Source organism: Ranitomeya imitator, chromosome 3 (genome assembly GCF_032444005.1).
Source record: "Ranitomeya imitator isolate aRanImi1 chromosome 3, aRanImi1.pri, whole genome shotgun sequence".
In the NCBI taxonomy this organism is placed as follows: Eukaryota; Metazoa; Chordata; class Amphibia; order Anura; family Dendrobatidae; genus Ranitomeya; species Ranitomeya imitator.
The window spans coordinates 534,959,382-535,031,470 of record NC_091284.1 but is presented as its reverse complement, the minus strand read 5'-3'; positions in this window follow the sequence as shown (position 1 = coordinate 535,031,470).

Below are 72,089 nucleotides of genomic sequence, written 5' to 3'. Positions count from 1 at the left end.
AAGCATGTGCAGTGTTGAGTTCCACCTTGTTGCAACGTCTATGATTAGGCGATGCTGGGGAAGGTTCAAAGACCGCTGATAGGTCTGCATACGGCTGGAGTGTACAGGCGAATGGCGGATATGTGAGCAAAGTCCACGCACTTTGAGGAGCAGGTCGGAGAACCCAGGATAAGTTTTCAATAAGCACTGCACCACCAGGTTTAAGGTGTGAGCCAGGCAAGGAATGTGTTTCAGTTGGGAAAGGGAGATGGCAGCCATGAAATTCCTTCTGTTATCACTCACTACCTTGCCTGCCTCAAGATCTACTGTGCCCAGCCACGACTGCGTTTCTTGCTGCAAGAACTCGGACAGAACTTCCGCGGTGTGTCTGTTGTCGCCCAAACACTTCATAGCCAATACAGCCTGCTGACGCTTGCCAGTAGCTGGCCCATAATGGGACAACTGGTGTGCAACAGTGTCAGCTGCCGATGGAGTGGTTGGCCGACTGCGGTCTGTGGAAGAGCTCTCGCTTCTGCAGGAGGACGAGGAGGAGGAGGAGGGGGTGCGAACGCCTACAGCCAACTGTTTCCTAGACCGTGGGCTAGGCACAACTGTCCCGAAATTGATGTCCCCTGTGGACCCTGCATCCACCACATTCACCCAGTGTGCCGTGATGGACACGTAACGTCCCTGGCCATGCCTACTGGTCCATGCATCTGTAGTCAGGTGCACCTTTGTACTCACAGATTGCCTGAGTGCATGGACGATGCGCTGTTTAACATGCTGGTGCAGGGCTGGGATGGCTTTTCTGGAAAAAAAGTGTCGACTGGGTAGCTCGTAGCGTGGTTCAGCGTACTCTATCAGGGCTTTGAAAGCTTCGCTTTCAACTAACTGGTAGGGCATCATCTCTAACGAGATTAGTCTAGCTATGTGGGCGTTAAAACCCTGTGTACGCGAATGCGAGGATAAGTACTTCCTTTTTCTAACCAGAGTCTCATGTAGGGTGAGCTGGACTGGAGAGCTGGAGATTGTGGAACCAGCGGGTGTGCCGGTGGACATGGCAGACTGAGAGACGGTTGGAGACGGTATTGTTTCCGCCGGTGCCCTAGATGCAATATTTCCTCCTACAAAACTGGTGATTCCCTGACCCTGACTGCTTTTGGCTGGCAAAGAAACCTGCACAGATACTGCCGGTGGTGCGGAAAATGGTGGCCTTACAGTGACGGAAGGGATGTTGCGTTGCTGACTAGCTTCATTGGCCGAGGGTGCTACAACCTTAAGGGACATTTGGTAGTTAGTCCAGGCTTGAAAATGCATGGTGTTTAAATGTCTATGCATGCAACTTGTATTGAGACTTTTCAGATTCTGACCTCTGCTTAAGCTAGTTGAACATTTTTGACAGATGACTTTGCGCTGATAAATTGGATGTTGTTTAAAAAAATGCCAGACTGCACTCTTCCTAGCATCGGATCCCTTTTCAGGGATTGCAGACTGAGCTTTAACCGGATGGCCACGCTGTCCTCCAACAGGTTTTGGCTTTGCCACGCGTTTTGGGCCAGATACGGGCCCGGCAGATGGAACCTGTTGCGATGTTGATGCCTGCTGCGGCCCCTCCTCCACCTCCGCTTCAGAACTACTGCCGCCTGCACCCTGTTCCCCCAATGGCTGCCAATCGGGGTCAACAACTGGGTCATCTATTACCTCCTCTTCTAGCTCGTGTGCAACTTCGTCTGTGTCACCGTGTCGGTCGGTGGTATAGCGTTCGTGACGGGGCAACATAGTCTCATCAGGGTCTGATTGTGGATCAGTACCCTGAGAGGGCAATGTTGTGGTCTGAGTCAAAGGACCAGCATAGTAGTCCGGCTGTGGCTGTGCATCAGTGCACTCCATGTCAGAATCTACTTGTAATGGGCATGGCCTGTTAACTGTTTCACTTTCTAAGCCAGGGACGGTATGTGTAAAGAGCTCCATGGAGTAACCTGTTGTGTCGCCTGCTGCATCCTTATCTCTTGTTGTTGTTTTTGCTGAAGAGGACAAGGAAGCGACTTGTCCCTGACCATGAACATCCACAAACGACGCGCTGCTTTTACATTTACCAGTTTCAGAAGAGGAGGCAAAAGAGCTAGAGGCTGAGTCTGCAAGGTAAGCCAAAACTTGCTGTTGCTGCTCCGGCTTTAAAAGCGATTTTCCTACTCCCAGAAAAGAGAGGCCTTGTGTAGCCAGACGATGAACATGGCTCCACAGCTCCAGACTTAGGTGGAATATTTTTTTTCCCACGACCACCTGATGCTCCACTACCACTACCATCATTACCAGCTGACAATGAACGCCCACGGCCACGACCTCTTGCACCAGACTTCCTCATTGTTTTAAAAACTTAGCCAAAGTAACTTTATTTGTTGCTGTCAAACAACTTACACGGTGAGCTATAACTTCAGTGTGATTTCGATATCCCTTTACAGGTTGGTGAGACCACAAGGAAAATCAGGCACAATGTTACACACTCTGTTTTCTGTGGCACCAAATCACAGAGATGCCACACACGCAGGACTGTCACTCAAGCACAAATGTCAATATTAATCTCCCACTGTTTTTTTTTTGTTTTGTTTTTTCAGGGAGACTTTAGAAACAAAATAAAATAAAATGATTTTTTCACGAAGAATTTAGAAACCAAATAAAATAAAATGATTTTTTCAGGGAGAATTTAGAAACCAAATAAAAAAAAAATAGGCTTTCTATGGCCCACTGAGTGAGAGATGGCACACACAGGAGTCAGGAGTGGCACACAAGCCCAGAGGCCAATATTTTTCTCCCACTGATTGATGTAGTGATTTTTTCAGGTAGATTTTAGAACCCAAATCAAGCAAAAAAAAAAATAGGCTTTCTATGGCCCACTATTTGAGAGAGAGAGAGAGAGATGGCACACCCAGGAGTCAAGACTGGCACACAAGCAGAAAGGGCAATATTAATCTCCCACTGTTTTTTTTTTTTTTTTTTTTTCAGGGTGACTTTAGAAACAAAATAAAATAAAATGATTTTTTCAGGAAGAATTTAGAAACCAAATAAAATAAAATGATTTTTTCAGGGAGAATTTAGAAACCAAAAAAAAAAAAAAAATAGGCTTTCTATGGCCCACTGAGTGAGAGATGGCACACACAGGAGTCAGGAGTGGCACACAAGCCCAGAGGCCAATATTTATCTCCCACTGATTGATTTATTGATTTTTTCAGGTAGAATTTAGAACCCAAATCAAGCAAAAAAATAAATAGGCTTTCTATGGCCCACTATTTGAGAGAGAGAGAGAGAGAGAGAGATGGCACACCCAGGAGTCAAGACTGGCACACAAGCAGAAAGGGCAATATTAATCTCCCACTGTTTTTTTTTTTTTTTTCAGGGAGACTTTAGAAACAAAATAAAATAAAATGATTTTTTCACGAAGAATTTAGAAACCAAATAAAATAAAATGATTTTTTCAGGGAGAATTTAGAAACCAAATAAAAAAAAAATAGGCTTTCTATGGCCCACTGAGTGAGAGATGGCACACACAGGAGTCAGGAGTGGCACACAAGCCCAGAGGCCAATATTTTTCTCCCACTGATTGATGTAGTGATTTTTTCAGGTAGATTTTAGAACCCAAATCAAGCAAAAAAAAAATAGGCTTTCTATGGCCCACTATTTGAGAGAGAGAGAGAGAGAGATGGCACACCCAGGAGTCAAGACTGGCACACAAGCAGAAAGGGCAATATTAATCTCCCACTGTTTTTTTTTTTTTTTTTTCAGGGAGACTTTAGAAAACAAAATAAAATAAAATGATTTTTTCAGGAAGAATTTAGAAACCAAATAAAATAAAATGATTTTTTCAGGGAGAATTTAGAAACCAAAAAAAAAAAAATATATAGGCTTTCTATGGCCCACTGAGTGAGAGATGGCACACACAGGAGTCAGGAGTGGCACACAAGCCCAGAGGCCAATATTTATCTCCCACTGATTGATTTATTGATTTTTTCAGGTAGAATTTAGAACCCAAATCAAGCAAAAAAATAAATAGGCTTTCTATGGCCCACTATTTGAGAGAGAGAGAGAGAGATGGCACACCCAGGAGTCAAGACTGGCACACAAGCAGAAAGGGCAATATTAATCTCCCACTGTTTTTTTTTTTTTTTCAGGGAGACTTTAGAAACAAAATAAAATAAAATGATTTTTTCACGAAGAATTTAGAAACCAAATAAAATAAAATGATTTTTTCAGGGAGAATTTAGAAACCAAATAAAAAAAAAATAGGCTTTCTATGGCCCACTGAGTGAGAGATGGCACACACAGGAGTCAGGAGTGGCACACAAGCCCAGAGGCCAATATTTTTCTCCCACTGATTGATGTAGTGATTTTTTCAGGTAGATTTTAGAACCCAAATCAAGCAAAAAAAAAAAAATAGGCTTTCTATGGCCCACTATTTGAGAGAGAGAGAGAGAGATGGCACACCCAGGAGTCAAGACTGGCACACAAGCAGAAAGGGCAATATTAATCTCCCACTGTTTTTTTTTTTTTTTTTTTTTCAGGGAGACTTTAGAAACAAAATAAAATAAAATGATTTTTTCAGGAAGAATTTAGAAACCAAATAAAATAAAATGATTTTTTCAGGGAGAATTTAGAAACCAAAAAAAAAAAAAAAAATAGGCTTTCTATGGCCCACTGAGTGAGAGATGGCACACACAGGAGTCAGGAGTGGCACACAAGCCCAGAGGCCAATATTTATCTCCCACTGATTGATTTATTGATTTTTTCAGGTAGAATTTAGAACCCAAATCAAGCAAAAAAATAAATAGGCTTTCTATGGCCCACTATTTGAGAGAGAGAGAGAGAGATGGCACACCCAGGAGTCAAGACTGGCACACAAGCAGAAAGGGCAATATTAATCTCCCACTGTTTTTTTTTTTTTTCAGGGAGACTTTAGAAACAAAATAAAATAAAATGATTTTTTCACGAAGAATTTAGAAACCAAATAAAATAAAATGATTTTTTCAGGGAGAATTTAGAAACCAAATAAAAAAAAAAAAAAGGCTTTCTATGGCCCACTGAGTGAGAGATGGCACACACAGGAGTCAGGAGTGGCACACAAGCCCAGAGGCCAATATTTTTCTCCCACTGATTGATGTAGTGATTTTTTCAGGTAGATTTTAGAACCCAAATCAAGCAAAAAAAAAAATAGGCTTTCTATGGTCCACTATTTGAGAGAGAGAGAGATGGCACACCCAGGAGTCAAGACTGGCACACAAGCAGAAAGGGCAATATTAATCTCCCACTGTTTTTTTTTTTTTTTTTTCAGGGAGACTTTAGAAACAAAATAAAATAAAATGATTTTTTCAGGAAGAATTTAGAAACCAAATAAAATAAAATGATTTTTTCAGGGAGAATTTAGAAACCAAATAAAAAAAAAAAAAAAGGCTTTCTATGGCCCACTGAGTGAGAGATGGCACACACAGGAGTCAGGAGTGGCACACAAGCCCAGAGGCCAATATTTATCTCCCACTGATTGATTTATTGATTTTTTCAGGTAGAATTTAGAACCCAAATCAAGCAAAAAAATAAATAGGCTTTCTATGGCCCACTATTTGAGAGAGAGAGAGAGAGATGGCACACCCAGGAGTCAAGACTGGCACACAAGCAGAAAGGGCAATATTAATCTCCCACTGTTTTTTTTTTTTTTCAGGGAGACTTTAGAAACAAAATAAAATAAAATGATTTTTTCACGAAGAATTTAGAAACCAAATAAAATAAAATGATTTTTTCAGGGAGAATTTAGAAACCAAATAAAAAAAAAATAGGCTTTCTATGGCCCACTGAGTGAGAGATGGCACACACAGGAGTCAGGAGTGGCACACAAGCCCAGAGGCCAATATTTTTCTCCCACTGATTGATGTAGTGATTTTTTCAGGTAGATTTTAGAACCCAAATCAAGCAAAAAAAAAAATAGGCTTTCTATGGTCCACTATTTGAGAGAGAGAGAGAGAGATGGCACACCCAGGAGTCAAGACTGGCACACAAGCAGAAAGGGCAATATTAATCTCCCACTGTTTTTTTTTTTTTTTTCAGGGAGACTTTAGAAACAAAATAAAATAAAATGATTTTTTCAGGGAGAATTTAGAAACCAAATAAAAAAAAAATAGGCTTTCTATGGCCCACTGAGTGAGAGATGGCACACACAGGAGTCAGGAGTGGCACACAAGCCCAGAGGCCAATATTTTTCTCCCACTGATTGATGTAGTGATTTTTTCAGGTAGATTTTAGAACCCAAATCAAGCAAAAAAAAAATAGGCTTTCTATGGCCCACTATTTGAGAGAGAGAGAGAGAGAGATGGCACACCCAGGAGTCAAGACTGGCACACAAGCAGAAAGGGCAATATTAATCTCCCACTGTTTTTTTTTTTTTTTTTTTCAGGGAGACTTTAGAAACAAAATAAAATAAAATGATTTTTTCAGGAAGAATTTAGAAACCAAATAAAATAAAATGATTTTTTCAGGGAGAATTTAGAAACCAAAAAAAAAAAAATATATAGGCTTTCTATGGCCCACTGAGTGAGAGATGGCACACACAGGAGTCAGGAGTGGCACACAAGCCCAGAGGCCAATATTTATCTCCCACTGATTGATTTATTGATTTTTTCAGGTAGAATTTAGAACCCAAATCAAGCAAAAAAATAAATAGGCTTTCTATGGCCCACTATTTGAGAGAGAGAGAGAGAGATGGCACACCCAGGAGTCAAGACTGGCACACAAGCAGAAAGGGCAATATTAATCTCCCACTGTTTTTTTTTTTTTTTCAGGGAGACTTTAGAAACAAAATAAAATAAAATGATTTTTTCACGAAGAATTTAGAAACCAAATAAAATAAAATGATTTTTTCAGGGAGAATTTAGAAACCAAATAAAAAAAAAATAGGCTTTCTATGGCCCACTGAGTGAGAGATGGCACACACAGGAGTCAGGAGTGGCACACAAGCCCAGAGGCCAATATTTTTCTCCCACTGATTGATGTAGTGATTTTTTCAGGTAGATTTTAGAACCCAAATCAAGCAAAAAAAAAAAATAGGCTTTCTATGGCCCACTATTTGAGAGAGAGAGAGAGAGATGGCACACCCAGGAGTCAAGACTGGCACACAAGCAGAAAGGGCAATATTAATCTCCCACAGTTTTTTTTTTTTTTTTTTTTTCAGGGAGACTTTAGAAACAAAATAAAATAAAATGATTTTTTCAGGAAGAATTTAGAAACCAAATAAAATAAAATGATTTTTTCAGGGAGAATTTAGAAACCAAAAAAAAAAAAAAAATAGGCTTTCTATGGCCCACTGAGTGAGAGATGGCACACACAGGAGTCAGGAGTGGCACACAAGCCCAGAGGCCAATATTTATCTCCCACTGATTGATTTATTGATTTTTTCAGGTAGAATTTAGAACCCAAATCAAGCAAAAAAATAAATAGGCTTTCTATGGCCCACTATTTGAGAGAGAGAGAGAGAGATGGCACACCCAGGAGTCAAGACTGGCACACAAGCAGAAAGGGCAATATTAATCTCCCACTGTTTTTTTTTTTTTTCAGGGAGACTTTAGAAACAAAATAAAATAAAATGATTTTTTCACGAAGAATTTAGAAACCAAATAAAATAAAATGATTTTTTCAGGGAGAATTTAGAAACCAAATAAAAAAAAAATAGGCTTTCTATGGCCCACTGAGTGAGAGATGGCACACACAGGAGTCAGGAGTGGCACACAAGCCCAGAGGCCAATATTTTTCTCCCACTGATTGATGTAGTGATTTTTTCAGGTAGATTTTAGAACCCAAATCAAGCAAAAAAAAAAATAGGCTTTCTATGGTCCACTATTTGAGAGAGAGAGAGATGGCACACCCAGGAGTCAAGACTGGCACACAAGCAGAAAGGGCAATATTAATCTCCCACTGTTTTTTTTTTTTTTTTTTCTTCAGGGAGACTTTAGAAACAAAATAAAATAAAATGATTTTTTCAGGAAGAATTTAGAAACCAAATAAAATAAAATGATTTTTTCAGGGAGAATTTAGAAACCAAATAAAAAAAAAAAAAAAGGCTTTCTATGGCCCACTGAGTGAGAGATGGCACACACAGGAGTCAGGAGTGGCACACAAGCCCAGAGGCCAATATTTATCTCCCACTGATTGATTTATTGATTTTTTCAGGTAGAATTTAGAACCCAAATCAAGCAAAAAAATAAATAGGCTTTCTATGGCCCACTATTTGAGAGAGAGAGAGAGAGATGGCACACCCAGGAGTCAAGACTGGCACACAAGCAGAAAGGGCAATATTAATCTCCCACTGTTTTTTTTTTTTTTCAGGGAGACTTTAGAAACAAAATAAAATAAAATGATTTTTTCACGAAGAATTTAGAAACCAAATAAAATAAAATGATTTTTTCAGGGAGAATTTAGAAACCAAATAAAAAAAAAATAGGCTTTCTATGGCCCACTGAGTGAGAGATGGCACACACAGGAGTCAGGAGTGGCACACAAGCCCAGAGGCCAATATTTTTCTCCCACTGATTGATGTAGTGATTTTTTCAGGTAGATTTTAGAACCCAAATCAAGCAAAAAAAAAAATAGGCTTTCTATGGCCCACTATTTGAGAGAGAGAGAGAGAGATGGCACACCCAGGAGTCAAGACTGGCACACAAGCAGAAAGGGCAATATTAATCTCCCACTGTTTTTTTTTTTTTTTTTTTTTCAGGGAGACTTTAGAAACAAAATAAAATAAAATGATTTTTTCAGGAAGAATTTAGAAACCAAATAAAATAAAATGATTTTTTCAGGGAGAATTTAGAAACCAAAAAAAAAAAAAAAATAGGCTTTCTATGGCCCACTGAGTGAGAGATGGCACACACAGGAGTCAGGAGTGGCACACAAGCCCAGAGGCCAATATTTATCTCCCACTGATTGATTTATTGATTTTTTCAGGTAGAATTTAGAACCCAAATCAAGCAAAAAAATAAATAGGCTTTCTATGGCCCACTATTTGAGAGAGAGAGAGAGAGATGGCACACCCAGGAGTCAAGACTGGCACACAAGCAGAAAGGGCAATATTAATCTCCCACTGTTTTTTTTTTTTTTTCAGGGAGACTTTAGAAACAAAATAAAATAAAATGATTTTTTCACGAAGAATTTAGAAACCAAATAAAATAAAATGATTTTTTCAGGGAGAATTTAGAAACCAAATAAAAAAAAAATAGGCTTTCTATGGCCCACTGAGTGAGAGATGGCACACACAGGAGTCAGGAGTGGCACACAAGCCCAGAGGCCAATATTTTTCTCCCACTGATTGATGTAGTGATTTTTTCAGGTAGATTTTAGAACCCAAATCAAGCAAAAAAAAAAATAGGCTTTCTATGGTCCACTATTTGAGAGAGAGAGAGATGGCACACCCAGGAGTCAAGACTGGCACACAAGCAGAAAGGGCAATATTAATCTCCCACTGTTTTTTTTTTTTTTTTTTCAGGGAGACTTTAGAAACAAAATAAAATAAAATGATTTTTTCAGGAAGAATTTAGAAACCAAATAAAATAAAATGATTTTTTCAGGGAGAATTTAGAAACCAAATAAAAAAAAAAAAAAAAGGCTTTCTATGGCCCACTGAGTGAGAGATGGCACACACAGGAGTCAGGAGTGGCACACAAGCCCAGAGGCCAATATTTATCTCCCACTGATTGATTTATTGATTTTTTCAGGTAGAATTTAGAACCCAAATCAAGCAAAAAAATAAATAGGCTTTCTATGGCCCACTATTTGAGAGAGAGAGAGAGAGAGAGAGATGGCACACCCAGGAGTCAAGACTGGCACACAAGCAGAAAGGGCAATATTAATCTCCCACTGTTTTTTTTTTTTTTTTTTTCAGTTAGACTTTAGAAACAAAATAAAATAAAATGATTTTTTCAGGAAGAATTTAGAAACCAAATAAAATAAAATGATTTTTTCAGGGAGAATTTAGAAACCAAAAAAAAAAAAAAATAGGCTTTCTATGGCCCACTGAGTGAGAGATGGCACACACAGGAGTCAGGAGTGGCACACAAGCCCAGAGGCCAATATTTATCTCCCACTGATTGATTTATTGATTTTTTCAGGTAGAATTTAGAACCCAAATCAAGCAAAAAAATAAATAGGCTTTCTATGGCCCACTATTTGAGAGAGAGAGAGAGAGATGGCACACCCAGGAGTCAAGACTGGCACACAAGCAGAAAGGGCAATATTAATCTCCCACTGTTTTTTTTTTTTTTTTTTTCAGGGAGACTTTAGAAACAAAATAAAATAAAATGATTTTTTCAGGAAGAATTTAGAAACCAAATAAAATAAAATGATTTTTTCAGGGAGAATTTAGAAACCAAAAAAAAAAAAAAAAATAGGCTTTCTATGGCCCACTGAGTGAGAGATGGCACACACAGGAGTCAGGAGTGGCACACAAGCCCAGAGGCCAATATTTATCTCCCACTGATTGATTTATTGATTTTTTCAGGTAGAATTTAGAACCCAAATCAAGCAAAAAAATAAATAGGCTTTCTATGGCCCACTATTTGAGAGAGAGAGAGAGAGATGGCACACCCAGGAGTCAAGACTGGCACACAAGCAGAAAGGGCAATATTAATCTCCCACTGTTTTTTTTTTTTTTTCAGGGAGACTTTAGAAACAAAATAAAATAAAATGATTTTTTCACGAAGAATTTAGAAACCAAATAAAATAAAATGATTTTTTCAGGGAGAATTTAGAAACCAAATAAAAAAAAAATAGGCTTTCTATGGCCCACTGAGTGAGAGATGGCACACACAGGAGTCAGGAGTGGCACACAAGCCCAGAGGCCAATATTTTTCTCCCACTGATTGATGTAGTGATTTTTTCAGGTAGATTTTAGAACCCAAATCAAGCAAAAAAAAAAAAAAGGCTTTCTATGGCCCACTATTTGAGAGAGAGAGAGAGAGATGGCACACCCAGGAGTCAAGACTGGCACACAAGCAGAAAGGGCAATATTAATCTCCCACTGTTTTTTTTTTTTTTTTTTTTTCAGGGAGACTTTAGAAACAAAATAAAATAAAATGATTTTTTTCAGGAAGAATTTAGAAACCAAATAAAATAAAATGATTTTTTCAGGGAGAATTTAGAAACCAAAAAAAAAAAAAAATAGGCTTTCTATGGCCCACTGAGTGAGAGATGGCACACACAGGAGTCAGGAGTGGCACACAAGCCCAGAGGCCAATATTTATCTCCCACTGATTGATTTATTGATTTTTTCAGGTAGAATTTAGAACCCAAATCAAGCAAAAAAATAAATAGGCTTTCTATGGCCCACTATTTGAGAGAGAGAGAGAGAGAGAGATGGCACACCCAGGAGTCAAGACTGGCACACAAGCAGAAAGGGCAATATTAATCTCCCACTGTTTTTTTTTTTTTTTCAGGGAGACTTTAGAAACAAAATAAAATAAAATGATTTTTTCACGAAGAATTTAGAAACCAAATAAAATAAAATGATTTTTTCAGGGAGAATTTAGAAACCAAATTAAAAAAAAATAGGCTTTCTATGGCCCACTGAGTGAGAGATGGCACACACAGGAGTCAGGAGTGGCACACAAGCCCAGAGGCCAATATTTTTCTCCCACTGATTGATGTAGTGATTTTTTCAGGTAGATTTTAGAACCCAAATCAAGCAAAAAAAAAAATAGGCTTTCTATGGTCCACTATTTGAGAGAGAGAGAGAGATGGCACACCCAGGAGTCAAGACTGGCACACAAGCAGAAAGGGCAATATTAATCTCCCACTGTTTTTTTTTTTTTTTTTTTCAGGGAGACTTTAGAAACAAAATAAAATAAAATGATTTTTTCAGGAAGAATTTAGAAACCAAATAAAATAAAATGATTTTTTCAGGGAGAATTTAGAAACCAAATAAAAAAAAAAAAAAGGCTTTCTATGGCCCACTGAGTGAGAGATGGCACACACAGGAGTCAGGAGTGGCACACAAGCCCAGAGGCCAATATTTATCTCCCACTGATTGATTTATTGATTTTTTCAGGTAGAATTTAGAACCCAAATCAAGCAAAAAAATAAATAGGCTTTCTATGGCCCACTATTTGAGAGAGAGAGAGAGAGATGGCACACCCAGGAGTCAAGACTGGCACACAAGCAGAAAGGGCAATATTAATCTCCCACTGTTTTTTTTTTTTTTTTTCAGGGAGACTTTAGAAACAAAATAAAATAAAATGATTTTTTCAGGAAGAATTTAGAAACCAAATAAAATAAAATGATTTTTTCAGGGAGAATTTAGAAACCAAAAAAAAAAAAAATAGGCTTTCTATGGCCCACTGAGTGAGAGATGGCACACACAGGAGTCAGGAGTGGCACACAAGCCCAGAGGCCAATATTTATCTCCCACTGATTGATTTATTGATTTTTTCAGGTAGAATTTAGAACCCAAATCAAGCAAAAAAATAAATAGGCTTTCTATGGCCCACTATTTGAGAGAGAGAGAGAGAGATGGCACACCCAGGAGTCAAGACTGGCACACAAGCAGAAAGGGCAATATTAATCTCCCACTGTTTTTTTTTTTTTTCAGGGAGACTTTAGAAACAAAATAAAATAAAATGATTTTTTCACGAAGAATTTAGAAACCAAATAAAATAAAATGATTTTTTCAGGGAGAATTTAGAAACCAAATAAAAAAAAAAAAGGCTTTCTATGGCCCACTGAGTGAGAGATGGCACACACAGGAGTCAGGAGTGGCACACAAGCCCAGAGGCCAATATTTTTCTCCCACTGATTGATGTAGTGATTTTTTCAGGTAGATTTTAGAACCCAAATCAAGCAAAAAAAAAAAATAGGCTTTCTATGGTCCACTATTTGAGAGAGAGAGAGATGGCACACCCAGGAGTCAAGACTGGCACACAAGCAGAAAGGGCAATATTAATCTCCCACTGTTTTTTTTTTTTTTTTTTTCAGGGAGACTTTAGAAACAAAATAAAATAAAATGATTTTTTCAGGAAGAATTTAGAAACCAAATAAAATAAAATGATTTTTTCAGGGAGAATTTAGAAACCAAATAAAAAAAAAAAAAAGGCTTTCTATGGCCCACTGAGTGAGAGATGGCACACACAGGAGTCAGGAGTGGCACACAAGCCCAGAGGCCAATATTTATCTCCCACTGATTGATTTATTGATTTTTTCAGGTAGAATTTAGAACCCAAATCAAGCAAAAAAATAAATAGGCTTTCTATGGCCCACTATTTGAGAGAGAGAGAGAGAGAGAGATGGCACACCCAGGAGTCAAGACTGGCACACAAGCAGAAAGGGCAATATTAATCTCCCACTGTTTTTTTTTTTTTCAGGGAGACTTTAGAAACAAAATAAAATAAAATGATTTTTTCACGAAGAATTTAGAAACCAAATAAAATAAAATGATTTTTTCAGGGAGAATTTAGAAACCAAATAAAAAAAAAATAGGCTTTCTATGGCCCACTGAGTGAGAGATGGCACACACAGGAGTCAGGAGTGGCACACAAGCCCAGAGGCCAATATTTTTCTCCCACTGATTGATGTAGTGATTTTTTCAGGTAGATTTTAGAACCCAAATCAAGCAAAAAAAAAAATAGGCTTTCTATGGTCCACTATTTGAGAGAGAGAGAGATGGCACACCCAGGAGTCAAGACTGGCACACAAGCAGAAAGGGCAATATTAATCTCCCACTGTTTTTTTTTTTTTTTTTTCAGGGAGACTTTAGAAACAAAATAAAATAAAATGATTTTTTCAGGAAGAATTTAGAAACCAAATAAAATAAAATGATTTTTTCAGGGAGAATTTAGAAACCAAATAAAAAAAAAAATAGTCTTTCTATGGCCCACTGATTGAGAGATGGCACACACAGGAGTCAGGAGTGGCACACAAGCCCAGAGGCCAATATTTACCTCCCACTGATTGATTTATTGATTTTTTCAGGTAGAATTTAGAACCCAAATCAAGCAAAAAAATAAATAGGCTTTCTATGGCCCACTATTTGAGAGAGAGAGAGAGAGAGATGGCACACCCAGGAGTCAAGACTGGCACACAAGCAGAAAGGGCAATATTAATCTCCCACTGTTTTTTTTTTTTTTTTTTTTCAGGGAGACTTTAGAAACAAAATAAAATAAAATGATTTTTTCACGAAGAATTTAGAAACCAAATAAAATAAAATGATTTTTTCAGGGAGAATTTAGAAACCAAATAAAAAAAAAATAGGCTTTCTATGGCCCACTGAGTGAGAGATGGCACACAGAGGAGTCAGGAGTGGCACACAAGCCCAGAGGCCAATATTTTTCTCCCACTGATTGATGTAGTGATTTTTTCAGGTAGATTTTAGAACCCAAATCAAGCAAAAAAAAAAAATAGGCTTTCTATGGCCCACTATTTGAGAGAGAGAGAGAGAGATGGCACACCCAGGAGTCAAGACTGGCACACAAGCAGAAAGGGCAATATTAATCTCCCACTGTTTTTTTTTTTTTTTTTTTCAGGGAGACTTTAGAAACAAAATAAAATAAAATGATTTTTTCAGGAAGAATTTAGAAACCAAATAAAATAAAATGATTTTTTCAGGGAGAATTTAGAAACCAAATAATAAAGAAAAAAAGGCTTTCTATGGCCCACTGAGTGAGAGATGGCACACACAGGAGTCAGGAGTGGCACACAAGCCCAGAGGCCAATATTTATCTCCCACTGATTGATTTATTGATTTTTTCAGGTAGAATTTAGAACCCAAATCAAGCAAAAAAATAAATAGGCTTTCTATGGCCCACTATTTGAGAGAGAGAGAGAGAGAGAGATGGCACACCCAGGAGTCAAGACTGGCACACAAGCAGAAAGGGCAATATTAATCTCCCACTGTTTTTTTTTTTTTTTTTCAGGGAGACTTTAGAAACAAAATAAAATAAAATGATTTTTTCAGGAAGAATTTAGAAACCAAATAAAATAAAATGATTTTTTCAGGGAGAATTTAGAAACCAAATAAAAAAAAAATAGGCTTTCTATGGCCCACTGAGTGAGAGATGGCACACACAGGAGTCAGGAGTGGCACACAAGCCCAGAGGCCAATATTTTTCTCCCACTGATTGATGTAGTGATTTTTTCAGGTAGATTTTAGAACCCAAATCAAGCAAAAAAAAAAAATAGGCTTTCTATGGCCCACTATTTGAGAGAGAGAGGGAGATGGCACACCCAGGAGTCAAGACTGGCACACAAGCAGAAAGGGCAATATTAATCTCCCACTGTTTTTTTTTTTTTTTTTTTTTTTCAGGGAGACTTTAGAAACAAAATAAAATAAAATGATTTTTTCAGGAAGAATTTAGAAACCAAATAAAATAAAATGATTTTTTCAGGGAGAATTTAGAAACCAAATAAGAAAAAAAAAAAAGGCTTTCTATGGCCCACTGAGTGAGAGATGGCACACTAAGGAGTCAGGAGTGGCACACAAGCCCAGAGGCCAATATTTTTCTCCCACTGATTGATGTAGCGATTTTTTCCGGTAGATTTTAGAACCCAAATCAAGCAAAAAAATAAATAGGCTTTCTATGGCCCACTATTTGAGAGAGAGAGAGATGGCACACCCAGGAGTCAAGACTGGCACACAAGCAGAAAGGGCAATATTAATCTCCCACTGTTTTTTTTTTTTTTTTTTTTTCAGGGAGACTTTAGAAACAAAATAAAATAAAATGATTTTTTCAGGAAGAATTTAGAAACCAAATAAAATAAAATGATTTTTTCAGGGAGAATTTAGAAACCAAATAAGAAAAAAAAATAGGCTTTCTATGGCCCACTGAGTGAGAGATGGCACACACAGGAGTCAGGAGTGGCACACAAGCCCAGAGGCCAATATTTTTCTCCCACTGATTGATGTAGTGATTTTTTCAGGTAGATTTTAGAACCCAAATCAAGCAAAAAAATAAATAGGCTTTCTATGGCCCACTATTTGAGAGAGAGAGAGATGGCACACCCAGGAGTCAAGACTGGCACACAAGCAGAAGGGGCAATATTAATCGCCCACTGTTTTTTTTTTTGTTTTTTTTTCAGGGAAACTTTAGAAACAAAATAAAATAAAATGATTTTTTCAGGAAGAATTTAGAAACCAAATAAAATAAAATGATTTTTTCAGGGAGAATTTAGAAACCAAAAAAAAAAAAAAAATAGGCTTTCTATGGCCCACTGAGTGAGAGATGGCACACACAGGAGTCAGGAGTGGCACACAAGCCCAGAGGCCAATATTTATCTCCCACTGATTGATTTATTGATTTTTCAGGTAGAATTTAGAACCCAAATCAAGCAAAAAAATAAATAGGCTTTCTATGGCCCACTATTTGAGAGAGAGAGAGAGAGAGATGGCACACCCAGGAGTCAAGACTGGCACACAAGCAGAAAGGGCAATATTAATCTCCCACTGTTTTTTTTTTTTTTTTCAGGGAGACTTTAGAAACAAAATAAAATAAAATGATTTTTTCACGAAGAATTTAGAAACCAAATAAAATAAAATGATTTTTTCAGGGAGAATTTAGAAACCAAATAAAAAAAAAATAGGCTTTCTATGGCCCACTGAGTGAGAGATGGCACACACAGGAGTCAGGAGTGGCACACAAGCCCAGAGGCCAATATTTTTCTCCCACTGATTGATGTAGTGATTTTTTCAGGTAGATTTTAGAACCCAAATCAAGCAAAAAAAAAAAATAGGCTTTCTATGGCCCACTATTTGAGAGAGAGAGAGAGGGATGGCACACCCAGGAGTCAAGACTGGCACACAAGCAGAAAGGGCAATATTAATCTCCCACTGTTTTTTTTTTTTTTTTTTTTCAGGGAGACTTTAGAAACAAAATAAAATAAAATGATTTTTTCAGGAAGAATTTAGAAACCAAATAAAATAAAATGATTTTTTCAGGGAGAATTTAGAAACCAAAAAAAAAAAAAAATAGGCTTTCTATGGCCCACTGAGTGAGAGATGGCACACACAGGAGTCAGGAGTGGCACACAAGCCCAGAGGCCAATATTTATCTCCCACTGATTGATGTAGTGATTTTTTCAGGTAGATTTTAGAACCCAAATCAAGCAAAAAAAAAAAATAGGCTTTCTATGGCCCACTATTTGAGAGAGAGAGAGAGAGATGGCACACCCAGGAGTCAAGACTGGCACACAAGCAGAAAGGGCAATATTAATCTCCCACTGTTTTTTTTTTTTTTTTCAGGGAGACTTTAGAAACAAAATAAAATAAAATGATTTTTTCACGAAGAATTTAGAAACCAAATAAAATAAAATGATTTTTTCAGGGAGAATTTAGAAACCAAATAAAAAAAAATAGGCTTTCTATGGCCCACTGAGTGAGAGATGGCACACACAGGAGTCAGGAATGGCACACAAGCCCAGAGGCCAATATTTTTCTCCCACTGATTGATGTAGTGATTTTTTCAGGTAGATTTTAGAACCCAAATCAAGCAAAAAAAAAATAGGCTTTCTATGGCCCACTATTTGAGAGAGAGAGAGATGGCACACCCAGGAGTCAAGACTGGCACACAAGCAGAAAGGGCAATATTAATCTCCCACTGTTTTTTTTTTTTTTCAGGGAGACTTTAGAAACAAAATAAAATAAAATGATTTTTTCAGGAAGAATTTAGAAACCAAATAAAATAAAATGATTTTTTCAGGGAGAATTTAGAAACCAAAAAAAAAAAAAAAAAATGCTTTCTATGGCCCACTGAGTGAGAGATGGCACACACAGGAGTCAGGAGTGGCACACAAGCCCAGAGGCCAATATTTATCTCCCACTGATTGATTTATTGATTTTTTCAGGTAGAATTTAGAACCCAAATCAAGCAAAAAAATAAATAGGCTTTCTATGGCCCACTATTTGAGAGAGAGAGAGAGAGAGATGGCACACCCAGGAGTCAAGACTGGCACACAAGCAGAAAGGGCAATATTAATCTCCCACTGTTTTTTTTTTTTTTTTCAGGGAGACTTTAGAAACAAAATAAAATAAAATGATTTTTTCAGGAAGAATTTAGAAACCAAATAAAATAAAATGATTTTTTCAGGGAGAATTTAGAAACCAAATAAAAAAAAAAAAATAGGCTTTCTATGGCCCACTGAGTGAGAGATGGCACACACAGAAGTCAGGAGTGGCACACAAGCCCAGAGGCCAATATTTTTCTCCCACTGATTGATGTAGTGATTTTTTCAGGTAGATTTTAGAACCCAAATCAAGCAAAAAAATAAATAGGCTTTCTATGGCCCACTATTTGAGAGAGAGAGGGAGATGGCACACCCAGGAGTCAAGACTGGCACACAAGCAGAAAGGGCAATATTAATCTCCCACTGTTTTTTTTTTTTTTTTTTTTCAGGGAGACTTTAGAAACAAAATAAAATAAAATGATTTTTTCAGGAAGAATTTAGAAACCAAATAAAATAAAATGATTTTTTCAGGGAGAATTTAGAAACCAAATAAGAAAAAAAAATAGGCTTTCTATGGCCCACTGAGTGAGAGATGGCACACTAAGGAGTCAGGAGTGGCACACAAGCCCAGAGGCCAATATTTTTCTCCCACTGATTGATGTAGCGATTTTTTCAGGTAGATTTTAGAACCCAAATCAAGCAAAAAAATAAATAGGCTTTCTATGGCCCACTATTTAAGAGAGAGAGAGATGGCACACCCAGGAGTCAAGACTGGCACACAAGCAGAAAGGGCAATATTAATCTCCCACTGTTTTTTTTTTTTTTTTTTTTTCAGGGAGACTTTAGAAACAAAATAAAATAAAATGATTTTTTCAGGAAGAATTTAGAAACCAAATAAAATAAAATGATTTTTTCAGGGAGAATTTAGAAACCAAATAAGAAAAAAAAATAGGCTTTCTATGGCCCACTGAGTGAGAGATGGCACACACAGGAGTCAGGAGTGGCACACAAGCCCAGAGGCCAATATTTTTCTCCCACTGATTGATGTAGTGATTTTTTCAGGTAGATTTTAGAACCCAAATCAAGCAAAAAAATAAATAGGCTTTCTATGGCCCACTATTTGAGAGAGAGAGAGATGGCACACCCAGGAGTCAAGACTGGCACACAAGCAGAAAGGGCAATATTAATCGCCCAATGTTTTTTTTTTTTTTTTTTTTTCAGGGAAACTTTAGAAACAAAATAAAATAAAATGATTTTTTCAGGAAGAATTTAGAAACCAAATAAAATAAAATGATTTTTTCAGGGAGAATTTAGAAACAAAAAAAAAAAATAGGCTTTCTATGGCCCACTGAGTGAGAGATGGCACACACAGGAGTCAGGAGTGGCACACAAGCCCAGAGGCCAATATTTTTCTCCCACTGATTGATGTAGTGATTTTTTCAGGTAGATTTTAGAACCCAAATCAAGCAAAAAAATAAATAGGCTTTCTATGGCCCACTGAGTGAGAGATGGCACACACAGGAGTCAGGAGTGGCACACAAACCCAGAGGCCAATATTTTTCTCCCACTGATTGATGTAGTGATTTTTTCAGGTAGATTTTAGAACCCAAATCAAGCAAAAAAATAAATAGGCTTTCTATGGCCCACTGAGTGAGAGATGGCACACACAGGAGTCAGGAGTGGCACACAAGCCCAGAGGCCAATATTTTTCTCCCACTGATTGATGTAGTGATTTTTTCAGGTAGATTTTAGAACCCAAATCAAGCAAAAAAAATAAATAGGCTTTCTATGGCCCACTGAGTGAGAGATGGCACACACAGGAGTCAGGAGTGGCACACAAGCTCAGAGGCCAATATTTATCTCCCACTGATTGATGTAGTGATTTTTTCAGGTAGATTTTAGAACCCAAATCAAGCAAAAAAATAAAGAGGCTTTCTATGGCCCACTATTTGAGAGAGAGAGAGAGATGGCACACCCAGGAGTCAAGACTGGCACACAAGCAGAAAGGGCAATATTAATCTCCCACTGTTTTATTTTTTTTTTAGGGAGACTTTAGAAACAAAATAAAATAAAATTATTTTTTTCAGGAAGAATTTAGAAACCAAATAAAATAAAATGATTTTTTCAGGGAGAATTTAGAAACCAAAAAATAAAAAAATATAGGCTTTCTATGGCCCACTGAGTGAGAGATGGCACACACAGGAGTCAGGAGTGGCACACAAGCCCAGAGGCCAATATTTTTCTCCCACTGATTGATGTAGTGATTTTTTCAGGTAGATTTTAGAACCCAAATCAAGCAAAAAAAAAAAATAGGCTTTCTATGGCCCACTATTTGAGAGAGAGAGAGAGAGATGGCACACCCAGGAGTCAAGACTGGCACACAAGCAGAAAGGGCAATATTAATCTCCCACTGTTTTTTTTTTTTTTTTTTTTTCAGGGAGACTTTAGAAACAAAATAAAATAAAATGATTTTTTCAGGAAGAATTTAGAAACCAAATAAAATAAAATGATTTTTTCAGGGAGAATTTAGAAACCAAAAAAAAAAAAAAATAGGCTTTCTATGGCCCACTGAGTGAGAGATGGCACACACAGGAGTCAGGAGTGGCACACAAGCCCAGAGGCCAATATTTATCTCCCACTGATTGATTTATTGATTTTTTCAGGTAGAATTTAGAACCCAAATCAAGCAAAAAAATAAATAGGCTTTCTATGGCCCACTATTTGAGAGAGAGAGAGAGAGATGGCACACCCAGGAGTCAAGACTGGCACACAAGCAGAAAGGGCAATATTAATCTCCCACTGTTTTTTTTTTTTTTTCAGGGAGACTTTAGAAACAAAATAAAATAAAATGATTTTTTCACGAAGAATTTAGAAACCAAATAAAATAAAATGATTTTTTCAGGGAGAATTTAGAAACCAAATAAAAAAAAATAGGCTTTCTATGGCCCACTGAGTGAGAGATGGCACACACAGGAGTCAGGAGTGGCACACAAGCCCAGAGGCCAATATTTTTCTCCCACTGATTGATGTAGTGATTTTTGCAGGTAGATTTTAGAACCCAAATCAAGCAAAAAAAAAATAGGCTTTCTATGGCCCACTATTTGAGAGAGAGAGAGATGGCACACCCAGGAGTCAAGACTGGCACACAAGCAGAAAGGGCAATATTAATCTCCCACTGTTTTTTTTTTTTTTCAGGGAGACTTTAGAAACAAAATAAAATAAAATGATTTTTTCAGGAAGAATTTAGAAACCAAATAAAATAAAATGATTTTTTCAGGGAGAATTTAGAAACCAAAAAAAAAAAAAAAAAATGCTTTCTATGGCCCACTGAGTGAGAGATGGCACACACAGGAGTCAGGAGTGGCACACAAGCCCAGAGGCCAATATTTATCTCCCACTGATTGATTTATTGATTTTTTCAGGTAGAATTTAGAACCCAAATCAAGCAAAAAAATAAATAGGCTTTCTATGGCCCACTATTTGAGAGAGAGAGAGAGAGAGATGGCACACCCAGGAGTCAAGACTGGCACACAAGCAGAAAGGGCAATATTAATCTCCCACTGTTTTTTTTTTTTTTTTCAGGGAGACTTTAGAAACAAAATAAAATAAAATGATTTTTTCAGGAAGAATTTAGAAACCAAATAAAATAAAATGATTTTTTCAGGGAGAATTTAGAAACCAAATAAAAAAAAAAAAATAGGCTTTCTATGGCCCACTGAGTGAGAGATGGCACACACAGAAGTCAGGAGTGGCACACAAGCCCAGAGGCCAATATTTTTCTCCCACTGATTGATGTAGTGATTTTTTCAGGTAGATTTTAGAACCCAAATCAAGCAAAAAAATAAATAGGCTTTCTATGGCCCACTATTTGAGAGAGAGAGGGAGATGGCACACCCAGGAGTCAAGACTGGCACACAAGCAGAAAGGGCAATATTAATCTCCCACTGTTTTTTTTTTTTTTTTTTTTTTCAGGGAGACTTTAGAAACAAAATAAAATAAAATGATTTTTTCAGGAAGAATTTAGAAACCAAATAAAATAAAATGATTTTTTCAGGGAGAATTTAGAAACCAAATAAGAAAAAAAAATAGGCTTTCTATGGCCCACTGAGTGAGAGATGGCACACTAAGGAGTCAGGAGTGGCACACAAGCCCAGAGGCCAATATTTTTCTCCCACTGATTGATGTAGCGATTTTTTCAGGTAGATTTTAGAACCCAAATCAAGCAAAAAAATAAATAGGCTTTCTATGGCCCACTATTTAAGAGAGAGAGAGATGGCACACCCAGGAGTCAAGACTGGCACACAAGCAGAAAGGGCAATATTAATCTCCCACTGTTTGTTTGTTTTTTTTTTTTTCAGGGAGACTTTAGAAACAAAATAAAATAAAATGATTTTTTCAGGAAGAATTTAGAAACCAAATAAAATAAAATGATTTTTTCAGGGAGAATTTAGAAACCAAATAAGAAAAAAAAATAGGCTTTCTATGGCCCACTGAGTGAGAGATGGCACACACAGGAGTCAGGAGTGGCACACAAGCCCAGAGGCCAATATTTTTCTCCCACTGATTGATGTAGTGATTTTTTCAGGTAGATTTTAGAACCCAAATCAAGCAAAAAAATAAATAGGCTTTCTATGGCCCACTATTTGAGAGAGAGAGAGATGGCACACCCAGGAGTCAAGACTGGCACACAAGCAGAAAGGGCAATATTAATCGCCCAATGTTTTTTTTTTTTTTTTTTTTTCAGGGAAACTTTAGAAACAAAATAAAATAAAATGATTTTTTCAGGAAGAATTTAGAAACCAAATAAAATAAAATGATTTTTTCAGGGAGAATTTAGAAACAAAAAAAAAAAATAGGCTTTCTATGGCCCACTGAGTGAGAGATGGCACACACAGGAGTCAGGAGTGGCACACAAGCCCAGAGGCCAATATTTTTCTCCCACTGATTGATGTAGTGATTTTTTCAGGTAGATTTTAGAACCCAAATCAAGCAAAAAAATAAATAGGCTTTCTATGGCCCACTGAGTGAGAGATGGCACACACAGGAGTCAGGAGTGGCACACAAACCCAGAGGCCAATATTTTTCTCCCACTGATTGATGTAGTGATTTTTTCAGGTAGATTTTAGAACCCAAATCAAGCAAAAAAATAAATAGGCTTTCTATGGCCCACTGAGTGAGAGATGGCACACACAGGAGTCAGGAGTGGCACACAAGCCCAGAGGCCAATATTTTTCTCCCACTGATTGATGTAGTGATTTTTTCAGGTAGATTTTAGAACCCAAATCAAGCAAAAAAAATAAATAGGCTTTCTATGGCCCACTGAGTGAGAGATGGCACACACAGGAGTCAGGAGTGGCACACAAGCTCAGAGGCCAATATTTATCTCCCACTGATTGATGTAGTGATTTTTTCAGGTAGATTTTAGAACCCAAATCAAGCAAAAAAATAAAGAGGCTTTCTATGGCCCACTATTTGAGAGAGAGAGAGAGATGGCACACCCAGGAGTCAAGACTGGCACACAAGCAGAAAGGGCAATATTAATCTCCCACTGTTTTATTTTTTTTTTAGGGAGACTTTAGAAACAAAATAAAATAAAATTATTTTTTTCAGGAAGAATTTAGAAACCAAATAAAATAAAATGATTTTTTCAGGGAGAATTTAGAAACCAAAAAATAAAAAAAAATAGGCTTTCTATGGCCCACTGAGTGAGAGATGGCACACACAGGAGTCAGGAGTGGCACACAAGCCCAGAGCCCAATATTTTTCTCCCACTGATTGATGTAGTGATTTTTTCAGGTAGATTTTAGAACCCAAATCAAGCAAAAAAAGAAATAGGCTATCTATGGCCCACTGAGTGAGAGATGGCACACACAGGAGTCAGGAGTGGCACACAAGCCCAGAGGCCAATATTTTTCTCCCACTGATTGATGTAGTGATTTTTTCAGGTAGATTTTAGAACCCAAATCAAGCAAAAAAATAAATAGGCTTTCTATGGCCCACGGAGTGAGAGATGGCACACAGAGGAGTCAGGAGTGGCACACAAGCCCAGAGGCCAATATTTTTCTCCCACTGATTAATGTAGTGATTTTTTCTGGTTGATTTTAGAACCCAAATCAAGCAAAAAAATAAATAGGCTTTCTATGGCCCACTGAGTGAGAGATGGCACACACAGGAGTCAGGAGTGGCACACAAGCCCAGAGGCCAATATTTTTCTCCCACTGATTGATGTAGTGATTTTTTCAGGTAGATTTTAGAACCCAAATCAAGCAAAAAAATAAATAGGCTTTCTATGGCCCACTGAGTGAGAGATGGCACACACAGGAGTCAGGAGTGGCACACAAGCCCAGAGGCCAATATTTTTCTCCCACGGATTGATGTAGTGATTTTTTCAGGTAGATTTTAGAACCCAAATCAAGCAAAAAAATAAATAGGCTTTCTATGGCCCACTGAGTGAGAGATGGCACACACAGGAGTCAGGAATGGCACACAAGCACAGAGGCCAATATTTATCTCCCACTGATTGATTTAGTGATTTTTTCAGGTAGATTTTAGAACCCAAATCAAGCAAAAAAATAAATAGGCTTTCTATGGCCCACTGAGTGAGAGATGGCACACACAGGAGTCAGGAGTGGCACACAAGCCCAGAGGCCAATATTTTTCTCCCACTGATTGATGTAGTGATTTTTTCAGGTAGATTTTAGAACTCAAATCAAGCAAAAAAATAAATAGGCTTTCTATGGCCCACTGAGTTAGAGATGGCACACACAGGGATGGCACTCTAGCAGAAATGCCAATCTTAATCTCCCACAAAAAAAAAAAAAAAACAGGGACTGTCCTACAATTACTATCTCCCTGCAGTAATCTCAGCCAGGTATGGCAGGCAGCAATAAGGAGTGGACTGATGCACAAATTAAATAAAAAGTGTGGACAAACAAAAAAGATAGCTGTGCAGAAAGGAAGGAACAAGAGGATTTGTGCTTTGAAAAAAGCAGTTGGTCTGCACAGCGGCGTACACACAGCAATGCAGCTATCAGGGAGCCTTCTAGGGCAGCCCAATGAGCTACAGCGCTGAGAAAAAAAAAATGTAGCTTCCACTGTCCCTGCACACCGAAGGTGGTGTTGGACAGTGGAAATCGCTACAGCACAAGCGGTTTGGTGGTTAATGGACCCTGCCTAACGCTATCCCTGCTTCTGACGAAGCGGCAGCAACCTCTCCCTAAGCTCAGATCAGCAGCAGTAAGATGGCGGTCGGCGGGAACGCCCCTTTACAGCCCCTGTGACGCCGCAGACAGCAAGCCAATCACTGCAATGCCCTTCTCTAAGATGGTGGGGACCAGGACCTATGTCATCACGCTGCCCACACTCTGCGTTCACCTTCATTGGCTGAGAAATGGCGCTTTTCGCATCATTGAAACGCGACTTTGGCGCGAAAGTCGCGTCCCGCATGGCCGACCCCGCACAAGGGTCGGATCGGGTTTCATGAAACCCGACTTTGCCAAAAGTCGGCGACTTTTGAAAATGAACGACCCGTTTCGCTCAACCCTACTCAAGACCTGTAGTTTCCAAAATGAGGTCACTTGTGGTGATTTGTTCTCGGTTGGCATATCAATTGTTTATCAAATGTGACATGGCATGTGTAGGGGATGTGATAATAATATCGTTTCTTTTTCTCCCCTAACCTCTGTTCATGCACCATGTGATACTGCTACATTGCTTAATGTATTATCACTATTCTTATTGAGTACTGCTACGCATAAAGCGTATTACTCTGCATTTATATATTTGTCTAATGTATACTATGTTTTGCCTTATTTGCACAAGTACTGTTGCTAGGGAAAGTAAGTGCCCCTGGCCAGTTTAGTATTTGGGGAGTAGTATCCCTAGTTGGCCACTAGATGGGGCATCATAGGCTTAGGTTTAGGGCTAGTATAGGGAATAGTTAAGATAGGAGGGGCACAATGGGATAAGACAGTTAGGTATTCCTGTTTCAGTTCAGTTGGGACCTTGGTGCCCATGAAGCTCACAGAAGGGTGGCTGGCCCATGGCACATCGTGCTCCGCAACATTCTTCTAAGAAGAGTGGGCCTAGCAGCAATATCCAGGTGGCCAGAACAGAGGAACAGAGAGTGCAGCAGCTACAGGAACAGCAGTGCAGTATAAGTGGGACTGCATCTGCTGAACAGAAGAAGGCTAAGCAGAGTGGGAGAAAGTGCACCAAGATGTGGCAGGTTTTTGCGTGGGCCACTATTCTGAGGACCGAGGCGAACCGTCAGGAAATACTCCCACGAAAGGAAGAAACACTGGACATTGAAGACACTGAGAGACCGTATAGTACGGACCGTCCCGAACACAGGCTTGGTGACAGACAAGGGTTAGAAATACTGGTGCCTGATGCTGTAACAGTGTGTGCCCTGGATGACAAGTTGCTGAGTAAAGGAGTTGATGTTGAAGTGAAACCGGACTGTGACTCTTTATTTCTGGAACCGTCTGTGAGGAATACATCCCCATATCGGGCAAGTCTAGATGGCATTGAGGAAAAGCACCAATGTACTCAGAAAGGTATACATGTTTGTATGGAGGGAGAGAGCCAGAGAGTGATAAAGGGATTGCTAACGGCCATGACTACAGCTCTGGCTCCCCCATCCTACACATGCGCAATGTATTTCAGCCAAAATTGAGCTACAGAAATCACTTGACACTTCTTCCCTTCCGAGCACTGCAGTGTGCCCAAACGGTAGTTTTCCACTACATATGGAATATCGGCATACCCAGGAGAGAAGAGAAATTGTATGGTCAATATCTCCTGTTACCATTGTGAAAATGAAAAATTTAAAAATTTAAGGGAAAACCAACATTTTTCCTGGAAAAATGTATACTGTATTTCTTTTTCACGGCTGTGAAGCACCTGTAGGTTCAAGGTACTCACCACATCTTTAAAGAAGTTCTTTGAGGAATGTAGTTTCCAAAATGGGGTCACTTGTGGGAGGTTTTCACTGTTTAAGCACATCACACTCAGGAGAAGCTGCACCACAAAATGTATGGTCCACTTTGTCCTGTTACCCTTTTGAAAATGCTAACTGTGAGGCTAAAGCAATATTTTTGTGGAAAAAAGTAAAATGTTCATTTTTTTCGTTCCGCATTGCTTTATTTCCTGTGAAGTCCGTAAATGGTTAATAAAATTCTTGAATGTGGTTTTGAGCAATTTGAGAGGTGTAGATTTTAAAATGATCCTATAGGCGACTCAGTCACTTCAAATGGGATGTGGTCCCTAAAAATTTGATTTTGTTGGAAAAATGAGAAATTATTGATAAACTTTTAACCTTTCTAACTTAATAACAAAAAAAATTATATTTAACAATTATGCTGATGTGAAGTAGACATGTGGTAAATGTTATTAATTGGAAAATACACAAGAAACACACTGGCGCTCCTAAGGGCTAAACTAAAGATTAGTAGCTGCAAGTGAAAGCAGGCTCTGTGCAGGTCCTGATAAATAAAAATAGAGTTATAAAAGTAAAAAATCACTACTTTACAATTAAAGTACTACCGGTGTACTTCTACATCCCTTAGTATGAGGCTGCGGTGTGCTAATAGCTAACAGCCGTAGATGAAACTTACTGCCGCTGTCCGGAAGTGAAGAAGGTCCGCGTATGTCAAAATGCGTTGGCTGGCTCTGACCTCTCCATGCACCTGTCGCTTTCAGCTGCATGACGTCACGCCCTCAGGCAACCTCATTCTTGCTTTGGCGGTGCTTGCGGACAGAGCCCGCCCATAGCTTCTATCCCGGTGCACCCCTGCTTTCCAGCCTCCGTGCACCTGAGCAGGTTACTAGCATGGGAGGATGCTCCACACACCCTGGCCCCTTGCACATCAGTTACTACAGCACAGAACAAGTGTGGTATGCCTGGACAGTAGAAGCAAGCTTCATCAGCGACTGCTAGCTATTAGCACACTGCAGCCTAAGGCTACTTTCACACTAGCGTCGGTACGGGGCCGTCGCCATGCGTCGGCCCGACATACCGACGCAAACTGCGAAAAAAATGAACAACGGGGGCAGCGGATGCAGTTTTACAATGCATCCGCTGCCCCATTGTAAGGTCCGGGGAGGAGGGGGCGGGCTTGACGCACAAAAAAGTTACATGTAACTTTTTTTGTTCCGACAGTGCGCCAAAACACGATATAACTAACTGGTTTAAAGGCAGAAAATGTCAAAGTTTGAGAAAATTCAATAGTTTCATAAATAAATGCAAACCATATTGATTTTCCACTATCATGAAGTACAACATGTCACAAAAAAAATTTTCTCTGAATCACTGGGATATGTTGAAGCATTCTAGATATATAATCTGATATATTGACATTGGTCTAAGTTCAAAGAATTAGCCTTGTCAGGAAGGTGAAAACAGGCTGGGGGGGGGGGGGGGGTGAAGGGGTTAAACTGTGTCATTGTGGACATTTATACATTTACAGATGTCAAAAAGACTTAATTGGAAAAGTTTAGTTCCTACAAGCCAATCGCTTTGTACCCACAAGAGGATATAAGTGTACACTCTACATACAGTCCTGTTCGGAGATTTGTATTGGATTGCACATTCCTAATTTAAACCATCCTGCATTTAGAAGCAATACCATTACTATATGAAGGCGAGAAGTCTGTCTACCCAGTTCAAGCTCTGACATGGTTTGATATGTGACTCCTGAAATAAATCACTAGCTGTAACCATGACGTATAGACACTCCTCAGGACAAGGGAGAAGCAGAACATTAATAAAGTACGCATTACTTCTTTTGTTAATTTTAGACCATTTCCAACTGAAAAAACAACCTTGCTAAGCAATATACCTGTCTGGATCACTGCCATCAGAATCAAACAGTGATGTTCTTCACGATGCTGCTGCCATAATAATATACAGTGGGGGAAATAATTATTTGATCCCTTGCTGATTTTGTAAGTTAGCCCACTGACAAACACATGAACATTGAGAGATAGAATATCAAAAATAAAATTCAGAAAAATCACATTGTATAAATTTATTTGCATTTTGTATTGGAAAATAAATATTTGATCCCCTACCAACCATTAAGAGTTCTGGCTCCTACAGACCAGTTAGATGCTCCTAATCAACACATTACCTGCATTAAAGACAGATGTCTTACATAGCTACCTTTATAAAATACTCCTGTCCACAGACTCAATTAATTAGTCAGACTCTAACCTCTACAACATGGGCAAGACCAAAGAGCTTTATAAGGATGTCTGGGACAAGATCACAGACCTGCATAAAGCTGGAATGGGCTAAAAAATCATAAGTAAGACGCCGAGTGAGAAGGAGACAACCGTTGGTGCAATAAAAATAAAATGAAAGAAATTCAAAATGACCCTCAATCTACATCGATCTGGGGCACCATGCAAAATCTCACCTCATGGGGTATCCTTGATCATGAGGAAAGTGAGGGATCAGCCTAAAACTACACGGGGGGAACTTATTAATGATCTCAAGTAAGCTGGTACCACGGTCACCAAGAAAACCATTGGTAACATATTACGCCGTAAAGGTTTAAAATCTTGCAGTGCCCGCAAGGGCTCTCTGCTCAAGAAGGCACATGTGCAGGCCCATCTGAAATTTGCCAGTGAACATCTGGATAATTCTGTGAGTGATTGGGAGAATATGCTATGGTCAGATGAGACACAAATTGAGGTCTTTGTCATTAATGTTTGGAGGAAGAGAAATGCTGCCTATGACCCAAAGAACATCATCCAAACTGTCAAGCATGGTAACATTATGTTTTGGAGGTGTTTCTCTGCTAAGGGCACAAGACTACTTCACCGCATCAATGGGAGAATGAATGGGGCCATGTACCGTAAAATCCTGAGTGACAACCTCCTTCACTCCGCTAGGACATTAAAAATATGTATATGTATGGGTTTTGAGCATAAAGACTAATTTACAGGAGTCAGATGAACGATCAGGGTGGCCGTCTGTGATACTATACTTATGCTCTCATGATCCCTGATGAGTAAGGATGTTTATAAGTGTATTAAGTGTATTGTTGACATGTTATTGTTATTACTAGGGTTGAGCAAAACAGATCGGTCATTTTCATAAGTCGCAGACTTTTGGCAAAGTCGGGTTTCATGAAACCCGACCCGATCCCTGTGTGGGGTCAGCCACGTGGTACGTGACTTTCGCGCCAAAGTCACGTTTCGATGACGCGTTCAGCGCCATTTCTAAGCCAATGAAGGTGAACGCAGAGTGTGGGCAGCGTGATGACATAGTTCCTGGTCCCCACCATCTTAGAGAAGGGCATGGCAGTGATTGGCTTGATTTCTGCGGCATCACAGGGGCTATAAAGGGGCATGCACGCCGACCGCCATCTTACTGCTGCTGATCTGAGCATAGGGAGAGGTTGCTGCTGCTTCGTCAGAAGCGTTAGGCAGGGTACATTAACCCCCAAACCGCTTGTGCTGTAGCGATTTCCACTGTCCAACACCACCTTTTGTTTGCAGGGACAGTGGAGGGTACTTTTTTTTTTCTCAGCGCTGTAGCTCATTGGGCTGCCCTAGAAGGCTCCCTGATAGCTGCATTGCAGTTTGTACGCCGCTGTGCAAACCAACTGCTTTTTTCAAAGCACAAATCCTGTTGCTCCTTCCTTTCTGCACAGCTATCTTGTTTGTTTGTCCACACTTTTGATTTAATTTGTGCAGCAGTCCACTCCTTGTTTTTGCTGCCTGCCATACGTTGCTGAGATTACTGCAGGGAGATAGTAATTGTAGTACAGTCCCTTTTTTTTTTTCGTTATATCTCTTCAAGCCACTTTTTGCCACAGAAAATATACTCTAAGGCCACATTCACACGTTCCTTTTTATTCTGCGGGTTCTCCCGTAGCGGATTTGATAAATCTGCAGGGCAAACCCGCTGCGGTTATCCCTGCAGATTTATCGCGGTTTGTCCTGCGGGTTCCGCTGCGGGTTCCGCTGCGGGATTTACCCCTACTATTGATGCTGCATATGCAGCAATATGCAGCATCAATAGTAGTGTTAAAAAAAATAAAATCATGATGATATACTCACCCTCTGAGGTCCCGATCTCCTGGGCGCTGCAGGCGGCGGTCTGGTTCCAAAGATGCTGTGCGACCAGGACCTTCGGTGACGTCACGGTCATGTGACCGCGACGTCACCGAAGGTCCTGGTCGCATAGCAAACCTGAGACCGGACGGCCGCGTGCAGCGCTGAGACTTCCGAGGGTGAGTATACATGATTTTTTATTTTTATTGTTTTTTTTTATTACAAATATGGTTCCCGGGGCCTGGAGGAGAGTCTCCTCTCCTCCACCCCGGGTATAACCCGCACATTATCCGCATTACTTCCCGCATGGTGGGCACAGCCCCATGCGGGAAGTAAGCGGATCAATGCACTTCTATGGGTGCAGAATCGCTGCAATTCTGCACAAAGAAGTGACATGGTCCTTCTTTTTTTCCGCAGCAATTCTGCGCGTTTTTTTTCGGGTTTTTCCGCATCATGTGCACTGCGGTTTCTGTTTTCCATAGGGTAACATTGTACTGTACCCTGCATGGAAAACAGCTGCGGACCCGCAGCGGCAAAATCGCCGCGGTTCCGCAGTAAAAACCGCATAGTGTGAACATGGCCTAATACAGTGGCCCACATTTATTCACTAGTCTCCCTGAAGAAAAAAAAAGGGGTGCAGATTAAAATTGGCAAATCTGCATCAGTGGCAGTCCTGTGTGTGGCATCTGTGTCTCATTTTCTGGCACAGAAAACATACAGTCTAACAGTGGGCCTGATTTCTTGCCAATTCTCCAATAAATAAAAAAAAATAGTGGGAGATTAAGATTGGCAATTCTGCCTCAGTGCCAGTGCTGTGTGTGGCATCTGTCTCTCATTTTGTGCCACAGAAAAACCTAGTGTGTAACACTGGGCCTGATTTCTTGACAATTCTCCCACAATAAAGTAAAACAAGTGGGAGTTTAAGATTGGCATTTCTGCCTCAGTGCCAATCCTGTGTGTGCCATCTGTCTCTCATTTTGTGCCACATAAAACCTAGTGTGTAACACTGGGCCAGATTTTTTGACAATTCTCCCAGAAAAAAAAATAGTGGGAGATTAAGATTGGCCATTCTGCCTCTGTGCCAGTCCTGTGTGTGGCATCTGTCTCTCATTTTGTGCCACATAAAACCTAGTGTGTAACACGGTGCCAGATTTTTTGACAATTCTCCCAGGAAAAAAAAAATAGTGGGAGATTAAGATTGGCGTTTCTGCTTCAGTGCCAGTCCTGTGTGTGGCATCTGTCTCTCATTTTGTGCCACAGAAAACCTAGTGTGTAACACTGGGCCTGATTTCTTGACAATTCTCCCCCCCCAAAAAAAAAAAAATAGTGGGAGATTAAGATTGGCCATTCTGCCTCTGTGCCAGTCCTGTGTGTGACATCTGTCTCTCATTTTGTGCCACAGAAAACCTAGTGTGTAACACGGTGCCAGATTTTTTGACAATTATCCCCCCCCAAAAAAAAATAGTGGGAGATTAAGATTGGCATTTCTGCTTCAGTGCCAGTCCTGTGTGTGCCATTTGTCTCTCATTTTGTGCCACATAAAACAAAGTGTGTAACACAGTGCCAGATTTTTTGACAATTCTCCCAGGAAAAAAAAAATAGTGGGAGATTAAGATTGGCATTTCTGCCTCAGTGCCAGTCCTGTGTGTGCCATCAGTCTCTCATTTTGTGCCACAGAAAACCTAGTGTGTAACACGGTGCCAGATTTTTTGACAATTCTCCCCCCCACCAAAAAAATAGTGGGAGATTATGATTGGCATTTCTGCCTCAGTGCCAGTCCTGTGTGTGCCATCTGTCTCTCATTTTGTGCCACATAAAACCTAGTGTGTAACACTGGGCCAGATTTTTTGACAATTCTCCCAGAAAAAAAATAGTGGGAGATTAAGATTGACATTTCTGCCTCAGTGCCAGTCCTGTGTGTGCCATCTGTCTCTCATTTTGTGCCACATAAAACCTAGTGTGTAACACGGTGCCAGATTTTTTGACAATTCTCCCACAATAAAGTAAAACAAGTGGGAGATTAAGATTGGCCATTCTGCCTCAGTGCCAGTCCTGTGTGTGGCATCTGTCTCTCATTTTGAGCCACAGAAAAACTAGTGTGTAACACTGGGCCTGATTTCTTGACAATTCTCCCAGAAAAAAAATCTAGTGGGAGATTAAGATTGGCAATTCTGCCTCAGTGCCAGTCCTGTGTGTGGCATCTGTCTTTCATTTTATGCCATAGAACATATACTGTATAAGAGTGGGCCACATTTCTTCAATATTCTCCCTGAAAAAATAAAAAGGGGGAGATTTTTATTGGTAGTGTGTGCATCTGCATCAGTCCTGTTTAGTGGCATATCGGTCTGCCACTGAAGCTCTGTACTGTTATACATTGGGCCTGATTTTCCCTGCAGTCTCACCCACCAATAAAGGGATATATAAATCCAACAGAATTTTGACTAATTTTAGAGTTTCCGAAAATGATGTGAGGAGGCAGTTTAAGTCACTTAACATTGGTAAAGCTGCAGGACCTGATGGACTCAGTTCACGTGTCCTTAAAGTTTGTGCAGACCAGCTGTGTACTGTCTTTACACGCCTATTTAATGGAAGTATACAAACACAGAGGGTACCACTGTTATGGAAAACTTCCTGTCTGGTGCCGGTACCCAAGACTTCTTCTCCTGCAACCCTAAATGACTATCGTCCTGTAGCCTTAACATCTCACGCTATGAAGGCCTTGGAAAGATTAGTGCTTGCTCACTTAAGACCGAGGGTTAACGCTTTTATCGATCCCCTTCAGTTTGCCTACCGACATAGATTGGGGGTGGATGATGCTATTCTTTCTCTGTTACATAGGGTACATTCATTTCTGGAGACTGATGGTACCACGGTGCGAGCGATGTTCTTCGATTTCTCGAGTGCATTTAACTCCCTGCAGCCACTTTTACTACACAAATAGATGACTGATATGAAGGTTGAGGAGGGGATGAGAAATTGGATAACTGACTACCTATCAGATCGGCCACAGTTTGTACAGATGGGAGCAGTGGTGTCAAGCAGATTATTGAGCAGTGTAGGTGCCCCCCAGGGAACGGTGCTTGCGCCCTTTCTATTCACACTGTATACTTCAGACTTTCAGTATAAATCTGAACTTTGCCACCTTCAAAAATTTTCGGATGACTCCGTGGTTGTGGGATGCATTAGGGGAGATCAGGGGGATGAGGAATATAGAAGGGTGGTGTCGAATTTCGTGGATTGGTGCAATGGTAACTATCTACAACTAAATGTTAAGAAAACCAAGGAGTTGGTGGCCAACTATAGCAGGATTAAGTTGGAATGCTTACCGATCACTATTGCTGGTCAGGAGGTAGAGCAGGTGGAGAGTTACAAATATTTGGGGGTCCATTTGGATAGCAAACTGGACTGGAGATGCCACTCAGAGTTTGTCTACAAGAAGGGGATGAGCAGACTGTATTTCCTAAGGAAACTGAGGTCTTTTAATGTGTGTAGCAAAATGTTAGAAATGTTCTACCAATCTGTGGTGGCAAGTGCCATCTTTTTTGCAATCACGTGCTGGGGTAGTAGTGTGCGGGCCTCTGATGCTAATAAGCTGAATAAGATTATTAAGAAGGCAAGTTCTGCTGTCGGCTGTAATCTGGACTCTTTTGGGGAGGTAGTGGAGAAAAGAACTCTGAAAAAGTGTATAGCAATTATGAACAATAATGCACATCCACTATATGAGCTATTCATGAGACAGAAGAGCACCTTCAGCAACCGGCTTATACTTCTGAGGTGTAAGAAGGAAAAATATAGGAAATCGTTTGTGCCAACTGCCATGGGAATGTACAACAATAACATTAGGGTTAAACCACCAAGGTGAATGTCCACTTATTTCTCTACATTTCAGTTCACTTGTTGTGTATGTCCTATTCTAATGTACAATGTATAATGTTCTTCTGTCAACAAACTGTCATGTCAACTATATAATTCCTTTATGATTTTTATGATTTAAGTCGTGCTGCTGTGATACCATAATTTCCCACGGGATCAATAAAGTGTATCGTATCGTATCGTATCGTATCGAGTTCACCTTGTAACTGGTTGCACAGTAACAAATACCGTTAGTTTGGTTACGTTTTTCAAACAATGAGGAAGTCTGGTGGAAGAGGTCGTGGCCGTGGGCGGTCATTGCCAGCTGGTAATGATGGTAGTGGTGGTGGAGCATCAGGTGGTCATGGGAAAAGCAATATAGCACCTAAGTCTCGAGTTGTTGAGCCAGCTACGTCGTCTGGCTACACAAGGCCTCGAACGCTCCCTTTTCTGGGAGTAGGAAATCCGCTTTTAAAGCCGGAGCAGCAAGAACAAGTTTTGGCTTTCCTTGCTGACTCTGCCTCTAGCTCTTTCGCTTCCTCTTCTGAAACTGCTAAATGTAAAAGCAGCGCGTCGTTAGTGGATGTTCATGGTCAGGGACAAGTAGCTTCCTTGTCTTCTTCACCAAGAACAACAGAGAAGGATGTGTTAGGCGACACAACGGGTAACTCCATGGAGCTCTTTACACATACCGTTCCTGGGCTAGAAAGTGAAATAGTTAACAGTAGGGTTGAGCGAAACAGGTCGGCCAGATTCAGAAGTCGCCGACTTTTGGCAAAGTCGGGTTTCATGAAACCCGACCCGACCCCTGTGTGGGGTCGGCCATGAGGTCGGCGATCTTCTGAATCTGGAATTGGAATTCCGATACCGATTCCCGATATGTTTAAGATATCGGGAATCGGTATCGGAATTCAGATTTAAGTGTAAAATAAAGAATGAAAATAAAAAATATTGCTATACTCACCCTCGTACGCACCCTGGTTGTAACCGGGAGCCTTCCTTCCTAAGAATCAGCGCCTGAAGGACCTTTCGATGACATCGCGGCTTGTGATTGGTCGCGTGAGCGGTCACATGGGCGTCACGCGACCAATCACAAGCCGCGACGTCATCGAAAGGTCCTTCAAGCGCTGATTCTTAGGAAGGAAGGCTGCGGGTTAGAACCAGGGCGCGTCCGAGGGTGAGTATATTCCTAATAGGTATATACTCACCGTCGGACGCGCCCTGTTTCTAACCCGCAGCCTTCCTTCCTAAGAATCAGCGCTTGAAGGACCTTTCGATGACGTCGCGGCTTGTGATTGGTCGCGTGACGCCCATGTAACCGCTCACGCGACCAATCACAAGCCGCAACGTCATCGAAAGGTCCTTCAGGCGCTGATTCTTAGGAAGGAAGGCTCCCGGTTACAACCAGGGCGCGTCTGAGAGTGAGTATAGCAATATTTTTTATTTTTATTCTTTATTTTACACATTAATATGGATCGCAGGGCCTGAAGGAGAGTTTCCTCTCCTTCAGACCCTGGGAACCATTAGAAACCCAATCCACTGCATTGGGTTTCGTGTTTCGGCCGACCCCGACCGCGACTTTTCTATAGGATCGGCCGATTTCATTTCGGTTTCGTGAAATCCGACCCGATCCTATAAAAACAAAAGTCGCTCAACCCTAGTTAACAGGTCATGCCCATTACAAGTTGAATCGGACATGGAGTGCACAGATGCACAGCCACAGCCAGATTACTATGCTGTTCCTTTGACTCAGACCAGAACATTGCCCTCGCAGTGTACTGATCAAGAATCTGACCCTGATGAGACTATGGTGCCCCGTCACGAACGATATACCACCGGCTCACATGGTGAAACAGACGAAGTTGCACACGAGATAGAAGAGGAGGTCATAGATGACCCAGTTTTTGACCCCGATAGGCAGCCATTGGGGGAACAGGGTGCAGGTGGCAGTAGCTCTGAAGCGGATGAGGAGGAGCCGCAGCAGGCATCAACATCGCAACAGGTTCCATCTGCCAGGCCCATATCTGGCCAAAAACGCGTGGCAAAACCAAAACCAGTTGTAGGACAGCGTGGCCATCCGGTTAAAGAAGCTCGGTCTGCAATGCCTGAAAAGGTATCCGATAGTAGAAAGAGTGCAGTCTGGCATTTTTTTAAACAACATCAAAATGATCAGCGCAAAGTCATCTGTCAAAAATGTTCAACTACCTTAAGCAGAGGTCAGAATCTTAAAAGTCTAAATACAAGTTGCATGCGTAGACATTTAACCACCATACATTTGCAAGCCTGGACTAACTACCAAACGTCCCTTAAGGTTGTAGCACCCTCGGCCAATGAAGCTAGTCAGCAACACTACATCCCTTCCCTCACTGTAAGCCCACCATTTCCTGCACCACCTGCAGTAAATGTGCAGGTTTCGTCGCCAGGCCAAAGTAGTCAGGGAATCACCAGGTTCATGGTAGGAAACACTGCATGTAGGGCACCAGCAAGAATACCATCTCCAACCCTCTCTCAGTCTGCCATGTCCACCGGCACCCCCACTAGTTCCACGATCTGCAGCTCTCCAGTCCAGCTCACCCTACATGAGACTCTCATTAGGAAAAGAAAGTACTCATCCTCGCATCCGTGTACACAGGGTTTGAACGCCCACATTGCTAGACTAATCTCGTTAGAGATGATGCCCTACCGGTTAGTTGAAAGCGAAGCTTTCAAAGCCCTGATGGACTACGCTGTACCACGCTACGAGCTACCCAGTCGACACTTCTTTTTGAGAAAAGCCATCCCAGCCCTCCACCAGCATGTAAAAGACCTCATCGTCCATGCACTCTGGCAATCTGTGAGTACAAAGGTGCACCTGACAACAGTACATGGACCAGTAGGCATGGCCAGGGACGTTACATGTCCATCTCGGCACACTGGGTTAATGTGGTGGATGCAGGGTCCACAGGGGACAGCAATATTGGGACAGTTCTGTCTAGCCCACGGTCTAGGAAACAGTTGGCTGTAGGCGTTCGCCCCCCCTCCTCCTCCTCCTCCTCCTCCTGCAGAAGCGAGAGCTCGTCCACAGACCGCAGTCGCACGAGCACTCCATCCGCAGCTGCCACTGTTGCACACGAGGTGTCCCATTATGGGACAGCTGGTGGCAAGCATCAGCAGGCTGTATTGGCAATGAAGTGTTTGGGTGACAACAGACACACCGTGGAATTTCTGTCCGAGTTCTTGCAGCAAGAAACTCAGTCATAACCGGGCACTGTACATCTTGAGGCAGGCAAGGTAGTGAGTGATAACAGAAGGAATTTTATGGCTGCCATAGCCCTTTCACAACTGAAACACATTCCTTGCCTGGCTCACACCTTAAACCTGGTGGTGCAGTGCTACCTGAAAAGTTATCCGGGGTTAACCGACCTGCTCCTCAAAGTATGCAGACTTTGCTCGCATATCCGCCGTTCGCCTGTGCACTCCAGCCGTATGCAGAACCATCAGCGGTCTTTGAACCTTCCACAGCATTGCCTAATCATCGATGTTGCAACAAGGTGGAACGCCACACTGCACATGCTTCAGAGACTCTGCGAACAGAGGCGTGCTGTTATGTATTTGTGGGAGGAAACACATATACGGGCAGGCAGTTGGATGGCAGACATGGAGTTGTCAGGTGTGCAGTGGTCGAAGGTACAAGACCTGTGTCAAGTCCTTCAGTGTTTTGAGGAATGCACACGGCTGGTTAGTGCAGACAACGCCATAATAAGCATGAGCATCCCCCTAATGCGTCTGCTGATGCAAAGTTTGATGCACATAAAGGAGCAGGCATCTGCAGCCGAGGAAGAGGGAAGCCTTGATGACAGTCAGCCATTGTCTGGTCAGGGCAGTCTACAGGACGAGGTAGCGGGCGAAGAGGAGGAGGACGAGGAGGATGATGGGGATGAGTATTTTTTGAATGAGGAAGCTTCTCCGGGGCCAATAGAAACTGGTGGCGTTGCAAGGCCGGGTTCAGGCTTTTTGAGGGAGACAAGTGACGTAGATTTGCCAGAAACTGCCCCTCAACCCAGCACAAGCGCAGATTTGACAACTGGAACTTTGGCCCAAAAGGGACCCACGCATTATTAAAATGATGACCGATGACGATTACTGGTTGGCCTGCCTCCTTGATCCTCGCTATATAGGCAAATTGCAAAATATCATGCCACATGAGAACCTCGAACAAATATTAGCAACCAAACAAGCAACTCTTGTAGACTGTTTGATTCAGGCATTCCCAGCACACAGCGCCGGTGATGGTTCTCACATGAGCTGCAGGGGGTAACAGGGCAGAGGTGTTAGAGGTGCACAAATCAGAAGTGGCGTTGGACAGAGGGGTTTTCTGACCAGGTTGTGGAGTGATTTCGCAATGACCGCAGACAGGACAGGTACTGCAGCATCAATTCAAAGTGACAGGAGACAACATTTGTCCAGTATGGTTACTAACTATTTTTCATCCCTTATCGATGTTCTCCCTCAACCGTCATTCCCATTTGATTACTGGGCATCCAAATTAGACACATGGCCTGAATTGGCAGAATATGCATTGCAGGAGCTTGCTTGCCCAGCTGCTAGTGTGCTATCAGAAAGAGTATTCAGCGCTGCTGGTTCAATATTGACCGAAAAAAGGACTCGTCTGGCTACCCAAAATGTTGATGATCTAACCTTCATTAAAATGAACCACTCATGGATTTCGAATTATTTTGCCCCACCTTTCCCGGCTGATACCTAGCTTTCCTATGAAAAGGTCTTGCTTGTGGACTGGTCTTACTGACTGTTCCAATCTCTTAATTTGCAGCAGCTGTTTGTCCAGCATATGACATGTTTACACCTCCCTAAATGGGCTAACTCCCCCCACGGGGCCGTGGTCTCGCCACTTGGCGCATGCACCCGTGAGAGTGCCGTTTGTCTGAAGAGGTGGGTGTGCACGCTTTTGATCGACGGCACTGCCACTGGGTCCCTCATAGTACAACAAAGTGTCTCTGGCAGTGGTGGTGCGCACCCAGCGTCAGACACACCGTTGTAACATGAGGGGCCCTGGGCCTGTACCACCGGCCACAAGAGAGTTTCCCTGCCTTGAACTTCCATTTTCAGGCTCTCGTGAAGTAGTTGTTAATATTACACTGCATTTGGCCTACTAGTGTGGTTGGGGCCTACTAACGGTGTAAGCCACTCCTTGCTGTTCTCCTGGTTTCCTGTCCTGAACTTCCATTTTCAGGCTCTCGTGAAGTAGTTGTTAATATTACACTGCATTTGGCCTACTAGTGCGGTTGGGGCATACTAACGGTGTATGCCGCTCCTCGCTGTTCTCCTGGTGTCCTGTCCTGAACTTCCATTTTCAGGATCTCGTTAAGTAGTTGTTAATATTACACTGCATTTGGCCTACAAGTTGGGTCTGGGTTGTAGGGACGGTGTCTGCCGCTCCAAGGTGTTCTCCAGGGTGCCTCTCCCTAGCTTCTATCTTCAAGCTCTTGTTAAGTAGTGGTTGAAACAACACTGCATTAGGCCTACAAGTTGGGTCTGGGTTGTAGGGACGGTGTCTGCCGCTCCAAGGTTTTCTCCAGGGTGCCTCTCCCTAGCTTCTATCTTCAAGCTCTTGTTAAGTAGTTGTTGAAACAGCACTGCATTTGGCCTACAAGTTGGGTCTGGGTTGTAGGGACGGTGTCTGCCGCTCCAAGGTGTTCTCCAGGTTGTCTGTCCCTAGCTTCTATCTTCAAGCTCTTGTTAAGTAGTTGTTGAAACAACACTGCATTAGGCCTACAAGTTGGGTCTGTGTTGTAGGGACGGTGTCTGCTGCTCCAAGGTGTTCTCCAGGTTGCCTCTCCCTAGCTTCTATCTTCAAGCTCTTGTTAAGTAGTTGTTGAAACAACACTGCATTAGGCCTACAAGTTGGGTCTGGGTTGTAGGGACGGTGTCTGCCGCTCCAAGGTGTTCTCCAGGTTGCCTCTCCCTAGCTTCTATCTTCAAGCTCTTGTTAAGTTGTTGTTGAAACAACACTGCATTAGGCTTACAAGTTGGGTCTGGGTTCTAGAGATGGTGTCTGCTGCTCCAAGGTGTTCTCCAGGGTGCCTCTCCCTAGCTTCTATCTTCAACCTCTTGTTAAGTAGTTGTTGAAACAACACTGCATTAGGCCTACAAGTTGGGTCTTGGTTGTAGGGACAGTGTCTGCCGCTCCAAGGTGTTCTTCAGGTTGCCTCTCCCTAGCTTCTATCTTCAAGCTCTTGTTAAGTTGTTGTTGAAACAACACTGCATTAGGCCTACAAGTTGGGTCTGGTTTGTAGGGACGGTGTCTGCCGCCCCAAGGTGTTCTCCAGGTTGCCTCTCCCTAGCTTCTATCTTCAAGCTCTTGTTAAGTAGTTGTTGAAACAACACTGCATTAGGCCTACAAGTTGGGTCTGGGTTGTAGGGACGGTGTCTGCCGCTCCAAGGTGTTCTCCAGGGTGCCTCTCCCTAGCTTCTATCTTCAAGCTCTTGTTAAGTAGCGGTTGAAACAACACTGCATTAGGCCTACAAGTTGGGTCTGGGTTGTAGGGACGGTGTCTGCCGCTCCAAGGTGTTCTCCAGGGTGCCTCTCCCTAGCTTCTATCTTCAAGCTCTTTTTAAGTAGTGGTTGAAACAACACTGCATTAGGCCTACAAGTTGGGTCTGGGTTGTAGGGACGGTGTCTGCCGCTCCAAGGTGTTCTCCAGGGTGCCTCTCCCTAGCTTCTATCTTCAAGCTCTTGTTAAGTAGTTGTTGAAACAACACTGCATTTGGCCTACAAGTTGGGTCTGGGTTGTAGGGACAGTGTCTGCCGCTCCAAGGTGTTCTCCAGGTTGCCTCTCTCTAGCTTCTATCTTCAAGCTCTTGTTAAGTAGTTGTTGAAATAACACTGCATTAGGCCTACAAGTTGGGTCTGTGTTGTAGGGACGGTTTCTGCCGCTCCAAGGTGTTCTCCAGGTTGCCTCTCCCTAGCTACAATCTTCAAGCTCTTGTTAAGTAGTTGTTGAAACAACACTGCATTAGGCCTACAAGTTGGGTCTGGGTTGTAGGGGCAGTGTCTGCCGCTCCAAGGTGTTCTCCAGGTTGCCTCTCCCTAGCTTCTATCTTCAAGCTCTTGTTAAGTTGTTGTTGAAACAACACTGCATTAGGCTTACAAGTTGGGTCTGGGTTCTAGAGACGGTGTCTGCCGCTCCAAGGTGTTCTCCTGGGTGCCTCTCCCTAGCTTCTATCTTCAAGCTCTTGTTAAGTAGTTGTTGAAACAACACTGCATTAGGCCTACAAGTTGGGTCTTGGTTGTAGGGACGGTGTCTGCCGCTCCAAGGTGTTCTCCAGGTTGCCTCTCCCTAGCTTCTATCTTCAAGCTCTTGTTAAGTTGTTGTTGAAACAACACTGCATTAGGCCTACAAGTTGGGTCTGGGTTCTAGAGACGTTGTCTGCCGCTCCAAGGTGTTCTCCAGGTTGCTTCTCCCTAGCTTCTATCTTCAATCTCTTGTTAAGTAGTTGTTGAAACAACACTGCATTAGGCCTACAAGTTGGGTCTGGGTTGTAGGGACAGTGTCTGCCGCTCCAAGGTGTTCTCCAGGTGGCCTCTCCCTAGCTTCTATCTTCAAGCTCTTGTTAAGTTGTTGTTGAAACAACACTGCATTAGGCTTACAAGTTGGGTCTGGGTTCTAGAGACGGTGTCTGCCGCTCCAAGGTGTTCTCCAGGGTGCCTCTCCCTAGCTTCTATCTTCAAGCTCTTGTTAAGTAGTTGATGAAACAACTCTGCATTAGGCCTACAAGTTGGGTCTGGGTTGTAGGGACGGTGTCTGCCGCTCCAAGGTGTTCTCCAGGTTGCCTCTCCCTAGCTTCTATCTTCAAGCTCTTGTTAAGTAGTTGTTGAAACAACACTGCATTTGTCCCACAAGTTGGGTCTGGGTTCTAGAGACGTTGTCTGCCGCTCCAAGGTGTTCTCCAGGGTGCCTCTCCCTAGCTTCTATCTTCAAGCTCTTGTTAAGTAGTTGTTGAAACAACACTGCATTAGGCCTACAAGTTGGGTCTGGGTTGTAGGGACGGTGTCTGCCGCTCCAAGGTGTTCTCCAGGGTGCCTCTCCCTAGCTTCTATCTTCAAGCTCTTGTTAAGTAGTGGTTGAAACAACACTGCATTAGGCCTACAAGTTGGGTCTGGGTTGTAGGGACGGTGTCTGCCGCTCCAAGGTGTTCTCCAGGGTGCCTCTCCCTAGCTTCTATCTTCAAGCTCTTTTTAAGTAGTGGTTGAAACAACACTGCATTAGGCCTACAAGTTGGGTCTGGGTTGTAGGGACGGTGTCTGCCGCTCCAAGGTATTCTCCAGGGTGCCTCTCCCTAGCTTCTATCTTCAAGCTCATGTTAAGTAGTTGTTGAAACAACACTGCATTTGGCCTACAAGTTGGGTCTGGGTTGTAGGGACAGTGTCTGCCGCTCCAAGGTGTTCTCCAGGTTGCCTCTCTCTAGCTTCTATCTTCAAGCTCTTGTTAAGTAGTTGTTGAAATAACACTGCATTAGGCCTACAAGTTGGGTCTGTGTTGTAGGGACGGTTTCTGCCGCTCCAAGGTGTTCTCCAGGTTGCCTCTCCCTAGCTACAATCTTCAAGCTCTTGTTAAGTAGTTGTTGAAACAACACTGCATTAGGCCTACAAGTTGGGTCTGGGTTGTAGGGGCAGTGTCTGCCGCTCCAAGGTGTTCTCCAGGTTGCCTCTCCCTAGCTTCTATCTTCAAGCTCTTGTTAAGTTGTTGTTGAAACAACACTGCATTAGGCTTACAAGTTGGGTCTGGGTTCTAGAGACGGTGTCTGCCGCTCCAAGGTGTTCTCCTGGGTGCCTCTCCCTAGCTTCTATCTTCAAGCTCTTGTTAAGTAGTTGTTGAAACAACACTGCATTAGGCTTACAAGTTGGGTCTTGGTTGTAGGGACGGTGTCTGCCGCTCCAAGGTGTTCTCCAGGTTGCCTCTCCCTAGCTTCTATCTTCAAGCTCTTGTTAAGTTGTTGTTGAAACAACACTGCATTAGGCCTACAAGTTGGGTCTGGGTTCTAGAGACGTTGTCTGCCGCTCCAAGGTGTTCTCCAGGTTGCCTCTCCCTAGCTTCTATCTTCAATCTCTTGTTAAGTAGTTGTTGAAACAACACTGCATTAGGCCTACAAGTTGGGTCTGGGTTGTAGAGACGGTGTCTGCCGCTCCAAGGTGTTCTCCTGGGTGCCTCTCCCTAGCTTCTATCTTCAAGCTCTTGTTAAGTAGTTGTTGAAACAACACTGCATTAGGCCTACAAGTTGGGTCTTGGTTGTAGGGACGGTGTCTGCCGCTCCAAGGTGTTCTCCAGGTTGCCTCTCCCTAGCTTCTATCTTCAAGCTCTTGTTAAGTTGTTGTTGAAACAACACTGCATTAGGCCTACAAGTTGGGTCTGGGTTCTAGAGACGTTGTCTGCCGCTCCAAGGTGTTCTCCAGGTTGCCTCTCCCTAGCTTCTATCTTCAATCTCTTGTTAAGTAGTTGTTGAAACAACACTGCATTAGGCCTACAAGTTGGGTCTGGGTTGTAGGGACAGTGTCTGCCGCTCCAAGGTGTTCTCCAGGTGGCCTCTCCCTAGCTTCTATCTTCAAGCTCTTGTTAAGTTGTTGTTGAAACAACACTGCATTAGGCTTACAAGTTGGGTCTGGGTTCTAGAGACGGTGTCTGCCGCTCCAAGGTGTTCTCCAGGGTGCCTCTCCCTAGCTTCTATCTTCAAGCTCTTGTTAAGTAGTTGATGAAACAACTCTGCATTAGGCCTACAAGTTGGGTCTGGGTTGTAGGGACAGTGTCTGCCGCTCCAAGGTGTTCTCCAGGTGGCCTCTCCCTAGCTTCTATCTTCAAGCTCTTGTTAAGTTGTTGTTGAAACAACACTGCATTAGGCTTACAAGTTGGGTCTGGGTTCTAGAGACGGTGTCTGCCGCTCCAAGGTGTTCTCCAGGGTGCCTCTCCCTAGCTTCTATCTTCAAGCTCTTGTTAAGTAGTTGATGAAACAACTCTGCATTAGGCCTACAAGTTGGGTCTGGGTTGTAGGGACGGTGTCTGCCGCTCCAAGGTGTTCTCCAGGTTGCCTCTCCCTAGCTTCTATCTTCAAGCTCTTGTTAAGTAGTTGTTGAAACAACACTGCATTTGTCCCACAAGTTGGGTCTGGGTTCTAGAGACGTTGTCTGCCGCTCCAAGGTGTTCTCCAGGGTGCCTCTCCCTAGCTTCTATCTTCAAGCTCTTGTTAAGTAGTTGATGAAACAACACTGCATTAGGCCTACAAGTTGGGTCTGGGTTGTAGAGACGGTGTCTGCCGCTCCAAGGTGTTCTCCAGGTTGCCTTTCCCTAGCTTCTATCTTCAGGCTCTCATCAAATTGTTTTTAATATAACACTGCATTTGGCCTACTTGTTTTGTTGGCCCTACTAACGGTGTCTGCCGCTCCTTCATGTTCTCCTCCACTGAACAAACCAGTGCCGCCTGTTTACTTTTGTTAACAATTTTGAACTGCATTTAGCCTACTTACTGATTTGGGCCTACTCACTGTGTCAGCCTCTCATTACAGTTGTACTACACTGAACAAAGCAATGCCCCCTGGTTAGTCCTGTTACCAATTTTGAACTGCATTTAGCCGACTTTATTATTTGGGCCTATATCTGTGTTTCCTCCTCATCCTGCCCATTGCCCAGCCAGTGATAGATGAGTCTGCTGGTACATTGACCCAGAACGCTACATTCCCCATGCACGCTACACAGCCAGAATGTGATCCTGCTGAAAGTCAGGTTCCCCTTCCCGCATACCATACCACCTTACACCGGGACAAAGAGGAAGGTGCAGATGAAAGTGCAGGTTCCTTCATCAGGTGGAGGGGAATATTCGTGGGCGACGTCACTGGCACAGGGCCCCTCATAGTACGCAAAAGTGTCGCTGCCGGTGGGAGGCGCCCCCGCTGTGCAAACACACCGCCGTACTTTGAGGGGCCCTGTGCCAGTGCCAATGCCAACCAGTGGGCCCCCCCTGCTTGCTCAGGATCACAGCACTTGCAAAGATGAAATACTTACCTCTCCCTGCTCCACTGCCGTGACGTGGTCCACATTTCCTGGGCCCACTAAATACTTGAACCAGCCCTACCCCCCACAACTTTAGCCAAATGACCCCCAATTTCCAATGCCTAACTATTATTATAAGGTAAATTAAGATTGACAAGCTTCAGTAACAAGAATTGATGTTTTGCCATTAAAATGGGCACTGTAGGTGTTTTCCTGGCCTCCACTCACTGCCGACTATGCTTCCCCATTGACTTGCATTGGGCTTCGTGTTTCGGTCGATCTCCAACTTTTTGCGATAATCGGCCGATTTCACTCAACTCGACTTTTGATATAGTCGGGTTTTGCGAAACCCGACTCAACCCTAAAAAAGTAAAAGTCGCTCAATCCTAGTTATTACTTGTTGGTGATTGGTTATTGTTGATTAAGGGGTGGTTTGGAGACTATTTAAACGGGGTTAATGTGACGAAACGTCGCCACAGAGGGCAGAAAAAGGAACTGTGACTGCTGTGCTTGCTAACAAGGGTTTTGCCACCAGGTATTAAAGGGAACCTGTCACCTGAATTTGGCGGGACCGGTTTTCGGTCATATGGGCGGAGTTTTCGGATGTTTGATTCACCCTTTCCTTACCCGCTGGCTGCATGCTGGCCGCAATATTGGATTGAAGTTCATTCTATGTCCTCCGTAGTACACGCCTGCACAAGGCAATCTTGCCTCGCGCAGGCGTGTACTACGGAGGAAATCTGTCACCTCATTTTGGCCCTATAAACTGCGGCCACTGCCATCAGGGACCGCACCGGACCGCCCCCCCCTAGGTGAATATAATCTAACTTGTTTTTCTTATCTTTCAGGTTACATTGGGGGCTTATCTACAGCATTACTGAATGCTTTAGATAAGCCCCTGATGGCGGTGGCAGCAGCTTTTAGGGCTAAAATTAGGTGACCGATTCTCTTTAAAATTTACCTACCCTTAAAGTTATAGACTGTTCATGGCTTTGTCAATGGGCAAACTTACAAAATCAGCAAGAAATCAAATACTTATGTCCTTCACTGTACATTAAAAACATATCCATGTTCGTTTTGCAGTCTAGCAATAGGTACTCCACCTCCTTCTGCAATATACTGTATTATAAGATTATAAGATGCATAGAACTATAAGACACACCCCAAATTTTTGGGGTGGAAAATAGGGCAAAAAATTGTTTGTTTTAATAAAATGGTGGTGAGTCTTATAACCCATTTTAATGGTAGCTTACCTGGGGTGCAGCGTCGGTGGAACAGGTGGCAGGGTCGCTGCTTCAGGAGGCCGGTGGCGCCCGGAGTGGGGAAATGCTGTGGTGTCTGGGCGCTCATTAGATGTTGGAGCTAATGAGTGGAGTCCCCTTTCCCATTCAGTAACCTGCAGCGGGCAGAATGTTTTTTATAATGATTGTTCTGTTTTGATCCCTAATTTTATGCGGCACAGATCAACTTGTATAGTCTATTGGCATAACCTTCAATCCACTTATTTTCAGTTGGCGGGCTCTTTTCATCAGCATTCTACCAGCACTTTATATGCTGGAACTTCCTTTCTCTCACTTTCTAGCAAGCATTCTACTTGTTGTTAACCAATGGCTTATTTGCACCAAACTGAAAGCCAGCCACTCTGTTATGCCTTTATAATGTTTGACAGACAGAAGAGTAGGAGCAAAGAAAATGAGATTCCAGCAAAAGGATCCTTTAAAAAATACTTTTATTTTGACATGTTATAATCCATGCAGGAAAAATCCTTCCACCACCATAGAAAAAAGCATAGGCATTTCAGATACAGTCCTTAGTCATTGTGTTACACTGGCCACTTGCATGCATTCCAAGCGCCGCCCTACTCACCGTGTGTTTCACTCTGCTCGACCCAGTACCTGACCATCGCTCTGATTTGCCTTGTGATGGTTGTGAGTCATAGAGGTGTGGCCGAACTCTGCAAGAATTTTTATCCACTCTATCCTGCAGAGATTTGCTTCTCCAGCCTATCACCAGCTAGCAAGTGATAGATCAGGCCACTTCACCCTCCATTCCTCCTCTGAACATTGGTTTCTAGTCTCCATATTCTGTCTCCATATAGTGTCTCCTGTTATCGACCCGGCCTGTTTACCCATTCTGTTTGCTTCATCCCTGACTCCAGCTTTGTATTGTGAACCCATGCTGCATGATCTGACCACGTCCCGTCTAACTATGCTTCTGTCTCACCCTTCTGTACCTCATAACTGTGCCTCTGTCCCTCCAGTCAGCTGCTGCAATCCTGTGGACTGCCCTGGAGTGGTACATGGTGTCTACAGGCAGCCCAGTCTATCCTCACCATCAGCATTCTTAGTGAAGACCCAGTAGAAACTTAATCACATCCCTCATAAGCCCGGCCCGTGGAGCATTGGGTCCACACTAACCAGTGTTAGACATTGCTTTATGTATACTGTATATACATATATAGACAAATACTAAGGACTGTGTCTGAAACACACGCTTTTTTTCTATGGTGGTGGAAGGATTTTTTCTATATGAATTTTATTATGTCGCAATAAAAGTATTTCTTAAATTACCGTTTTGCTGGAATCTTGCTTTCCTCTGGATCTTGTAGTTCTACAAGTCTTCATGCATGTGGTATCCTTATCATGCAGGTGAGTTGACCTACCTTTTCTAAACATACAACAGCCATTTTACCTAATGTGTCCCAGTATCTCTAATGTTGGGCCGGCGTCACACTGGCGTTTGGAACGGCCGAGTGCAATGCGATAAAAAATCGCATCGGATGCAATACGCCAGTGTGACGCCGGCCTTAGAGACGATTACCTTCACTACAGGATGTGGACAGCAAATTAGAATTTTTCTGAGGGCAGGAAAAAAATTTTTTTGCAGAGTGTCTATTTATCACATTATCAAGCGAAACACATTTTCTGAACATACAATGCTCATTTAACAAATATTTGCAAGGATTTTGTATGTTCTTCCCTTGTTTGAACGGGTTATGATTTCCTCCCACATTCCAAAGTTATACTAATAGAACTGTTAGATTTGTGAGCCACACTGGGTACAGTGGATGATGACAAAATCTACAAAGTGTCGCAGAATAAGGCCGGTTTCACATTTGCGGTTGTGTCCGCAGCGTTTCTTCCGCAATTATCCGCATGCGTTGTGTATTCCTATATTTAACATTAGAGACGCATGTGTCTGCGCTCGGTTGCGTTTTGCCACGTTTGACGATGCATGCGTCGTTTTGTCATCTGCGGTTTGGCACAGTAAAGCTACATGTAGTAATTTTAGAGGCGTCAATTTGCCGCCTATAAATGTATGCGGTTGTTAGCGGAAGGAATGCGGCAAAAAAACGCATTGCTGTCTATGTAAACGCATGCGGCCGCAAGCACATGCGTTTGCTTGCATATGTGAACACATGAATTGCACCACAGGAAAACAGATCTAGACACTGATTAGCCACCCCCCACATACAAAGTGATAAAGGGAGGGAGTGGACATTTGCAGGTCTCTATTCAGCAATCAGAGAAGCTTTCCAGACGCAGCAGAGCAGACACAGGAAGGAATCTACACACTGAACAATGTGAGAATATCCTAGCCAATGTCTTTATTTTCTATTTTCTGTCTCTATATGCCCTAATTTCCGCCATTTCTTTCTTTCGGCATGCATCAGAATGTCATCTTCTTCTGAGGAGGAGCAACGTCCTGGGCCTACACAAGCCGAACATGTCAGTGAAGTGAGTACTTACCTCCTTAGATTGGTAAGTATTCACTGTCACATCTACACATGGGACAATTTTTTTTCCTTTTTTTGGAGCACTTCTTCCACTGCGGCAGAGGCTGAGCAGGAGCAGCAGGTTAACGGTCGGGTGGCAAGGTGGCAGCGTGTAAGTATACTCGGCTGACTGTTTATTGTATCCTCACTTTACTATTCTTGAATCTTCCTTTCCTTACTTTCCTCTTTCTTTACATTTTTCTTCTGGACTCCTTTTTTATCTTGACTTTCATTATTCATGCCAGTTTTCTGTTTCTGCTTTCTTTCTTTTCCTTATGTTAATGTCTCCAACCTTAATGTCTTATTTTTATTTTTAAGGTTTCAGAATGAGATGAGGACCTCATTGAAAATGACCTCCTTAACTCCCTGGTCCATGAGCTAGACCCGTTGTGGGACACCCGGGTTCCTCAGCACTCGGACAACGTGACGATCCGGCGGCTATGGAATGAGGTGGCCAAAGCGATGTGGGATGGCTGGGACAACGCCCCGACTCGGGTCCAAAATGCATTTTGTAAGTATTGCAATGCAGTCTGATGCATCAGAGACCTTGGCAGGAGTTTCTCTCATCACACACAGTTGTGTGAGCACAGCCAAAAGTCCATTGTCTAACCGTTATTTTTTGTTTTTTCAACAGTGCTCGAAGTCAAAACACATTGCGTTTGATGACGGAACACTTCAACAAGGACCTTCATCAAGAGAGCCGTGTTCTGTGTTCTGTTCTCTTGCTCCACTTCATCTCCTCTTCCTCTCGCTGTCGGGGTACCTCAGGGCTCAGTCCTTGGCCCCCTTCTCTTCTCCCTCTACACGGCCCCAATTGGACAGACCATCAGCAGATTTGGCTTTCAGTACCATCTTTACACTGATGACACACAACTATACACGTCATCCCCTGACCTTACTCCTGCTGTACTACAGAACGCCACTGACTGTCTGTCCGCAGTCTCTGACATCATGTCCGCTCTCTATCTGAAACTCAACCTCTCCAAAACTGAACTTCTTCTGCTCCCGCCTTCTACTAACCTCCCTAAATCTCACATTTCCCTCTCCGTGGGTGGCACCATAATAACAACCCGGCAGCAGGCACGCTGTCTGGGTGTTATGTTTGACTCTGATCTCTCCTTCACCTCCCACATACAATCTCTTGCCCGCTCGTGCCGCTTACACCTAAAGAACATCTCTAGAATCCGCCCTTTTCTCACCATGGAGACAACAAAAACTCTCACTGTAGCCCTAATCCACTCCCGTCTGGACTACTGTAACGCTCTACTAATTGGCCTCCCCCTCACGCGACTTTCCCCTCTCCAGTCTATCCTTAATGCGGCAGCCAGGGTTGTCCATCTGGCTAATCGTTACTCGGACGTGTCCGCTCTTCGCCAGTCGTTACACTGGCTGCCCATTCATTATAGGATACAATTCAAAATACTTGTTCTCACCCACAAAGCTCTCCACAGTGCGGCACCCCCTTACATCTCCTCCCTCATTTCTGTCTATCGGCCTAGCCGACCACTGCGCTCTGCAAACGACTTTCGACTAACCTCTGCACTAATCCGTACCTCCCACTCCCGACTACAAGACTTCTCCCGTGCTGCGCCAATCCTCTGGAATGCTCTACCCCAAGATATTAGGACCATCCACAACTTGCATAGTTTTAGGCGCTCGCTCAAAACTCATTTGTTCAGAGCGGCCTATCACGTTCCCTAATCAAACTCATTTTATGTTTGTGTGTGTGTGTAGCCCATTCAGTATCTCCATCTACCCCCCACTCCATGAAGATGGCTGGACCATCATTGTAAATACATCATTGTAAATACACACCTGTACTTTGTATCTCCCCCACCTCATGGTAGATTGTAAGCTCTCACGAGCAGGGTCGTCTTATTTTGTCTTATTTTGCTTTATTACTGTATTGTTAACATTGTTACCTATGACTGTTGTGTTTGAAACTGTTAAACTGTAAAGCGCTGCGGAATATGTTGGCACTATAAAAATAACGATTATTATTATTATTATTATTATTCCTAGTGGTTCTGGAGCAAGGATCCGAAAATATAAATACCACCGCATTCTGGCATTTTTAAGACTGGTCCTTGCCCAGAGAATGTAAGTATTTTTTCGGTGTATTAGGTTGTGTTGTATTGTCATAATCTGTATGTTTCTATTCCACAGGAGTTGGCGTTTTGTAAATGTTTGGTATTAATTTTGTTTTCTTTTTTCACAGCACATGGAGCAGCACTCTTGACCCTGGTTCTGGAGCGGTCCTTCATCAGAAGCGGCGCTGTGACAAGTGGGCCTGCCACTCGGACAGGTCTCTCATGCCCCAGTTTTTGCACTTGAGCTTGGTTTTTCACGATGGACTCAATGCGTTGGGTGGATACTGCCATTAGCCTTATGAATACACGTATCCAGGAGGTCACCAAAAGCCTTGACCAAGTTAAAGCCGACCTCCAGAGGCCAGCACATCATTTTTTTAATCAAATTGAACAGGGCATGTCGGAACACCTTACTCCTGATCTCCAGCTTAGTGTCATGCAGGCCTGCAATGCTGCTTAGGTGCAGGCTATGCAGCAGAGTCGGTATTTTCAGCAGACAGTGGTGGCATATCCACCTGTGCCTACACTGTCACGCTTGACCTCAATGCCGACCTCTGCTGCATACCACTGCACAGCCACCTCCATTCCAAGCACTGCCGGACACCACTACAGCACCACCACCATGCCGAGTGCTGTTGGACAGCCCACCACCACCACCATGACAACTGCTGCTCCTGCTTGGACCTCCTCCACTGACACCACCATGCAGGAGCAGGACCCTAGCATGGCCTTCTGCTCTGCCACCACGATGCAGCAGGACCCTGGCATGGCCTTCCGCTCCGCCACCACGATGCAGCAAGACCCTGGCATGGCATTCCGCTCCGCCACCACAATGCAGCAGGACCCTGGCATGGCCTTCCAACCTCCAACCGCAACCATGCAGCAACAGCAGTGAGACAAAGACACTGACAGTTCGGCCACTATGACCAGGCCGCAAGAAATGAGCCCGCCAAGGCTCCCCAGACCGCTGCGCCGATCCCAAAAAGGGAAAAAAACTGGGGACTATTTCTATTCCTCCCCCTCACCTCCCAATGTGGCTGTAATGTCAGGTTTGTCTCACCCTTCCAGTGTGTCTCAGCCCTCTCATGCATCAAGCCCCATCCCCGATCTACCAGACCCCAGTAATTTAATTGCCCCTTCCCCTGCCACCCCTGCGTCGTCCACAGTGAGTCAAGCTTCACAGCTACATACCCCCCGTTTCCAGCACTCTACCCCAAGCAGGTGCAGTTAATTTTTTTTAAAATAAATAATAATGTTTTTTGCCCCAAAAAATGTTTGGTTAATTGTGTATTTCGCCGCCGACAACACACACCGTGTGCCAAATAAAACACTGCGCCGCACACTTTATTTTTTGGCCATCTCATAGCTCCAGTGGTTGGCAAGTACAACACTGCAGCTTTGTGTGTCTTTGGTATAGAGATATTAGGTGGTCCAAAAAATTTATACTTCATATAATTTTCTCCATAATCTCTTCCTTCTGCTTACTCTGTGACTAGTGTTGTAGACTGAAGAGAAAATGGTGGCAATACAATGCACACAGTTAGGACACCTGACCTGGTGAGTAGAGAAATGCCTTGTATAACCTCCATTTTCTCTTCTGTGTACGTAATCTATTTCACACAAAGTGAAGGGACGATGGAGGTCATACAAGGCATATCTATACTCACCTGGACGTGTGTCAGAAATAGTGAATTCATGAGGCTGTTATATGTGCATCATTATTCATTATTTCTGACACCTGACTTGATGAGTATAGATCTGTTTTGTATTAAACAGCCATCGTCTCTTCAGTCTGCATCCAATAGAAACTGCAAAACAGAATCAGGACGCAATGACGTCAACAACCTTACCACTAACAACCTAAGTGGTTTGTAGAGGAAATAAATAGGAGACACGGTCAAGATACAAAAAAAAAGTTTATTAACAACAAATATTAGTAACATTTAAAACATAGCTGGTACAGACCAAAACCCAACAGGACATTTACACAATATTGTCCTGCCATGCCACACGTCCAATATCAGAATCAAAAAAGGCAGCAAATTGGTCCCGCATGTGACCAACATCAGCAGTTGACTGCAGCGGGTGATGCTGGTAATCTGGCAATGGGTTTGCAACTGGTCCATCCAGTTCAATGTTGGGTTGCTCCTTAGCCATTATGTAAGTGTGGAGAACCACACAGGCTTTGACCACCTCATCGACTGTCTCCATTTTTAGATTAATGGGTGTTGCAAGAATGCACCATTTTGAGACTAGAATCCCAAAGGTGCACTCTATTGTTCTTCGGACCCTGGTCAGTCTGTAGTTAAAGATCCTTTTAGTGTGGTTCAAGTCCTGACTGGAGTAGGGCTTCAGTAGGTTTTCACACATCTGAAAGGCCTCATCCCCAACCATAACAAATGGCATCGGTGGGCCTTCAGTGTTGGGGAGAGGTCGTGGCCATGGAAAATTAACATTTTTGCCATACACACGTCGGCCCATATCCAAGTTCTTGAAAGTCTGGGAATCGTTGCCACGGCCAAAAGCTCCAATGTCCACGACGATGAAGCGACAGTCCGCATCTGCTATTGCCATGAGCACAACAGAAAAATATTTTTGATTTTTTGTAGTTGAAGTACTCCGATCCGGTTCTGGCTGGTTTGATAATGCGGATGTGCTTTCCATCCACCGCACCCATACAGTTGGGGAAATCACACATACTCCAGAATTTCTCTGCAATTCCCATCCACGTGTCCTCAGTGGATAGGGGTATAAACTCATCCCGGAGAACATTCCACAAAGCCCGGCAGGCGTCCGCAACTATTCTGGACAGGGTGTCTCGGATGGCTCCTTGGACATGACCAAGCAAATCCCGAAATGAGTCTTGTGACATCCTGGTATATTCCGGGAATTTGTCCAGATTGGCATTAAGCTCGCCATATAGCGTGTGATAGGCTCCACGGCTCTCATGCAGTTCGCTAATGGGGTGTTGCCAAAAACGCCTAAGCCGTGTCCTTCTCTGTCTTTTGCGATTTCTGTGTTGATCCCAAGCAAACGCACAGGCAAGAAATAGCTTGATGCTTAAATCCAGGTTGAAATAAAAGCTATCCATGCGAAGATCCATCATGACACAGGATACAGTAGCACACTGTTAAGATTTTAGCAGTCCTAGGGTCTATATATAGATATCCCATAATACACGCCCTCTCTAGTTCCAATGGCGATGTCTGGTTATCTAGATTTTTCTCCTGTAAAATTTTCCACCATGCGCACAAAAAACGCAAACGCATGACAAAACGCATGGAAAAGCGTGAAAATGCGACGTTTTATAAACCGCATGCGTTCCCGCATGCGTCTAAAAAATGCTGCCTTTGTACGTGTTTCTATGTGTTTTTTCCTGCACTTGCGGATGCGGATTAAACGCTGTGGATTCGAATGCAAATGTGAAACTAGCCTAAGCTGGCACTATATAGAATTATAACAGTAGCACATAATAATAAATCAGGTGGAAAAGCTCTGGAACTGAACAAAAGGAATTTTAAAAATAATTAATGTTAAATGCATTATATACTGTAGTTGATCAAGTGATAAATCCCAAGAGTAAAAATAGCAGTTCTGATGCTTATACATGATACCATCAGATATGGATCTCTTGGATCCTATACATGTAAGCAGAATGATACTAGAATTCACAGGTTAGTGATAAGTGACCATATAAAAAAAATTTCATATGACCATATTTTCGGTGCAAAGGTTTTCTGTGGAAATAAAACAATTTGTTCTGAGTATGCCGATACCCCATATGTGGAGGTAAACCACTGTTTGGGCGCATGACAGAGCTCGGAAGCGAAGGAGCGCCATTTGACTTTTCAATGCAAAATTGACTGGAATTGAGATGGGACGCCATGTTGCATTTGGAGAGCCACTGATGTGCCTAAACATTGAAACTAGGGTTGAGCGACTTTTACTTTTATAGGATCGGGTCGGGTTTCACGAAACCCGACTTTTTCAAAAATCGGGTCGAGTGAAATCAGCCGATCCTATAAAAAAGTCAGGGTCGGGGTCGGCCGAAACTCGAAACCCAATGCAGTGCATTGTGTTTCCAATGGTTCCCAGGGTCTGAAGGAGAGGAAACTCTCCTTCAGGCCCTGCGATCCATATTTAAGTGTAAAATAAAGAATTAAAATAAAAAATATCGCTATACTCACTTCCTATTAGGTATATACTCACCCTCGGACGCACCCTGCTTCTTTCCGGCAGCCTTCCTTCATAAGAATCAGCGCTTGCAGGACCTTGCGGTGACGTCGCGGCTTGTGATTGGTCGCGCGAGCGGTCACATGGGCGGTCGCGCGACCAATCACAAGCCGCGACGTCACCGCAAGGTCCTGCAAGCGCTGATTCGAAGGAAGAAAGACTGCCGGTTAGTACCAGCGCGCGTCAGAGGGTAAGTATAGCGATATTTTTTATTTTAATTCTTTATTTTACACTTAAATATGGATTCCGATACCGATTTCCGATATTGCAAACATATCGGAACTCGGGAACGGAATTCCGATACCAGATTCAGAAGATCGCCGACTTCATGGCCAACCCCACACAGGGGTCGGGTCGGGTTTTATGAAACCCGACTTTGCCAAAAGTCGGCGACTTCTGAAAATGGCCGACCCGTTTCGCTCAACCCTAATTGAAACCCCCCACAAGTGACACCATTTTGGAAAGTAGACCCCCTAAGGAACTTATCTAGATGTGTGGTGAGCACTTTGACCCACCAAGTGCTTCACAGAAGTTTATAATGCAGAACCGTAAAAATAAAAAATCATTTTTTTTCACAAAAATTATCTTTTTGCCCCCAATTTTTTATTTTCCCAAGGGTAAGAGAAGAAATTGGATCACAAAAGTTGTTGCACAATTTGTCCTGAGTACGCTGATACCCCATATGTGGGAATAAACCACTGTTTGGGCGCATGGGAGAGCTCGGAAGGGAAGGAGCGCCGTTTGACTTTTCAATGCAAAATTGACAGGAATTTAGATGGACGCCATGTTGCGTTTGGAGAGCCACTGATGTGCCTAAACATTGAAACCCCCCACAAGTGACACCATTTTGGAATGCAGACCCCCTAAGGATCCTATCTAGAGGTGTGGTGAGCACTTTGACCCACCAAGTGCTTCACAGAAGTTCATAATGCAGAAACGTAAAAATAAAAAATCATTTTTTTTCACAAAAATTCTTTTTGCCCCCAATTTTTTATTTTCCCAATGGTAAGAGAAGAAATTGGACCACAAAAGTTGTACAATTTGTCCTGAGTACGCTGATACCCCATATGTGGGAGTAAACCACTGTTTGGGTGCATGGGAGAGCTTGGAAGGGAAGGAGCGCCGGTAGACTTTTCAATGCAAAATTGACAGGAATTGAGATGGGACGCCATGTTGCGTTTGGAGAGCCACTGATGTACCTAAACATTGAAACCCCCCACAAGTGACACCATTTTGAAAAGTAGGCCCCCTAAGGAACTTATCTAGATGTGTGATGAGCACTTTGACCCACCAAGGGCTTCACAGAAGTTTATATTGCAGAGTCGTAAAAATAAAACAAACATTTTTTTCCCACAAAAATTATTTTTTAGCCCCCAGTTTTGTATTTTTCCGAGGGTAACAGGAGAAATTGGACCCCAAAAGTTGTTGTCCAATTTGTCCTGAGTGCGCTGATACCCCATATGTGGGGGGAACCACTGTTTGGGTGCATGGGAGGGCTCAGAAGGGAAGGAGCGCCATTTGGAATGCAGACTTAGATGGAATGGTCTGCAGGCGTCACATTGTGTTTGCAGAGCCCCTAATGTACCTAAACAGTGGAAACCTCCCACAAATGACCCCATATTGGAAACTAGACCCCCCAAGGAACGTATCTAGATGTGTTTTGAGAACTTTGAGCCACCAAGTGTTTCACTACAGTTTATAACGCAGAGCCGTAAAAATAAAAATAAAAATTTCCCCAAAAAATTATATTTTAGCCCCCAGTTTTGTATTTTCCCGAGGGTAACAGGAGAAATTGGACCCCAAAAGATGTTGTCCAATTTGTCCTGAGTGCGCTGATACCCCATATGTGGGGGGAACCACCGTTTGGGTGCATGGGAGGGCTCGGAAGGGAAGGAGCGCCATATGGAATGCAGACTTAGATGGAATGGTCTGCAGGCGTCACATTGCGTTTGCAGAGCCCCTAATGTACCTAAACAGTAGAAACCCCCCACAAGTTACCCCATATTGGAAACTAGACCCCCCAAGCAACTTATCTAGATGTGTTGTGAGAACTTTGAGCCCCCAAGTGTTTCACTACAGTTTATAACGCAGAGCCGTGAAAATAAAAAATCTTTTTTTTCCCCACAAAAAATATTTTTTAGCCCCAGTTTTGAATTTTTCCAAGGGTAACAGGAGAAATTGGACCCCAAAGGTTGTTTTCCAATTTGTCCTGAGTACGCTGATACCCAATATGTTGGGGTAAACTCCTGTCTGGGCACACGGGAGAGCTCGGAAGGGAAGAGCACTGTTTTACTTTTTCAATGCAGAATTGGCTGGAATTGAGATCGGACGCCAAGTTGCGTTTGGAGAGCCCCTGATGTGCCTAAACAGTGGAAACCCCCCAATTATAACTGAAACCCTAATCCAAACACACCCCTAACCCTAATCCCAACGGTAACCCTAACCACACCTCTAACCCAGACACACCCCTAATCCCAACCCTATTCCCAACCGTAAATGTAATCCAAACTCTAACCCTAACTTTAGCCCCAACCCTAACTCTAGCCTTAAACCTAGCCGGAACCCTAACCCTAGCCCTAACCCTAACCCTAGCCCTAGCCCTAACCCTAACCCTAGCCCTAGCCCTAACCCTAACCCTAACCCTAGCCCTAACCCTAGCCCTAACCCTAGCCCTAACCCTAACCCTAGCCCTAACCCTAGCCCTAACCCTAGCCCTAGCCCTAGCCCTAACCCTAATGGGAAAATGGAAATAAATAAAAAAATTTAAATTTTTTAATTTTTCCCTACCTAAGGGGGTGATGAAGGGGGGTTTGATTTACTTTTATAGCGGCTTTTTTAGGGGAGTTTTATGATTGGCAGCCCGCAAACACTCAAAGACGCTTTTTATTGCAAAAATATTTTTTGCATTACCACATTTTGAGAGCTATAATTGTTCCATATTTGAGTCCACAGAGTCATGTGAGGTCTTGTTTTTTGCGGGATGAGTTGACGTTTTTATTGGTAACATTTTCGGGCACGTGACATTTTTGATCGCTTTTTATTCCGATTTTTGTGTGGCAGAATGACCAAAAACCAGCTATTCATGAATTTCTTTTGGGGAAGGCGTTTATACCGTTCCGCGTTTGGTAAAATTGATAAAGCAGTTTTATTCTTCTGGTCAGTACGATTACAGCGACACCTCATTTATATCATTTTTTTATGTCTTGGCGCTTTTATACGATAAAAACTATTTGATAGAAAAAATAATTATTTTTGCATCACTTTATTCTGAGGACTATAACTTTTTTATTTTTTTGCTGATTATGCTGTATGGTGGCTCGTTTTTTGCAGGACAAGATGACACTTTCAGTGGTACCATGGTTATTTATATCTGTCTTTTTGATCGCGTGTTATTCCACATTTTGTTCGGCAGTATGACAGTAAAGCGTTGTTTTTTGCCTCGTTTTTTTTTTTTCTTACGGTGTTTACTGAAGGGGTTAACTAGTGGGACAGTTTTATAGGTCGGGTCGTTACGGACACGGCGATACTAAATATGTGTACTTTTATTGTTTGTTTTTTTATTTAGATAAAGAAATGTATTTATGGGAATAATATTTTTTTTTTCATTATTTAGGATTTTTTTTTTTTTTTTTTAACACATGTGGAAATTTTTTTTTTCACTTTTTTACTTTGTCCCAGGTGGGGAAATCACAGATCGCTGATCTGACAGTTTGCACAGCACTCTGTCAGATCACCGATCTGTCTGAGAGCACTGCTGGCTTTCCAAGCGCCTGCTCTGAGCAGGCACTTGGTAAGCCACCTCCCTCCCTGCAGGACCCGGATGCCACGGCCATCTTGGATCCGGGCCTGCTACAGGGAGGGAGGTAAGGAGACCCTCACAGCAACACGATCACATCGCGTTTCTGCGGGGGTCTCAGGGAAGCCCGCAGGGAGGCCCCTCCCTGCGCGATGCTTCCCTATACCGCCGGCACACCGCGATCATGTTTGATCGCGGTGTGCTGGGGGTTAATGTGCCGGGGGTGGTCCTTGACCGCTTCCGGCACATAGCGCCGGATGTCAGCTGCGATAGGCAGCTGACACCCTGCCGCGATCGGCCGCGCTCCCCCCGTGAGCACGACCGATCGCCCTGGACGTACTATTCCGTCCGTGGGAAGTTAGGCTCACCCCACATGGACGGAATAGTACGTCCAATGACAGAAAGGGGTTAAAAACGCAACGTGGCCACATAGCCTAATAAGAGAGAAAAGTCAGTCAGTCAGTAGAGAAATGCAGACTAACAAGAAAATGTTGATCTACCCCGACTGCTGGATCTGAAAGGGACTGATGGAAAAGGAGGGGAACTGAAAGCCTTCAGATTGGATTGATCCCTATTGCACCTCATGAGGAAAAAAATGACACAGATAAGAAGCACAGCTCAGACCTAGGTAAGGAATATTGAATCAGTGTTACTAGAGGGACAGATTGAGAGTGAATGAATCGAATTGATGGGACAAGTATTCCACAGAGATTTGCCTCTCCGCATGTATGGGTAAACCTTCAACTGTGAGTGTAAATTTGACTACTAATTACCTACTATTGGTATATAGTCATTTATCATTGTTAGGCTGCCGTCACACTAGCAATATTTGGTCAGTATTTTACATCAGTATTTGTAAGCCAAAACCAGGAGTGGGTGATAAATGCAGACGTTGTGCATATGTTTCTATTAGGCTGTGTGCACATGTTGCGTATTTTTCGCATTTTTTTCATGTTTTTTCTCTATAAAATGCTTAAAATACGCATACATATGCATCCCATCATTTAGAATGAATTACACAATTTGTGCATATATTGCATTTTTTTCCGTGAAAAAACGCAGCGTGTTCATTAATTTTGCAGATTTCCCACTATATTATTGCATCCCAGAACCTCCGGAAAAAAACACAAAAAAATCTGCAAAAAAGGTGAGAAATATGCAGAAAAAAATGCAGAAAATGTCCGGTTTTGTTCAGGAAATTTCTGCAAGAAATCCTAACGTGTGCAAATAGCCTTATACTTTTCCTCTATTTGTCCCACTCCTGGTTTTGGCTTACAAATACTGATGTAAAATACTGACCAAATACTGCTAGTGTGACGGCAGCCTTATAGTCATTTGTCATTTTTATTTATGCAACTCTCAGCTGTCAGCTTTTGCAAAGCTGGTTATCAAGAATAGAGGGATCCCCATGCCGTATAAACTGCGTGTGGTGTCCTCCATTCTTGACAACCAGTCCTGATATGAGAAATATTGTTGTTTATTATTTTAATTCTGTTACAGGAGACATTGGCTTCTGCAGACTGGACAATGATGTGAGTATAATTTAACCTAGATTCATTAAAGGAGTCTGTCATTCTTTGACTTAAAAGACTTTATTCTGGGTGTGTGTTTTTTATACAATATGACTATGGGATTAGTAATTGAGGCGTCTTATAGACGCCTCTCCATTACTAACCTCTGGGCTTGATGCCGCCTGACAATACAAAGGTGACAACAACCCCCCACTATCATCCCACTTGCCACTGCACCACGGCAAGTGGGAAGAGCGAGACTAAGTACCAGATTTGGAGCATATTATGGATGTTCCATTTCTGGGCCAGTGGAAAGCTGTTTTTAGTCTGGGAGGGTCCAATATCCATGGCTCCTTTCCAGGCTATTAATATCAGCCCACAGTTGTCTGCCTTGCCTTCACTGGTTATTAAATATAGGGAGACCCTACGTCATTTTTTGGGGGGGATCCCCTCATTTTAATAACCAGAAAAGGCTAAGAATTCAGCTGTGAGCTGATATTAACAGCCTTGAAACCTTCGTAAATATCGTCTCTTTCCCAGAATGTTAACATCAGTCCCCAGTTGTCGGCTTTCCCTCTGCTGATTATGAAAATTATAGATGACCATCTTTGCTTTATTTGGAATTTTCTACCTTAATGTACCCGGAACATCTGCTACAGGACAGTTAGCACACCTACCGACAGATTTAATTCTTTAGGTCAGCCGATATGCTGCAGATGCAACCGTGGTGGTCACATAGAAAGAGAATGATAGCCTTTAAACTAAAATGCCATGCGGCAAAGACCGGAGAGGAATGCATAGGTCCAGATGATCCTAAAGTGGCCTGAAATATGTTGGCTAATGGACCATCATTCGAAACAAAATAGATGGTATCCCTTTCCAGTAATACTTGACACTGGCTTGCAAATTACGATCATCCAGCTACCACAACATTAGAGTCACTGGAAAACAGACCAGCAAGCGAAAATCACCTTTGCTGACCTCAACATTATAGCTAGCAAAGAACAACCTGTCCTTCAAGTGGGTCATTGGGCAGCTACTTTTAAACCTGACCAAGGCCTTATTATAGTAGATACAGTGATCATAGCTGCAAGAAGTCTGGCTACTGTAATCCATGATAGAGTATCGGTGTGTCTCATAAATTGCGGGAACAAGCTGTGACCCTGCATGAATATACTACTGATGCCAAATGGAGTAGGCTCAATTACCAAGATGTCCTGCAAGTGTCCAAATTCTTTACCCAAGTGGAAGCTTCCCTAAGTCAAGAAACTAAGAAGGAGTGGTGGAAGGACTCGAAACTCCAAAAGATAGAGCACTTAGGGTTGCCAAACATGTATTCAGAAAGTTTGCCTTTTGAATTCGGGAGAGTCAGTATAATGGAACACCACATTTCCACTGATTCCAATCAAAAACAAGTACTGACCTATACCTCAATGTACAGTGGGGCAAAAATGTATTTAGTCAGTCAGCAATAGTGCAAGTTTCACCACTTCAAAAGATGAGAGGCGTCTGTAATTTACATCATAGGTAGACCTCAACTATGGGAGACAAACTGAGAAAAAAAAATCCAGAAAATCACATTGTCTGTTTTTTAACATTTTATTTGCATATTATGGTGGAAAATAAGTATTTGGTCAGAAACAAAATTTCATCTCAATACTTTGTAATATATCCTTTGTTGGCAATGACAGAGGTCAAACGTTTTCTGTAAGTAGGGTTGAGCGAAACGGGTCGTTCATTTTCAAAAGTCGCCGACTTTTGGCAAAGTCGGGTTTCATGAAACCCGATCCGACCCCTGTGCGGGGTCAGCCATGCGGTACGCGACTTTCGCGCCAAAGTCGCGTTTCAATGACGCGAAAAGCGCCATTTCTCAGCCAATGAAGGTAAACGCAGAGTGTGGGCAGCGTGATGACATAGGTCCTGGTCCCCACCATCTTAGAGAAGGGTATTGCAGTGATTGGCTTGCTGTCTGCGGCGTCACAGGGGCTATAAAGGGGCGTTCCCGCCGACCGCCATGTTACTGCTGCTGATCTGAGCTTAGGGAGAGGTTGCTGCCGCTTCGTCAGAAGCAGGGATAGCGTTAGGCAGGGTCCATTAACCACCATACCGCTTGTGCTGTAGCGATTTCCACTGCCCAACACCACCTTCGGTGTGCAGGGACAGTGGAAGCTACATTTTTTTTTTTTCCCCTCAGCGCTGTAGCTCATTGGGCTGCCCTAGAAGGCTCCCTGATAGCTGCATTGCTGTGTGTACACCGCTGTGCAAACCAACTGCTTTTTTCAAAGCACAAATCCTCTTGTTCCTTCCTTTCTGCACAGCTATCTTTTTTGTTTGTCCACACTTTTTATTTAATTTGTGCATCAGTCCACTCCTTATTGCTGCCTGCCATACCTGGCTGAGATTACTGCAGGGAGATAGTAATTGTTGGACACTCCCTGTTTTTTTTTTTTTTTTGTGGGAGATTAAGATTGACATTTCTGCTAGAGTGCCATCCCTGTGTGTGCCATCTCTCACTCAGTGGGCGATAGAAAGCCTATTTATTTTTTTGCTTGATTTGGGTTATAAAATCTACCTGAAAAAATCACTACATCAATCAGTGGGAGAAAAATATTGGCCTCAGGGCTTGTGTGCCACTCTTGACTCCTGTGTGTGCCATCTCTCAGTCAGTGGGCCATAGAAAGCCTATTTATTTTTTTGCTTGATTTGGGTTCTAAAATCTACCTGAAAAAATCACTACATCAATCAGTGGGAGAAAAATATTGGCCTCAGGGCTTGTGTGCCACTCCTGACTCCTGTGTGCATCATCACTCACTCAGTGGGCCATAGAAAGCCCTTTTTTTTTTTTTTTTTTGCTTTATTTGGGTTCTAAATTCTACCTGAAAAAATCAATAAATCAATCAGTGGGAGATTAATATTGGCCTTTGGGCTTGTGTGCCAGTCCTAAGCGTGCCATCTCTCTCTCTCAGATAGTGGGCCATAGAAAGCCTATTTATTATTTTTTTTATTGGGTTTATAAATTTTCCCTGGAACAAAAAAAAAAAAGTGGGAGATTAATATTGGCCTCTGGGCTTGTGTGCCAGTCCTGAGCGTGCCATCTCTCTCACAAATAGTGGGCCATAGAAAGCCTATTTATTTATTTGCTTGATTTGGGTTCTAAAATCTACCTGAAAAAATCACTACATCAATCAGTGGGAGAAAAATATTGGCCTCAGGGCTTGTGTGCCACTCCTGACTCCTGTGTGCATCATCACTCACTCAGTGGGCCATAGAAAGCCCTTTTTTTTTTTTTTTGCTTTATTTGGGTTCTAAATTCTACCTGAAAAAATCAATAAATCAATCAGTGGGAGATTAATATTGGCCTTTGGGCTTGTGTGCCAGTCCTAAGCGTGCCATCTCTCTCTCTCAGATAGTGGGCCATAGAAAGCCTATTTATTATTTTTTTTATTGGGTTTATAAATTTTCCCTGGAACAAAAAAAAAAAAAGTGGGAGATTAATATTGGCCTCTGGGCTTGTGTGCCAGTCCTGAGCGTGCCATCTCTCTCACAAATAGTGGGCCATAGAAAGCCTATTTATTTATTTTTTTTTGGTTTTATAAATTCTCCCTGAAAAAAAAAGGGAGATTAATATTGGCCTTTGGGCTTGTGTGCCAGTCCTAAGCGTGCCATCTCTCTCTCTCAGATAGTAGGCCATAGAAAGCCTATTTATTATTTTTTTTATTGGGTTTATAAATTTTCCCTGGAACAAAAAAAAAAAAGTGGGAGATTAATATTGGCCTCTGGGCTTGTGTGCCAGTCCTGAGCGTGCCATCTCTCTCACAAATAGTGGGCCATAGAAAGCCTATTTATTTATTTATTTTGGTTTTATGAATTCTCCCTGAAAAAAAAAGGGAGATTAATATTGGCCTTTGGGCTTGTGTGCCAGTCCTAAGCGTGCCATCTCTCTCTCTCAGATAGTGGGCCATAGAAAGCCTATTTATTTATTTTTTTATTGGGTTTATAAATTTTCCCTGAAAAAAAAAAAAAAAGTGGGAGATTAATATTGGCCTCTGGGCTTGTGTGCCAGTCCTGAGCGTGCCATCTCTCTCACAAATAGTGGGCCATAGAAAGCCTATTTATGTTTTTGGTTGATTTGGGTTCTAAATTCTACCTGAAAAAATCAATAAATCAATCAGTGGGTGATAAATATTGGCCTCTGGGCTTGTGTGCCACTCCTGACTCCTGTGTGCGTCATCTCTCACTCAGTGGGCCATAGAAAGCCTTTTTTTTTTTATTTGTTTTCTAAATTCTCCCTGAAAAAATCATTTTATTTTATTTGGTTTCTAAATTCTTCCTGAAAAAATCATTTTATTCTATTATTTTTTTTCCTAAAGTCACCCTGAAAAAAAACAAAAAAACAAATCAGTGGGAGATTAATATTGCCCTTTCTGCTTGTGTGCCAGTCTTGACTCCTGGGTGTGCCATCTCTCTCTCTCTCTCCAATTGTGGGCCATAGAAAGCCTATTATTTTTTTAGCTTGATTTGGGTTCCAAAATCTACCTGAAAAAATCAATACATCAATCAGTGGGAGATAAATATTGGCCTCTGGGCTTGTGTGCCACTCCTGACTCCTGTGTGCGTCATCTCTAACTCAGTGGGCCATAGAAAGCCTTTTTTTTTTTATTTGTTTTCTAAATTCTCCCTGAAAAAATCATTTTATTTTATTTGGTTTCTAAATTCTTCCTGAAAAAATCATTTTATTCTATTATTTTTTTTTCCTAAAGTCTCCCTGAAAAAAAACAAAAAAACAAATCAGTGGGAGATTAATATTGCCCTTTCTGCTTGTGTGCCAGTCTTGACTCCTGGGTGTGCCATCTCTCTCTCTCTCTCTCTCCAATTGTGGGCCATAGAAAGCCTATTATTTTTTTAGCTTGATTTGGGTTCCAAAATCTACCTGAAAAAATCACTACATCAATCAGTGGGAGATAAATATTGGCCTCTGGGCTTGTGTGCCACTCCTGACTCCTGTGTGCGTCATCTCTCACTCAGTGGGCCATAGAAAGCCTTTTTTTGTTTTATTTGTTTTCTAAATTCTCCCTGAAAAAATCATTTTATTTTATTTGGTTTCTAAATTCTTCCTGAAAAAATCATTTTATTCTATTATTTTTTTTCCCTAAAGTCTCCCTGAAAAAAAACAAAAAAACAAATCAGTGGGAGATTAATATTGCCCTTTCTGCTTGTGTGCCAGTCTTGACTCCTGGGTGTGCCATCTCTCTCTCTCTCTCTCCAATTGTGGGCCATAGAAAGCCTATTATTTTTTTAGCTTGATTTGGGTTCCAAAATCTACCTGAAAAAATCACTACATCAATCAGTGGGAGATAAATATTGGCCTCTGGGCTTGTGTGCCACTCCTGACTCCTGTGTGCGTCATCTCTCACTCAGTGGGCCATAGAAAGCCTTTTTTTGTTTTATTTGTTTTCTAAATTCTCCCTGAAAAAATCATTTTATTTTATTTGGTTTCTAAATTCTTCCTGAAAAAATCATTTTATTCTATTATTTTTTTTTCCTAAAGTCTCCCTGAAAAAAAACAAAAAAACAAATCAGTGGGAGATTAATATTGCCCTTTCTGCTTGTGTGCCAGTCTTGACTCCTGGGTGTGCCATCTCTCTCTCTCTCTCTCCAATTGTGGGCCATAGAAAGCCTATTATTTTTTTAGCTTGATTTGGGTTCCAAAATCTACCTGAAAAAATCACTACATCAATCAGTGGGAGATAAATATTGGCCTCTGGGCTTGTGTGCCACTCCTGACTCCTGTGTGCGTCATCTCTCACTCAGTGGGCCATAGAAAGCCTTTTTTTGTTTTATTTGTTTTCTAAATTCTCCCTGAAAAAATCATTTTATTTTATTTGGTTTCTAAATTCTTCCTGAAAGAATCATTTTATTCTATTATTTTTTTTTCCTAAAGTCTCCCTGAAAAAAAACAAAAAAACAAATCAGTGGGAGATTAATATTGCCCTTTCTGCTTGTGTGCCAGTCTTGACTCCTGGGTGTGCCATCTCTCTCTCTCTCTCCAATTGTGGGCCATAGAAAGCCTATTATTTTTTTAGCTTGATTTGGGTTCCAAAATCTACCTGAAAAAATCACTACATCAATCAGTGGGAGATAAATATTGGCCTCTGGGCTTGTGTGCCACTCCTGACTCCTGTGTGCGTCATCTCTCACTCAGTGGGCCATAGAAAGCCTTTTTTTGTTTTATTTGTTTTCTAAATTCTCCCTGAAAAAATCATTTTATTTTATTTGGTTTCTAAATTCTTCCTGAAAAAATCATTTTATTCTATAATTTTTTTTTCCTAAAGTCTCCCTGAAAAAAAAACAAAAAACAAATCAGTGGGAGATTAATATTTACATTTGTGCTTCAGTGACAGTCCTGCGTGTGTGGCATCTCTCTCATTTGTTGCCACCAACAACAGAGTGTGTAACATTGTGCCTGATTTTCGTTGTGGTCTCACTCACCTGTAAAGGGGTAGCTAAATCATACTGAAGTTATAGCTCACCGTGTAAGTTGTGTGATAGCAACAAATACCGTTAGTTTGTTTACATTTTTAAAACAATGAGGAAGTCTGGTGGAAGAGGTCGTGGCCGGGGGCGTTCATTGTCAGCTGGTAATGAGGGTAGTGGTAGTGGTGGAGCATCAGCTGGTCGTGGGAAAAAAAATATTGCACCTAAGTCTGGAGCTGTGGAGCCAGGTTTGTCGTCTGGCTACACAAGGCCTCGAACGCTCCCTTTTCTGGGAGTAGGAAAACCGCTTTTAAAGCCGGAGCAGCAAGAGCAAGTTTTGGCTTATCTTGCTGACTCAGCCTCTAGCTCTTTTGCCTCCTCTCGTGAAACTGGTAAATGTCAAAGCAGCGCGTCGTTAGTGGATGTTAACGGTCAGGGACAAGTCGCTTCCTTGTCCTCTTCAGCAAAAACAACAACAGAGAAGAATGCAGCAGGCGACACAACGGGTTACTCCATGGAGCTCTTTACACATACCGTCCCTGGCTTAGAAAGTGAAGCAGTTAACAGTCCATGCCCATTACAAGTTGAATCTGACATGGAGTGCACTGATGCACAGCCACAGCCAGACTACTATGCTGGTCCTTTGACTCAGACCACAACATTGCCCTCGCAGGGTAATTATCAAGAATCAGACCCTGATGAGACTATGTTGCCCCATCACGAACGCTATATCACCGACCGACACGGTGACACAGACGAAGTTGCACACGAGCTACAAGAAGAGGTAATAGATGACCCAGTTCTTGACCCCGATTGGCAGCCATTGGGGGAACAGGGTGCAGGCGGCAGCAGTTCTGAAGCGGAGGAGGAGGGGCCACAGCAGGCATCAACATCGCAACAGGTTCCATCTGCCGGGCCCGTATCTTGCCCAAAACGCGTGGCAAAGCCAAAACCTGTTGGAGGACAGCGTGGCCATCCGGTTAAAGCTCAGTCTGCAATGCCTGAAAAGGTATCCGATGCTAGAAAGAGTGCAGTCTGGCATTTTTTTAAACAACATCCAATTGATCAGCGCAAAGTCATCTGTCAAAAATGTTCAACTACCTTAAGCAGAGGACAGAATCTGAAAAGTCTCAATACAAGTTGCATGCATAGACATTTAACCACCATGCATTTGCAAGCCTGGACTAACTACCAAACGTCCCTTAAGGTTGTAGCACCCTCGGCCAATGAAGCTAGTCAGCAACGCAACATCCCTTCCGGCAGTGTAGGGCCACCGTTTTCCGCACCACCTGCAGTATCTGTGCAGGTTTCTTTGCCAGGCCAAAGCAGTCAGGGTCAGGGAATCACCAGTTTCGTAGTAGGAAACACTGCATCTAGGGCACCGGCGGCAACAATACCATCTCCCACCGTCTCTCAGTCTGCCATGTCCACCGGCACCCCCGCTAGTTCCACGATCTCCAGCTCTCCAGTCCAGCTCACCCTACATGAGACTATGGTTAGAAAAAGGAAGTACTTAGCCTCGCATCCGCGTACACAGGGTTTGAACGCCCACATAGCTAGACTAATCTCGTTAGAGATGATGCCCTACCGGTTAGTTGAAAGCGAAGCTTTCAAAGCCCTGATGGACTACGCTGTACCACGCTACGAGCTACCCAGTCGACACTTTTTTTCCAGAAAAGCCATCCCAGCCCTGCACCAGCATGTTAAAGAGCGCATCGTCCATGCACTCAGGCAATCTGTGAGCACAAAGGTGCACCTGACAACAGATGCATGGACCAGTAGGCATGGCCAGGGACGTTACGTGTCCATCACGGCACACTGGGTGAATGTTGTGGATGCAGGGTCCACAGGGGACAGCAAGTTTGGGACAGTTCTGCCTAGCCCACGGTCTAGGAAACAGTTGGCTGTAGCCGTTCGCACCCCCTCCTCCTCCTCTTTGTCCTCCTGCAGAAGCAAGAGCTCATCCACAGACCGCAGTCGCACAACCACTCCATCCGCAGCTGCCACTGTTGCACACCAGGTCTCCCATTATGGGGCAGCTACTGGCAAACGTCAGCAGGCTGTATTGGCTATGAAGTGTTTGGGCGACAACAGACACACCGCGGAAGTTCTGTCCGAGTTCTTGCAGAAAGAAACGCAGTCGTGGCTGGGCACTGTAGATCTTGAGGCAGGCAAGGTAGTGAGTGATAACGGAAGGAATTTCATGGCTGCCATCGCTCTTTCCCAACTGAAACACATTCCTTGCCTGGCTCACACCTTAAACCTGGTGGTGCAGTGCTTCCTGAAAAGTTATCCGGGGTTATCCGACCTTTTCCTCAAAGTGCGTGGACTTTGCTCACATATCCGCCGTTCGCCCGTACACTCCAGCCGTATGCAGACCTATCAGCGTTCTTTGAACCTTCCCCAGCATCGCCTAATCATAGACGTTTCAACAAGGTGGAACTCAACACTGCACATGCTTCAGAGACTGTGCGAACAGAGGCGGGCTGTTATGTTTTTGTGGGAGGATACACATACACGGGCAGGCAGTAGGATGGCAGACATGGAGTTGTCAGGTGTTCAGTGGTCGAAGATTCAAGACATGTGTCAAGTCCTTCAGTGTTTTGAGGAATGCACACGGCTGGTTAGTGCAGACAACGCCATAATAAGCATGAGCATCCCCCTAATGCGTCTGCTGATGCAAAGTTTGACGCACATAAAGGATCAGGCGTCTGCAGCTGAGGAAGAGGAAAGCCTTGATGACAGTCAGTCATTGTCTGGCCAGGGCAGTGTACAGGACGAGTTAGCTGGCGAAGAGGAGGAGGAGGACGAGGAGGATGATGGGGATGATTATATTTTTAATGAGGAAGCTTTTCCGGGGCCACTGGAAATTGGTGGCGCGGCAAGGCCGGGTTCTGGTTTTTGGAGGGACACAAGTGACGTGGATTTGCCTGAAACTGCCCCTCAACCAAGCACAACCGCAGATTTGAGAACTGGAACTTTGGCCCACATGGCGAATTATGCCTTACCTATCCTCAAAAGGGACACACGCATAACTAAAATGATGAACGATGACGATTACTGGTTGGCCTGCCTCCTTGATCCTCGCTATAAAGGCAAATTGCAAAATATAATGCCACATGAGAACTTGGAACTAATATTAGCAACCAAACAATCAACTCTTGTTGACCGTTTGCTTCTGGCATTCCCTGCACACAGCGCCCGTGATCGTTCTCACACGAGCTGCAGGGGCCAGCAGACCAGAGGAGTTAGAGGGGCAGAAATCAGAAGTGTCGTTGGCCAGAGGGGTTTTCTGACCAGGTTGTGGAGTGATTTTGCTATGACCGCAGACAGGACAGGTACTGCAGCATCAATTCAAAGTGACAGGAGACAACATTTGTCCAGTATGGTTACAAACTATTTTTCATCCCTTATCGATGTTCTCCCTCAACCGTCATTCCCATTTGATTACTGGGCATCAAAATTAGACACCTGGCCAGAATTGGCAGAATATGCATTGCAGGAGCTTGCTTGCCCGGCAGCTAGTGTCCTATCAGAAAGAGTATTCAGTGCTGCAGGTTCAATACTAACAGAAAAAAGGACTCGTCTGGCTACCCAAAATGTAGATGATCTAACCTTCATTAAAATGAACCACAACTGGATTTCGAAATCTTTTGCCCCACCTTGCCCGGCCGACACCTAGCTTTCCTATGAAAAGGTCTTGCCTGTGGACTATTCTGAATGCCTTTTCCAATTTCGTAATTTTCTGCACCTGATTGTCCAGCATACGACATGTTTACACCTCACTAAATGGCCAAACTCCCCACACGGGGCCGTGGTATCGACACTTGGCGACAGCACCCGTGAGAGTGCTGTTTGTCTGAAGAGGTGGGTGTGCCCGCTTTTGGTCGACGGCACTGCCACTGGGTCCCTCCTAGTACAATAAAGTGTCTCTGGCGGTGGTGGTGCGCACCCAACGTCAGACACACCGTTGTAATATGAGGGGCCCTGGGCCTGTACCGCCGGCCACAAGACAGTCCCCCCCCCCAGCTCAAACAGTGCTCTACCACTTGCAAAATTATCTCACAGCTCCACCAATGTTTAGTCTATGCGCTGACATCCTTCAATGCCTGCCACTGACAATACCATTGTATTGACATTTTTGTTATGTTAGGCCTTCGAAGCCTGTCTGCGGTCACTCCTTCCACTAGGCCTCCACTGACCACACCACTGCTGCCCGTGTACCCCTGGAACCAATTTAAAATTGCCTACAGCCATGTGTTATTATTTTAGGGCTTCGATGCCTGTCTGCGGTCACTCCTTCCACTAGGCCTCCACTGACCACAC